The sequence below is a fragment of the Physella acuta genome, unplaced genomic scaffold (assembly GCF_028476545.2).
Source record: "Physella acuta isolate Inbredline_101_S28 unplaced genomic scaffold, ASM2847654v3 ptg002249l, whole genome shotgun sequence".
Classification (NCBI taxonomy): domain Eukaryota; kingdom Metazoa; phylum Mollusca; class Gastropoda; family Physidae; genus Physella; species Physella acuta.
Genome location: NW_026733748.1, coordinates 1 through 56,677, shown reverse-complemented (window position 1 = coordinate 56,677; position 56,677 = coordinate 1). Strand labels below are relative to the sequence as shown.

At 43.9% G+C, this 56,677-nt stretch overlaps 2 protein-coding genes across 2 annotated transcripts; both read right to left on the bottom strand.

Annotated features, from left to right (window-relative positions):
• Positions 1-12,220: 12,220 nt before the first annotated feature.
• Positions 12,221-29,107, bottom strand: LOC131932663 (B-cell lymphoma/leukemia 11A-like). The gene is made up of 3 exons (XM_059289602.1): positions 29,027-29,107; positions 27,427-27,903; positions 12,221-19,023 (listed from the first exon to the last, which is right to left on the bottom strand). Exons 1-3 carry the CDS (start codon positions 29,082-29,084, stop codon positions 16,820-16,822), a joined length of 2,739 nt encoding a protein of 912 aa, XP_059145585.1. The 5' UTR covers positions 29,085-29,107; the 3' UTR covers positions 12,221-16,819.
• A 21,763-nt stretch (positions 29,108-50,870) lies between these two features.
• On the bottom strand, positions 50,871-51,659 carry LOC131932662 (putative proline-rich protein 21). The gene has a single exon (XM_059289600.1). The coding sequence runs from the start codon at positions 51,657-51,659 to the stop codon at positions 50,871-50,873; it is 789 nt and encodes a 262-aa protein (XP_059145583.1).
• Positions 51,660-56,677: the final 5,018 nt, after the last annotated feature.

Here is a 56,677-nt window from a genome sequence, read left to right as displayed (position 1 = left end):
TGCTTCTATTTGTTGAGAACCACTGTGTTCATGTACATGCCGGTGTGGGGTATACGATACCTTGCTACAATTTGTTGAGAACCACTGTGTGTACATGCCGGTGTGGGGTATACGATACCTTGCTTCTATTTGTTGAGAACCACTGTGTACATGTACATGCCGGTGTGGGGTATACGATGCCTTGCTTCTATTTGTTGAGAACCACTGTGTACATGTACATGCCGGTGTGGGGTATACGATACCTTGCTTCTATTTGTTGAGAACCACTGTGTGTACATGCTAGTGTGGGGTATACGATAACGTGTTTCTATTTGTAACAAATCTAGCCTTTATGTGTGTCACCATTGTCTACATCTAGATGGGTGGGGCGGGAGGGTGACGCCCACATATCACGTTCCAGACGCATTTTTTTTTACCAGAAAGGTGTTACAGATTGGTGTCTCTGTGATGTCACACGTTTCTGCGTGTGTTCTAGGACGCGTCAGGTGACTTTGTGTCGAGGTGACGTAAGAAATTTGTGAGACGTTACGTGAGGTCATAGCTTTTTTGTTTGTTTGTGTCGACGTTAGTGCCTTGTGTGTGTGTTTTTTTTAGCAGACGTGACATCAATGTGAGCTTTCCTGTTAAAGAGGAATAATGTCATTTTTTTCTACTGACCTTTGCCCCTCACCCCCCCCCCCCCCCCCAATACCCCATCTTTTCACACCCCTCCTAATTCTTACTTCTAATACCCACTTGTTCAGAATAAAATATTCAGCTCATATAAAAAAAAATATCGATGTCATTTGAACACAATCACTACTGATATGTGTCGTTTTGTTTAGTTTTAATATAACTTTTTTTTTCCAAAAAAAAAAAAAAAAAAGCGTAGTGGTCGCCCTTGAATAGATTCCTCCATGACACTTGTCACTCACACCGAGGCCATGGCCCGCTACTCTGAGGGTACAATGTGTTTACGATGGGGCAAGGCCCTCTACTCTGTGGGTACAATGTGTTGATGGTGGGGTTCAAAACTCGCACATTATTACAATATAGGCTACAGGTTTAGGCATGTAGGGAAAAAATACGCATATCTTAACGGGCAATAAACTCTTCACACGTGTGGAGTGACCGGTTGTGTTAAGGAGCAGGGGGTAGGGGGGGGGGGGGTCAGTCACCTGTGACCACCTGGACAGCTAGCTCTGAATCTGATGAAGTTTTAATACAATGTTTTTCAAAAAAGTTATTTCATGGTACTGGCGTGACGAGGTGTCGTGAGGACTTACGACATTTTTAAAATTTGACATTTATTGGACTCGCGTCTACCATTCAATATAAAAAAAAAGTTTAAAAAATGCCGATAAGTCTATCGATTAGCTACAGTCCAGTTGGTGTAGTGACAGAGTCCTTCAGAGGCGGGCTTCTCATCTTTATGTACATAATAGCGTGTAAGGTGACCGGGCTATTTTAGCCGCCACTACAGTGTTTCTTCCAGACTTTTTTCTCCGGGGGGGCACTTGAAATTTTCAGGGGGGGGGGGGCGGTAGACTTTCTTCGGGGGGGGGGGGGGGCGGACACTGTTAAAAGTATATATTTTCTATATAAATTATATAAATTTCATTTCGTTCGGGGGGGGGGGGGAAGGCGGTAAAAAAAATTTCGGGGGGGGGGGGGCTTTGCCCCCCCCCCCCCCCCCCCCCCCCGGAGAGATGCCTGGAAGAAACTCTGCGCCAGTACATCAACCAAGCCACGATATGGTGTGGACCGCCACTACATAAAAAATCCCCGCTATGCCGTGGACTAGCCCACTCTAACTTAAAACCCCTACAACACCGCATCAACCCATAAGGTAGCCGTTGTCAGTGTTCTAATACCACTCTCTTTATTAAAAAAATGTTTAACATTATTTAACATTTTAATAAAACTAACCTCCAAATCACTATTAAACTAAAATCGTAACTTTAATGGGAAAACAAACAAACAACGAAACACTATGGTAATTCTATAGGTACAGAATCTTCAAACATCATCAAAGTATTTTTATCAATTTTTATTATTAAATCTTGAATGTATTTGTAACAACCAAAGCATTTGAAAACGAAAGCAAAAAAAAAAAAAAGATTCAGTTTTAATAAAAGTTTGCCCTAAAAAACAAGCAAACAATCTTTTAAAATCCGTTAAACATAGCAAGCGACACTAAATTACAGCTTGTTATTCAAAACCTAACAATTGGTACTCGCTTTTCAAACTAAACAAATATTTCAAGAAAAATGAAAACCATCGAACATTCAAGGGGCACAACGCCTGAGAGTGTTTATAAACCATAAATAAGCCAGTTGGATTACGGTTCCTGGATCAAAGAATAAACAGTGTCATAATCAACAAAGAAGTTATTCTTTCACCCCCGCGGTCAAACCAGTAAAAAAAAAATATCCCGTCAAAAATGGCCGTCCATCAAAAATGGCCGTCCATCAAACGATAGGTTCAGCTGACCGGATGACCACGTGGTACATGAACAGGCAACCCGCTTATAAGAAACTTGGATAAAATATATGGAGTTCTTAAATAAACTAATATTTAAAAAAAAAGAAGGCCTAGGTATAATAATTTAAAACACATAACCACAATAATAAAACTTATTCAAATTTGAGAACTTAAAAAATATTTGAAGCAAAAAGCAAGCCATCAAAGAGTGGGAGGTTAAATACATCGAAAGGTTCGCGTGCCTATATCCGGAATGCGCCAAGACGGCCGTTTATTTTTTATATTTTAGCCCCAGCTTTTCACGCTGAAGCGAGTGAAGATTATCCAAGAGGACGGTAGCTAAACGTCGCTAATCACGCCGGCATTCGAACCGCTGTCGCGGGGGGAGGGGCACGGAATAGCCGGGGTATCCATGTCGTAAAATCCCACTTGATTTGTGGCTTATTTCATGGCAAGGGGGAGGCGAAATGGGGGTGTTGGATGGAGCGTGGGAGGGGTGTGAGGTGTCGTGTAAAGGTCTCCACGAGCACCTGTAATTCTAACTGCGACACGGCTGCGAGTGAACACCGCTCACTTTTGTTTACTAATTTTCTCGTGTTTTTTTTTTACTAGGGGAAAGACGGTGTCAGTTGGCGGGTCTTAATCTCGTTTGAGGACTCACGATTGTTTTTTTTAAGGGGAGGGGGACGAAGGAAGGGGGGTGAGGGGGGGGGGAGAGGGGGAGGTGAGGGGGGTGAGGAATCACGATTGTTGTTTTTTTAAGGGGAGAGTGTAGACTGAAGGGACGAAGGAAGGGGGTGAGGGGACGGGTGAGGTGGTTGTAACCACATCCGTGTACCCGCGATTGTATGTGTGTATATGTGTGTATGTGTGTGTATATGTGTGATGGCGGAGTTTTGTTATTTAAATCCCTTTATATCAGCGAGTAATGAGCGATCTTGTATTTGTTATAAAATTTACGTTATTATAAATGCTTCTTCTAAGCACACTACTTTAAATCCTTGCAGGCGCTTCTAATGAAGATATAACAATGTTCTTCTAAATGATCTGATCTCTGTACTTTAAAAAAAAATCCTGATGGATGTAGTACCTCGCGCGGCTGTGGGTGGGTGGGTAAAAAGTGGGTTTCTGGAATATGTGGGGTAGCGATCTACGACATTTTAAAAACATACAAGATGAGCGAGTGGACCCAAATGTTGACAGCTATGTCAATTGATCATCCCACCTTTTTTTCACATAACTAGATCTAGTCTCGGCCGATTTTACGTAGCCTACCTAATACGATAGATTACCTAGGCCTATCTACCATGATAACTATCTAGACTCTAATAAAATATAAATATTAAATAGATCTAGTAACTAGTAGGCTAAAATAATAATATAATTAATATTGGCTAATAAATTAAATAAATAGGCCTACTAGATTTCTAGCCGCATTATGTCATAGATGTCTTGTACAGGCTTTGTGCGGTATATCAACATTTGGTGGGAACATGCGTTCATATTTTCTATCGGGTTATGTTTAGTATTATTAATTTAATGTTTAGTATAAACAGAAAACACGGGGTATATGAGAAGAAATAATATTTACATATCTCGGTCTTGTCGCCTAAATAAAATAAAATACTTGAACACCCCAAGAACGAGTTCCTTTAGAATATGGCGTGTAGCTTCGTGAACACAGTTTGTTTACATCATTTTGATTTACACACGTGAAACACACTTTACCTTGGTCTAAAAACTACTCACTCTTCTTGTGTTGCACACTTTTTAAAACCAGGTGAAGCGTCTTATGGTAAACATTGCACACAGCAGATCTTTTACTTACACATCACTATCACTCTGATAGGAATGGGTCGAAATTGAATGTTTCTGAATTGATCACAAACAAACAAACAAAAAAGTACAATTGTGTAAAATGACATGTAATAACAGGTTACACTAAAACAAGATACATCAAGTCAGAAAACGTATTTCTTTTTTATTACCGTAACATGATTGGATACATGGGCGTCCACATACGATGGAGAGGGTAGTTAGAAAAAAAAAACATGGCGAGATAAAAACCCAATACAAGTGCTAAAAAATAAAAGCACAAAAAAAAAATAAAGTCTTATGTCAAAATGGACACACGGGTCTGATGTCAAGACGGATATAAAAAGACATAAACCAACATGACACACCTTTGTATAAGCAACGCTGGGATTAAAGATAATAAAAATAACTACATTTTTCATTGAAGGTGTTATATATATTTTTATACTATTTGTAAAGTGGTCAATTTTTGTATGGGGCAGTTTTTGTGCGAGGGCAGTTTTTATGTGAGTACAGTTGAAAAGACTGTTTTAGACAGTGTGTGTGTGGGTCTAACAGGCGCATGTGTGTGGGTCAACAAGGTGTGTGTGGTTGTACCTAGTGTGTGGGGGTCTACCTGGTATGTGTGTGTCTACGTGGTATGTGTGTGGGTCTACCTGGTGTGTGTGTCTACGTGGTATGTGTGTGTGTCTACCTGGTGTGTGTGTCTACGTGGTATGTGTGTGTGTCTACGTGGTATGTGTGTGTCTACCTGGTATGTTTGTGTCTACGTGGTATGTGTGTGTCTACCTGGTGTGTGTGTGTCTACGTGGTATGTGTGTGTGTCTACCTGGTATGTGTGTGTCTACCTGGTATGTGTGTGTCTACGTGGTATGTGTGTGTGTCTACCTGGTATGTGTGTGTCTACCTGGTATGTGTGTGTCTACGTGGTATGTGTGTGTGTCTACCTGGTGTGTGTGTGTCTACGTGGTATGTGTGTGTGTCTACCTGGTATGTGTGTGGGTCTACCTGGTGTGTGTGTGTGTGTGTGTCTATGTGGTATGTGTGTGTGTCTACCTGGTGTGTGTGTCTACCTGGTATGTGTGTGGGTCTACCTGGTGTGTGTGTGTCTACCTGGTGTGTGTGTGTCTGTCTACCTGGTGTGTGTGTCTACCTGGTGTGTGTGTGTCTACCTGGTGTGTGTGTCTATTTGATGCGTTTGTGTGGGTCTACCTGGTGTGTGTGTATAAGTGGTGTGTGTGGGTCTACGGGGTGTGTGTGTGGAGGGGGTCTACCTGGTGTTTATGTGTGTATGGATCTAGAGTGTGTGGGTCTACCCGGTGAGTGTGTAGATCTACCTTGTATGGGTGAGAGCGAAAGGGGGGGGGGGGGTTGTAGTTTACCCGAGCGGTAAACGGTCAAATACAAACCTCTTCATCCGTGTCCATTCCCTGTGTCATCGCCCTCATGCCCCCCCCCCCCACCCTTACCTGACCACTAGCCGTCCTAACAACCCCATGTCCTTTCATGTCCGGCAGTCTGTAGGGGACAAAGTGGGCGTGGCGAAAAAAAAATCTACGATTGCGATCTGGCTATAAACTTATTTTATTTTTGCCCGGGGGTGGGGTGGCTTTGTTCAGCTTGACCCATGTCTACATCGGCTGGGGTCAACAAGCGGACAATTCACAAGTCAATTGTATCAACATGTTTTAATATTCCGCGAACCAGAGGTCAGACAATGTTCGTCTGCTCGCTATGTTAAAACACGTGCGACAGACGGAGGCGAGACGCGAATTTTAAAATCAAAACATAATTCTATTGTCTAGATGTACCGGCATCAAATATTGATGGGTCGGCGCAGTGACAGATGCACGTCTGAAACGAAATTACACAGGTTCGAATCTTACAGCATGGCTTTTCATGGACGGTCGGGACTGGGGTCGGTTGGGTTGACTCCCTTCCCAGAATAAACTCGGAGGGGAGGGGGGGGGGGGGTGCCCACGTGTCTGCTTTTAAATATTATCTTTTTTTTTACGGTCAAAACTTTAAAGAATAAGGATAAATAATAGCAGCATAAATCAGATGCTATTTTAATGTAATATAAAAAGAAATTCAGAATTATAGACCACACACACACACACAACACACACAAATCAAATCCGTACATTACATCAGACAACACCCGGATATACACCTTTAACACACATAAACGCCCCTCACACACAAAGACTCACAAAAACACCTCTCATATACATAGACAGAGCAATACACGTAGACATCCTTACACACTAACACACATCGGCCCATACACAAATATTCATCACCGCACTATGACACCCCTTACAAGCATATAGACAATACCCACACATACAAGCCTAGCACAAGTAGACGCTCTGTAAGAAGACACCCCCACAAACAGACACCTCTGACCCATTACAGATTAATAAGTATATTTAACCCTCCTTGTAACATTCGTTTAAGAACAGTTGAAGTGCACTATCGTTGCTTATAATCAACCAAAACCAGTGTTTCTTCCAGACTTCCAGGGGGGGACTTGAAATTTTCGGGGGGGGGGGGGGGCGGTAGACTCTTCGGTGGGGCGGACACTGTTTAGAGTATATATTTTCTATACAAATTATATTAATTTCATTTCGTTCGAGGGGGGGGGGCTTTGCCCCTCAGAAGAGATGCCTGAAAGAAACTCCGAAGAAAACTAACAGCAATTAAGCGATTGCCCATGTGCATGTATGTATACTTGTGTGTGCTATTTCAACAAGAATAAAATGGTTGTATACATACGAATATATCAGCTTTAATAATAAAAGTATGTAACTACTGTCGCCAGATACCAAAAGGAAACAAACAGAAAACATATTACACATATTTAAAAAAAATATGTTTGTTTAAAATAATGCATCAAGTTAACTTATCCTGTGTCTGCTAGTTATCGTTCATGATAGAGTAGCGTCCCTTTAAATATAACCTTTTTACCTCTGTTCTGCATTAACGTACTTGGCGCGTGGAAAAAAAAAGTGTGGTAAATAAAGAGTGCAGAAGATGTAAATATTTAAACAAATACGCCAGGTAAATGGGAAACAGAAAAAAATAGACATGATTTAGGGTGGGGGGAAATATAAAAGGCGAGCTAAAAGCTTGAAATTACGTAAAATAGTTTACAATTTTTATTTGGATACGCGCAACTGTGAAAAAGGAAAAAAAATTACCGGAGTTATCTAACTTTGGCGAGGACAATAAAACCGCGAGGAAGTCATGTGTTAAATCTTTCCTTGTTGCCTTTGAAGCTTGAGCTTGATGGCGGCTGGTGAGAAAATATTTGTGCCTCACGTGACTGGCGGGTATGACGTCATAGGCTGCAGTCAGGGAGTATGGTTGTCCGGCTAGGCGCGGGTATGTTTTTGTGATTTTGTTTATCTGTGTTTGTGGGTGATGCTGTAGGTTTATTAAGGATTTATACGTATGTTTGAGTGGTTTTTTTTTCATATGTCTGTGTCCATATGGGACATCTTGTGATGGTTTGTCTGTATGTTAATTTTTTTGGCTTCTGTTTATATTTGTATATTTGTTTTAGCAAACGTGTGTTGTGCGAATATTTGTATTTTGTTATGCACGTGTGCGTGTGTTTGTTTGTGCGTATTTCTGTGCAGATTTTAAGGTTACGTAGTTGGTTCCTGATTGATTTATCCACCTATCGCCCATCCCCCCCCCCGCCCCAGATAAACACAGAGAAAGGTGAGATGAGACAATGACCCACCTACAGGTTTGTGAGCTGGCTTAAATATCTCTGTGGATATCTTAAGGAGATCGAGGTGGTTGGGAGGTGGTGGGTGGGGGCAAGATGTTGGCGTGGAGGATGTTGGTGTGTGGCAGATGTTGGTTGCTGGGTGGCAGGTAATGGTGTGTTGGTGTGTGGTAGGTATTGGTGTGTTGGTGTGTGGCAGGTACTGGTGTGTTGGTGTGTGGTAGGTATTGGTGTGTTGGTGTGTGGTAGGTATTGGTGTGTTGGTGTGGCAGGTATTGATGTGTTGGTGTGTGGCAGGTGTTGGTGTGTGGCAGATGTTGGTGTGTGGCAGGTATTGATGTGTTGGTGTATGGCCGATGGTGTGTGTGTGTGGTGATACCACGTCTAATCTCTATTAGAACAACAACAGAGGTACTTGATGAGTTATAAAGCACCGAGAGTTAGCTTTGTTCTTTTCGTTGGTCTTGTGGTCCAACGTTGGCCAAATATTTCACTTTCACTTGTAGCTGTAAAGTGGCCAAATATTAAATGTTTACTTGTAGTTTTATAAATGTTTATTTAATCTTTAGATTAATGGCCATCTGGATGTAAATTTAAGGTACATAACATTGTTTGAATCCCTTGATGCCATTTAGATCTCCGGAGCGACATATCCGGTCAAGTATGTAATGATAGAGAGACGGTGTTAGGAAGGAGAGAAAGGAAGGGGGAAAAAGGAAACAATTACATCCATGAGATCCAAGAGGGGAGACTCAATGGCAAATTTAAGTAAGAGATTCCGAAGTCCCGTCACCGAGGTTTTTTTCTCTAACCAGTTTTGACCGATCTTTGTATTTTTTTTTGTTCTTAACTTTCCGTAACTTTACCTCATTTTCTCGATTTAACATACGAAAGCTATATAGGATCGTCATATAGCAATGCTATATCAACATATGGCAATATTACATCTGCAAATTTACAGCATCATACGGCAATGTTACATCAATATCCGTTAATGTACCAACAATACATAAAAACACATTGAAGTAAAATTTATATTTATGTTCATATTAAAGCTGGAAGCTGCTATATCTTTGATGTGTCATTATAATATATTATTATTTCATAAAAACTAGAACGTTAGATAACGTGGAAAGGAACGGGACAGTAAATAATATTTTAGAACATACGAGCCAGCGTCTTTCAATAAAAAAAAGATTATTTCACGGTCTGCGTTGCGTACTGGCTAGGTTTAGTAATCTGACGCGAAGCGCGCGATATTGGGACCTGGAGAGCGAGAAATGACGAGATCCACAGGTGCAGGGGCCGTGAGTACCTCTTGGTGAGATCGTCGCGAAATGAGAGATTCGTGTTCCATCGTCTGCTGGCCAGGCACGGACGAGGGTTGAGGGTGCTGTAGTCAGTTAGAGACCCGGGGGTGGGGGGCAGGGGGACGGGCGTGGTTAATGGACTTACTGATGCGTTTAGAAATACTTAACAGTGCATTGTAATTAGCCTGGTTGTGTCCCTTGAAATGCCAGATAGGTCAGGTCAATTCTAGAAGCGATTTCTTGGTGGACACAGAGGGTGCTGCAAGTGGTGCACACGTTGAGTGGTGCTTGGCTGCATGGTGGTGTCTGAAAGGTGGTATAGGACACACAAAACATGGTATCTGAAAGGTGGTGCGTAACAGAATATGAATAAATGATAGGTGATATGTGATATAAATATGGAATATGATAGGTGATATGTGATATAAATATGGAATATGATAGGTGATATGTGATATAAATATGGAATATGAAAGGTGGTATGCCACAGAAATATGGGATATGAAAAGTGACATATAACAAAAAATAGGAGGTCTGGTGGTAGTATATAAGAGATATGTGGAATATGAAAGGTGGTAAATACAGAAATAATGAAATATGAAAGGTGGTAAAAAATGTGGATTGTGAAAAGTTGTAATAACAGACATGTGGTAAAGACAGAAATGTGGTGGTAAATAAAAGAAATATGGACTGTGAAAAGCGGTGAGTCTATATAACGAAAGAAAGGAATATAAAATGTGGTTTATAAATTAAAAATGTGGAGCCCGAAAGGTGGTAGCTCTTCAAGACCTCTATCCAACTTTCTATTTCATGTGTAATGTATTAAACGTTAGGTTGATTCTGTTGTCCTATCTTTCAAGTGTCCGCCCAAAATGAATGCATATTTCCTAACGTCATCTCTATCAAGAGAGACGTGCTGTAGACACCCAGGATTGTTCCGGAAAGTTCCGATACCACATCCATACCAGCTTGACTCTCAACCCGATTAGCACACGAAAAAAAAAATATTGAGTTCTCTCCCTTGAATTTTTAACTGCTGTGCACTGTAGACGCGATACGGCAAGAGGTGAAAGGATGCTGATAAAAATGTTCCAGCGATCTTGTCCCCTCCAAACAGGCAGTTTATGCTCAAATAAACAGGCAATTTATGACATCAAATAAACAGGCAGTTGATATCTATCGTCACGGTTTCTGCAAAAGTTGGAAACTCAAAGCGGAGATAGAAAAATAACAAAACAAACGAAACTTAGTTGCACCAAAGTTGTAAGCGGGATGTCTTTAAGTAAAGTAAAGATTCCTCTTTAGACCTAACGATATATTCGGAAGATGAAGTGGAGTTCATATGTTTCTTGACCTCGGCATATAAAGGGATAATGTGGTCAGCACTATGCCCAGGCACCTTTACTTTACCTAATGTGAGTTAGGTACCCATCAGAGTTGATTGGACTCAGGGACTTTCCACTAACTTCAACCCGGATTCGAACTCGAAACTACCGGGTTAGTAGTCTAGCGCTCCACCGCTAGGCCACGCCGTCCCATAAGAAAACCTTTAGATACACTTGAAAAGTGAAAAAAAATTATTTTGATTCTGATAGTACAAAGATTGAAATTTACAGATAATTTTCTCAGATACGTAGCTATTTAAGATAAATAAGGTACCATCTCAAAAGACGAAACGTCAAGTGATTTTGTTCCGTTTCAGAATTGATACAACTGAAGGGCAACTTGGCCATGGATAGAAAATTTGAATTTGAGGATATCTGGCAAGGTGGTGCATAACAACACGTTCTTCTGAGAGCTTTGTCTACTGCCGCATAAGGTTTGACTGTGGTGACGTCATTTCTGTAACGCCAGATTTTTGTGAGGACAAAACGTGACCGTCTGTATGAATTTAAGACAATCTGTCTGAAGACAAGACCGTCTAAGACAAGACAGTCTGTATAAAGATATAATAAGAGTGTGCTTGAAGACAAGACAAAGACAGAACGTAATGGCGATTTAAAAAAAAATAAAGTGGACTGGATTATAAACTCCACGAAACGACAGGGCGACATATTTTAATCGGCTTATCTCCTCCTGGCGATCAGACTCGACGTTTCTATACTCCCCCACCCATCCACTCCCTCCTCTCCCCAGTGTTGCAGTGTTCTGAAACATCCCAGACGCCCACCACAACTACAGCTCCATATACCGTGCACTAGGACATCTACACAACTTGCTTGTAAGATCATGTACCGTGCTCTAGGACATCTACACAACTTGCTGGTAAGTGGCTTGTTGTTAAACTCATAGAACCGTCAGGGACAAGAACATCGACACAACTTGAAAGGTTTGGATGTTGTCATGGTTACGTGATGATTAATCCTTGGGTCTAGTCTATGCTGGTGTGTTCTAGCGGTCAAGTCGATGTTGGTGAGTTCTTGCGGTCAAGTAAGTCGATGATGGTCAGTTCTTGAGGTCAAGTAAGTCGATGTTGGTCAGTTCTTGTGGTCTAGTAAGTCGATGTTGGTCAGTTCTTGAGGTCAAGTAAGTCGATGGTGGTCAGTTCTTGAGGTCAAGTAAGTCGATGTTGGTCAGTTCTTGCAGCCAAGTAAGTCGATGTTGGTAAGTTCTTCCAGTCAAGTAAGTCGATGCTGGTCAGTACTAGCGGTTAAGACTATTCACAAATTTCGGTGAAGCGGAACGTTACGTGACTGGGCACGATTTAAGCTGCTTGGCCACAATTGTGTTGACATTAATGGTCAGCCCAGTGACGTCATCGATGACCACCAGTTCTCTATCTTAATGACACCACTGATAAACCCCATCCAAAACAACATACCACATCCACAACAACAAACCACATCCAACACAACAAACCACACACGAAACAAAATAAAACAACCATGGATAGTTCAATATAAACAAACCAGTTTATTTGTTATTCATTTCTCTCAAAGCAAGAATTTTAGTCTACAAGTCAGTCCTGTGCTAATTCAGACACAACAATCAAGGTTGATCGGAGACAGATGATAGATAGATGATAGACCTGACATGGAAAAAAATCACAGACAAAATGATGACGTGAAATAGGTTGAGCCCAGGGTTCACTCCCATGGTTCGTCATCACGCTAGGTGACGTCATCGCTACAGTCTAGAACTGGAACTAAAAATAGACTCACTAATCTTAAGGTGTGGAAACCAAATATTTGTGTGGGGACAAGAAAGCTACAGTAAAAAGAAAATAATATAATTAAGTGTGGTTCTCTTAGTTCGGTAATTGCAATAAGCAATTGTTAATAGATTAACAATGCCAGTCTTAAGCTGGAGTGATAAGAATATATGTTTAAATTATACTTTTATTATTTCTATAAAAATAAACATCTAAAAATATCTCACAAAAATTAACATATTTTCATTTATGCTTTCAAATCAATTACCATTCCAAATATTTTTAAAAAATAAAATTACAATTTAAAAAAAAAAATCCAACCCAGTGTAAAACTAGTGAAGGTTTGAGATTAAAACAATTTTGTAACAATCAGTTGAGATATAGAGAAAGTACTTGTGTAAACACAATCCTATGTTTTCTATGAATTCAGCAACATCAGCTGGTACAATGTGTTGGTGAAAAATAAAACATGAAAGAATGAAATCTAACAGGTTCACAACCAGTTCAAGTTCCTGATTCAAGTTTGATTAACATAAAAACAGTGCCCTCATCTTTTTACTATTATATCCCTTATCTAACCTTAACCCTAATCTATCACTATTAGATCCTTTATCTAACCTTAACCCTAATTGTTTACTATTAGATCCCTGATATCTACCTAACCCTAACCTTTAACTTCAGGTGTTCAGTAACATGAATGAACTTCTAACTTAAATGTTTAGTTACTGTAAACTGATGTGTAACAAGGGATAAGCTAACCCTAACCCAAATGCGTAACTTGTGAAAGTTGTCCTGTACTAACCAAGTCCTGACCAAGTTTTAGTTTAGTTATCTAGTGGGTTGGTGGACAGGGGGGGGGGTCTAAAGAGTCTGGTGGTAATGACCCACCAGGACCCACTCTATTAGTGTTTGAGTTACTAGGGAGCAGAGAAAGCCAATGTGTCTGAGAGGCATCAAAGAGTGTTAGTTCAACTAGCTAGGTTTTTTTTACTCATGGTGTGTCAGGCACAACACTTGGATGAGAAAAAAAAAATTATTTAAAAAAATATGAAAAGCAAAGCAGAGTGTGGGAACATGGGGGGGTATCATGAGAAACACAATCATGGATGCAGATTCATCAAACTGCTAAACATAGAAAAACAAAATCAAAAGTGACCAAAAAAAAAAAAAAAAACCTAAAAAAAAATAATCAGTGTGAACAAATCAGTTAAAAATATGGCACTGTCAACAATGATAGGGGGCGTGGCCAGTCACATCATTCAAGGGAGAGTTACATGATGGAGGGGAGCTGAAGAGATTATACAAGCATGTTTCATTCTGTACATTGATGGACTTCTTTAGTGTTTATGTGTGGCCGATGAAAAAAAAATATAAATGTACGCAAATTAATGAAACAAAATTTATAAAAAAATAATTAGAAAGCAATTATGTATAGTATTATATTATATCAATCTTATATGCATATTATTTATTACATAATGAGAGCAATAACAGAAACAATTCTATATAGAAATATGTAGGCTTTAAGTTTATAGTAAATATATATATATTTATATGTATATATATTTGTATTCACACTCTAAACCTGTATTAGTGGGAAAAAACACATGCAAACTAGTCTTTCATAGCCATTTTGTGTTAATGATCAAACGTTCACCCATAGAAATTATGATTGCATACTGGTGAATCATACTTTCTCTTTGAGACAAACCAAAACAAATTAAAAAAAAATTTTTTTTCTCAAGAAAACAAAAACCAGCAAAAACAAGGAAAAAAATATTTTGTTCTTGCAGTGGTTGGTGGAATGAAGAAAAAAAAAAGACTGACAGTTAGTGGGGAAAGGGCAGGGGAGGGGGGATGGTTTCTGGTGAAATTTTAAAACAACATTCTACTTCATAGTATACACAAACTGACAGGTTCAGTTCTGAATAGAGTCAGAATATTTTGCATGTCCAAATCTTAAAACAACAAAATGCATATTGTAATGATTAAAACAAACAAATAAACAACAAAAAAATAAACAACCTTTGAACTAAAGAACAAAGCAGAAGCAACATAGAAGCAGTGAGAAAATGATTTTTTGTGTGTGAATCTTCTGACTTTGAGGTAAACCAACTGTACAGTGGTGATCAAGAACACAAGTTGTTTTTCTTAATTTATACAAGTAACCCCTGACCTCGCGGACAATTATGGCACCATTGATTTAATAATATGGCAATAGAACAAAATGTACATAGCCTCAGACCATATCATGGCCTGGGCTGAATCAACCAGCTAACTAAATCAAAACATTTGCACAGTTATTAAGCATTTACAGTAAAAAAACATAATTAAAATATAACAACAAAGAAATTAAGTAACCCATATGAAAAAAAAAAGAATTAAATTCCAACTTGCTAGCAAATATTATGGCAAAAACCAAAAGGTCAAGTCTAAAACAACATAAAAACAATACCACATGTAGTCATCTAGTTGATCACAACCAGAGAGCACACAGAATCAATCAATCACACAGCAATCAACGAGCCAGCAATCACTCAGATGACAATCACCCCCCCATACAGCCCTGTAGATCTAGCCTATAGCTGCCTTAAGGACACAGATTGTGCCTGTTGCTAGAGATGGAGGAAGAAACCATGGCAGAGATAAGAAAACCAAAATTATGCCCAGTGAGATTGAAAGAAACAAAGCTAAGACCAAAGTAACAACTTCCATTCACTAACTTCAATTTCTTTCTGCTGTCAAGTAAAAAAAACAACAACAAAGCATTGGAAAATATTTTGCCAACCCAATTATGTTTAGCTGATCTATTATACTTGAATGTCTAACAAAGTCATTATGACTAAATTAATTATGGCCAAGTTCAAGGTTTCCAAAATATTAAGTACACAGATACAAGGGAATAAATTTCGACCATAAACCCTATCACCATTGCCCCCACCCAGAAGTAAAAAAAATAATTTAATATTCATAGAAAAAAAAAGCTGAAACAGGATGGCACATGTAGATAGCACAGGCCCTTCTCATTTACATAATTTATGCAAATGAGCGAGGGCATAAAAAAATTAAACTATGACAATAGGTGAAATCAAACAAACAATGAGAAACATGTTGAAATAATTGAAACAGCAATCACAATAGGAGGAATCTTAAACTCTAACAACTAGTTGAGAGGGAGTGGGGGGTGGGGCTAAATAAAGTGGGTCCCAAAGTAAATAAAACAACTAGATAAAGCAAGAATACACAACAGAGTTACCTAGCTATGTTTCCATCACAGGGAACAGGCCCTATACCAGTTAACATGTACACAGGCCCTTTGTAAGACCCCTGCTGGGCTTGGTAGCTCAGATAATGAGACAAAGCACTACTGAACATTCTGGACAAATAAATCAACAACAGAACAACAGAAAATGTGATTGGGGGATGAGATCTCTCATGTAGTCTCCACCTTGCTGGGGCTAACATTGCATGCTACTCTGTCGACTGGCAAAGTAGGGGCTGAGGCTCAATGGGCCACAAGGGATCTAGTGGCTTATTGGGCCTCCAGGCTCAAAGGCCATAGTGGCTCAATGGGCCACACAGCCCATATATGACTCCACTAACAAGAGTTGATGAGCCTGTAACTTGTGGCTCATTGGGCCTCAAGATTTGTATATGGCACAAAAGAAAAAAAAAAGTTCTCCAGTGAGCTGGGATGGCTGTAGCCCTGCATAAAGCATCAAGAGGATGCTGAGTATTTCTAGAACATGTCAACATAGGGGGCGCCACCAGGCCATTCTCAAACACCTGGCAACTTGCAGACCATCCTGTCTCCATGGTAACCCGGCACTGTTAGACCAGCGCCAATGGACAGGTGAACCCAGCAGAATGTCAGATTCAGATCATGGTGTACACTGTCTAGCCTACAGGATACAACGCCATTGCCAGAGAAAGTAAAAATTCAATGTATAATAATATTATTATATAATATATATATATATATTTTCTTATGGTCATATGAAAAAACTTGCATCCATAATGGAGGGAGAAAAATGGCACAGGAAGGGGAGATATTTACAACCAGTGGATTATGGGAAGCTGGTTTTTTTTTTAAAGTGTAAATATTTCAGCCACATATATCTTGCTGTCATTCAGCTTTACAAAAAAAAAATGTAGCGCCATTATCCAAAAAGGGGGGGATGGGGGGCGGAACTTGAATGAATATACTCTATGGAAATATCATAGAAAAGTAAATAAACAGATTATGCTTGGGTAACAAGAGGCTGTGTGAGTCCCTGGTGGTAGATCACAACAAAGAGAGGAAAACAGGGTCCACTGCAACAAGCTGGTCTAGGAGCTGCTTCAGTACACACCCGAGGCTGCGTCTGACTGCAGGCTCATTTCCCCGTTGGATTCAGAACTCAAGTCTCCAGACTCTGAAGTCAAAAGTCTGGCATTGCGGTTCTCAACACACTTGCGCATGTGTTTCTCCAGGGTGCTGGGCACGGAGAAGGGCATGTTGCAGAACTTACACGTGTACACGTCTTTACCCAGGCGGCCGTGCGTCTTCATGTGTCGGGTCAGTTTGCTGGACTGAGCGCAGGCGTAGCTGCAGAGGCTACACTTATAGGGCTTCTCCCCCGTGTGGGAGCGTCGGTGCACTGTCAGGTTGCTGCAGTTTTTGAACACTTTCCCACAGAACTCACACGTGTCGTTGCGCCGGTTCTCCTTCCTGGGCGGAGTGTTGAGGCCGGAGCCGTTGCTGGGCATGAGCAGGTTGCCGGTGGGGCTGCTGCTGGAGCTGGAGGTACCGCGGCGGTGTGAGCTGGGGTAGTTGGGGGGGCTGGCCAGGTTGGGTTTGAAGAGCGAGGGGATGCTGGGACTGTCAGTTTTTAAGGCACTGCTGGTGGTGGCCACACCTGGACTGAGGTTCAGACCGTTGTGAGCCTCCGGGTTCAAGTTCAAATCTTGGGAGAATCTGGGCGGATAGCTGGGAAAAAACAGCCTGACTGGGTTGTCTGGGTGATACCAAGGATAGGTGCTCCTGTACAGAGAGGCTGCTGCAGGGTCCATGCCCCGTGATAATGTATCAACAGACGTGGCCCAGTCTCTCTTCAAGGATTTACTCAGAAGGTCGGTGCCACCAAGGAAAAGGTGATCTTTTTGTCCAGATTTTTCAGAGTCCTTCTCCAGTTCTAGCTCGCGCTTGACCCCTGTCCTGGGGCTCTTGGGGCTGTCGCTGTTGGCCGAGTCCTGGCTGTCCCGGCTGTTTCTGTCCTCCACCTTGTCCTTGCTGTTCTCCTGGCTCTCAGCCAGGGCCGCCTTGAAGGCCTCGCTGTATGTCTGGATGTTGTTCAGGCCAGAGTTCTTCATCACTTCGCTCAGCAGGCTCTCCACGGGCTTGGCCTTGAGGGACAGGTCATTGGGCAGCTCGTCGCGGGCCCCTGGCAGATCGTCGCGAGCATCGGACTCCAGCTTGATCTTCTTCGCCACATGCCTGATCTCGCCAGGCTCTGGCGTCGTCTCTTCGTTGCCGTTTGCTGCTTTCTTCAGCTTCTCCAGAACCTCCCTCTCCTCATCGTTCATTTCTTCTTCACCCATGTCATTATCATCCATTTCCTCATCTTCTTCCTCCTCTTCTTCTTCATCATCTTCCTCCTCCTCCTCTTCTTCATCTCCTTCCTCTGCTTCCTCTTCTTCTTCTTTCGGATGAATGGCACCACTGGGCGACGTTGCGCCTTCTTCAGTTTTTGTGGCGTGTGTCTTCATGTGTCTCTTGAGTTTGCTCTGCTGCGTGCAGGCATGAGGGCATATAGAACACTTGTACGGCTTTTCGCCTGTGTGAGATCGCCGATGTACAACCAAATTGCTCTGGAATCGGAAAGACTTGCCACAGAACTCGCAGGATTTCAACTTGGGCGCCAAGCCCGCGGCCGTGGATAAACTTGAACTCCTGGGAGACGAGGCTTCTAGAGAGGGACTTTCAGGCTTGGATGAGTTGGGCGTGGCTGCGATGTTGGGGGGTTGGCTGGACGTGAACTGAGATTTGGAGACCACGGGGGAGCTGGCCAGCTGCTTGAGGCGCATCGAGTAATAGTCATAGTTGCTCTCGAACGCCGGGGACAGGTGGGCGCGGGTTCGGTCGTACGAGGTGAAGGTCTGGTGATCGAGTCCCGATGAGCCGCGGGGGTAGAGCTGTGGACGCAACCTGTAGTCTGTGATGATATCAAAGTCAAAGTTGCCTCGGGAGAAGGGGCTCAGGGAGGTGGGGTGGGGCATGCGGGTAAAGGGGGAGGCGAAGGGGTTGGGGGCGTGCACGGGGAAGGGTGAGGCTGAGCCGCCACTCCCGCTAGAAGACACAGATCGGTGGTCCATGCCTGACCGAGGCGAGGAGGCCACGACGAGGTCGATGGGGGAGATGGGTACGGGCGTGGAGGCAGCTGATGGCGAGTGGTTGGATGAGTTGGTGTAGATCTTCATGCCGTGCTCCTTCTGGGCGTGTTGCAGCAGCGCCCAGGCCGAGGTGTAGGTGCTGCGACATGTCTCACATACAAATCTGGACGGTTCTGAAACAGAGAGGAATTTGTTACCAAAACGTCAACACATACATTTACAGTTACGGCATTTGTGTGTGTGTGTGTGTGTGTGTGTGTTATTCTAATGTCCACATCTATTTAAAAAAAAAAGTAAAGTTTAGGGAAGTGATCGTGTCAACAATAACCGATGTCAAAGTAAAAAAAAAAAAAATAATCCGCTAACCGCCAGCCGGCTCGCCCCAATACTTAGCGGGGCGAGGTCGTTGACCTAGAGGAATTTAACTGGCCACATGACCCATACAACAGGTACAAGCATCTTGGTTAACCTACATAAGCACCAGTGGGTTGGGGGAGAGGGAGGGGTAAGGGAGGAGATACTAACGACCGCGGTCCATCATTACGCCCGCCCCACCTCCTGCCCATGTACATTTATTTGTAGGAACTTGCACGCATCATAGACTCTATAGCTGTCAACTGGTCCAATGTTAGTGTTTTCTACATCATGAACCGACCAAATGTGTACAGCAGACCCGAGAGAAAAACTCGATAGACTTCAACCAAAAAAAAAAATACATACGGTGACCAGAGGAAAAAAAAGGTGACTGAAAAAGTAACAAACAATAAGGAAAAAATATAAGACTGATATTTTAGAATGAAATAGAAATCAAACTCTATATTAAGCTGGGCTAATCAATAACTCAAGGATATTATTAGGTCGGCGTGATTGAAAAGGCGTGACGATAAAAGACAAGCGTGAATACTGTTAACTGTTTGCTTATCTTCACATGTAAGCAAACAGAGGTAGCCCATCAACGGGAGAAAACCCCATCCTGTTAACACGTCTCTACCCACTTGCTTAGTCTAATGATGTGCTATATAATTCATGGATTAACTCCCCTAGCAAAGGTCGGCCGATGGCTGTGATGTACGCTAGTGATTCCACTAGTCTGATTGTCGTGTGATTGCAGATTAACTAATTTCGCGATATCAGAGCAGGATAGTCACCGATAGTTCGTTTGAAGTGCACTAAAAGCACTCGACCATGCGCTCACACACTAGATAGCATATGATATGAAATTACAATTTATTAGTGGGACAGTGTGTGAGTATTTGTGTGAAAAGTGGTCCACACACACATCCATACAACTGAAAGGTGCCCACACCTACAATATTTTCTTTCACGCCCCCCCCCCTCCTCCCTTTTAATGAACATGTGAGGTACATAAGCTACACACAAACAATATGCGCATATATAAAATAGCGCGCCCTCACACACACTGGCACTTCTGCAACACCCCCACAAACAATATACTTTCCCACACACACCTACAATATACCCCGCCAGCAAACACGCACAATGTGTCCTCCCCCACCCTATCACACACACATACTTGCCCCCCCCCCCCCCCTCCCACCAATGTGCTGTGCTAGCCACTGACGCCGAGTGTATAAATAAAGCCGAGATGGCGGGAAACTAGGCTACAGCCAGTTTACGGGTGTCCCAGTTTCGCCGCGGCTGCAAACAAACGAATGCCAATATTTCACCAGGAGCGGTCAGCCTCGTTAGAATATTGTTCAGATTTTCATCTCGGCCCACTAGACTGTGGTTACAGTTAACATGGGCCCTACAGCACTGTATATTTTACACAGTAGTCACAACGTAGCGAATTATGGTAGGACTAATTCCATGTTATACAAACCACAATAATGACAGCTAAAGGTGCCAGTCATTGTGTATGGAGTTTAAACCAAACCATTCATACTTTTTTTTAGTGAGCCTTTCCTTCTGACACTTGAGACACATGTAGCTATGAATATCAACAGCCTGTATATGGTGCTTATTCAACCTGAACGGGTAATGCCCCCTCCCCCCCTCCCGTTTTGACGCCCCCATGCTGTCTCTTGTTCCTATGGTTTAACTGTCCAACATCTACTATAGGAAGAAAGAGTCACGAGCTAACAAAGCCACTGATTAAAACCCCAGTGAATCCGCCCCATCCAGCAGACCAACCTACGTAATAAGCAGGGGAGTCAGGCCAGTCCAGGTTCTACTGGCCACATGCGGGCTGACCTAGTTTCAGGTCAGATCAACATTGCTAATCTCTGGAGCCAGCCTGGGTATCCTGGGCTGAAGGGGGCGCCAGGTCTGGCCTTAGATGACCTCTACTGACTCACGTCGGCTGGCCCAGACATAACGTTAGGCAAGATCTCAGGCGAGCAGTTCACGGCACATTGGCACCCAGGTACACAGGATGTAACCCCCCCCCCCCCCCACCACACCACTGTGTCAGGTTACCTGGGGGCGGGGAGAAAATACCATCGGTCATCTAGGTCAATTGTTTTTAGCCTCTCATCCTACACCAATAGGGCTAGCAGAAATACTTCTAAAGTTGTAGCAAGATTTGTAGGGAGAAAAAGCTACGACTACAACCCTATTTACAAGATACAGAAACAACACAGCATAATTTGTGGCTACTGCAATAATTGTATGGTTGAGTGTAGTGTGGACTAGCAACTTGCCAGTGACATGTAAAGATTGCACTAAATAAAAACACGAGCCAAATGTGTGGTTGCCACAACGGCCTTCACACACAGGGGCTCTCAAATAGTTTCTATTGTGTTTTCCTGACGGCGCCTCAGTGGAATGTACCCGGGGGAGGTACCCACACATTCAAGGGGCCCTAACGTCCTCGACTTTTGTCCCGAGGTATGCGGGCATCTACCCCTGGCCGGGCTCAAGCTACCCCAACAATACACGCGAGTTGACCCGGATCTGTCCAGGTGACAATAGAGCATGGTAATTATCAAAGACGCTTCTAGTCTACACTTTCTGGCATGTTAGCAGGCGTCAGTGATGCTGGAGTCTGGGGGCGTGTATTCAACTGACGCCGCTATAGCAAGATCTATTAACAGCTTCAACTGACGCCGCTATAGCAAGATCTATAAACAGCGTCAACTGACGCCGGTATAGCAAGATCTATAAACAGCGTCAACCGACGCCGCTATAGCAAGATCTATAAACAGCGTCAACTGACGCCGCTATAGCAAGATCTATAAACAGCGTCAACTGACGCCGCTATAGCAAGATCTATAAACAGCGTCAACCGACGCCGCTATAGCAAGATCTATAAACAGCGTCAACAGACGCCGCTATAGCAAGATCTATAAACAGCGTCAACAGACGCCGCTTTAGCAAGATCTATAAACAGCGTCAACTGACGCCGCTATAGAGAGAAATATCAATGGCGTCAAACAGACGCTGGCCTAAAATACTGACCACTATCAATGACGTCTTGACCCCCAGGAAATCCAACGCTAACAATCTCGCCTGCTATCTGAAAGATGTTCGTTAACCTAATTCCAGGCGTGGCTAGCGGCCGACGGTGATGGACCCAGGCTTAGGCCATCTACGGCTTTGTGTTTTTCAAAAGTCGGAAACTAATTATTCTCGGCCGTCACCAGCGTCCAGTGGCCGGCCTCGCGTGCACGCAATGTTTGTGGGCCGGCTCAATATTGGGCTAGCCAGTGATTAACCTAAATCACTGGTTGGCATGGAAGCCACTTTTAAAACTCATTTCCGTCTATCTACTGGACTGATGGGGAGGGGAGGGGGGAGGAGAGAAAACAGTTCACACTTAAAGGTGAACTCGTGTGTAGGACACAGAAGGAAACAGTGACGTAACAATGAAGTGTGTGTGTGTGTACTCGCTACACGCGGAACTATGCCAGATTTTGTACACGCCGAACAAAGAAGTAAAACAAAAAACCTCCAACGTTATGCAGCTATTGGTCAGGTATGCGTGTGGTGGTGGTGGGGGGGGGGGGGGTACAATCAATCTGGTCCCCACAACAGGTCAGTGACCCCTGAAATGACCAGCACAAAGATTGTTTGTCTTGACATTTCAGCTGGTCATATGTCATTCGGGGTCAAGGATGACACGCTCATAAGGTTGAGCCAATCATCACGACAAATTAGGGCCCTAGAAGTGGATCGGGTCTGGGCGTGGGGTGGGGGTGTAAACTATCTCTGTAGAGCTGACCTATATCTAATGTGGTCATTGCTCTTTCCCGGCACTGATAGCGTCCAGTGTCTGGGTGTAATTACAGTCTGGCCAGGGGAGACAAGGCAGATATACAACATAGGCAGAGATAGGCCGTGCCATACATACAGACATGAGTTCTATATTGGGCTGGGGGGGGGGTCTAGATGTCTGGGTGGCGTTTGTCCAGTGTGAGTAATGTGGTTAAGTCAGAATAAACACGACATGGCCCATGTGGGTGGTACAGCCACACAACCACACGTGTAACTTGTGGTCCATGTGGTCTATCCACACGTGTAACTTGTGGTCCATCCACACGTGTAACTTGTGATCCTTGTGGTCCATCCACACGTGTAACTTGTGGTCCATCCACACGTGTAACTTGTGGTCCATGTAGTCTATCCACACGGGTAACTTGTGGTCCATCCACACGTGTAACTTGTGGTCAATCCACACGTGTAACTTGTGGTCCATCCACACGTGTAACTTGTGGTCCATGTGGTCCATCCACACGTGTAACTTGTGGTCCATGTGGTTTATCCACACGTGTAAATTGTGGTCCATGTGGTCTAGCCACACGTGTAAATTGTGGTCCAGGTGGTCTAGTTACACGTGTAACTTGTGGTCCATGTGGTCTATCCACACGTGTAAATTGTGGTCCATGTGGTCTAGCCACACGTTTAACTTGTGGTTCATCCACACGTTTAAGTTGTGGTCCATGTGGTCCATCCACATGTGTAACTTGTGGTCCACGGGGTCTAACCACACGTGTAACTTGTGGTCCATGTGGTCTAACCACACGTGGCCAAAGCTTACCGCGGCTTTGTCTACGTAACAAGGTGTCGAGGCAGACCATTCCTCTCCACGCAAGAATTATCTCAGGTCAAGCGGGGCCAGATGTCGGAGCAGAAACACACGGGGCTCGGCTGGGGACAAGCGCAGGGTGGGGAGGGGGTGGGGGAGGGAGAGAAACCTATCTAAGGTCAGGCGCATAAGCCTTTGGGCTTTCGGAATTTCCTTGGGCCGCCGTCTTCCGCAAATAAATACCATCTAGCCATGTACATGGCGCAGCCCCCCTGGCATTCCCCGACCTGTGATGCAAGCTCACGTCAAAATTAACCCACATGTGGCCAGCATCTACTAGACGTTACCAAAGAATCCCACAAGAATTTTCAGGCGAACCACCACTTTTTTGTTTGTTTCAGGGGGCATTTTCTTTTTCTTTGTAGTCAAGGAGTTCAATAGTAAAGAGGGTACCGTTTTATTTGAGCTCTAAGGAATTAGTTCACATTTGACTTACAGGAAAATAAGGAAGAGGATTATGCTGAGAACGCTATACATAAAAGTTAATAAACATTGAAGTAACCGTTACTGGCTAAAGATTGGAGTTAACGTTGAAGTAACCGTTACTGGCTGAATATTGGAACTAACGTTGAAGTAACCGTTACTGGCTGAAGACTGGAACTAACAAAGATAGCAGACGTTCCACCCGCCATGGACGTTCCACCCCCCTCCCACCCCCACGCCGGCTGGGCAAGCGTGGAAGGATGTCAAAAGCTTGGCCCATCATCCACAAAACCCGTCTGTTATCGCACCGTTTGCCAACAGACGTAACGACGGTTCAGTCTTTTTTTTTCCTTCTTTCTCTTGAACTGTTGGCGTCAGGGGCAGATAAGTGGCGGAGTCAGCAGCTCAGTAAAAGAAGGGGGAGGGGATAGTTAGAACAAAACTAAACTCTAGAATACTCCAACCCCCACCCCAGCTTGTGTCAATGAAGGACGCATGCACGCGTGCTAAGTAATTGTTGTCTACTTCAAAAACAGTTTTCCGATAAATAAAATGCATTTGTCCCAGTGATCTCAACCATAACAACACTTTGGCCTTTAGATCTAGAATCTACCAACTCCAAGAGTCCAGCCGTCTGATATGTTACTAGAAACTGTATCTAGTTGTCTTCAAATAACCGCGGGTCGAGACACCTTGCGACAAATGTTGACAAAAGACAGACCCTGAGTATTTCTTAAACCCCGTCCCCCCACCGAATACATACAAGGTTGCAGTAAATTAAGGCAACGCCTTCTATTGCACATGAAACATCAGACAGCGAGAGGAGGGCGCCCCAACCATCTGACACGACTAAGACTTTAATATGGGCCCACTAAGCTGAATCGGCAAGAAAATCTGGCCGAATCCCGTCATATGCATGCCAGTCTCTTCCTGCTGGAGAGAAACTGTGCAATCTGGCAAGCGGATTAAGGTCAGTGTAAGACTGGGCCAGTGTGGCGGTCATTAGTTCCGGTACGTGCCCACCCACACATCTACATCTGGTGGTGAGTAATTAGGGTGTGTGTGTGTAGGGGGTTACTTAATATTACAGTCTATGTTTGTTAAAAGATGATGCACGCGGCACAAGACTGCTCACGTTCATGCTAATTTGGGTGTCTCCTGTTGTAACAGCGCTCACAGATGACGTCTCAGCTGGGATTAAAATCCCTTTCAATTTGAATGTAAATGATTGGAGAGTGTCAACAGTAGGGTGGGTCCACTGACAGGGCGTGTGTCTATATTGGCCACCATAATCCTGCTGACGTGCCACGGGGAGCCTGGCGCTACTTGAGCCACGAGCAACCTGTTGGGGACACCAGGAGCTCGAGACATATCAGACCAGGGCGGTGGGAGATCACATTACAGGGGGGGGGGGGGGGTAAGGAGGGGAGGGAGGGATGAAAGGGAGAGGGGAATTGAAGGAGGGTAGTGATGGTGAAACTTGTAGTTTCACTGCTTTCCAATGTAAGGGTCATTGTAATACAGGAACAAGAATAATCCAAAGAAATAGGGTTTCTATTTGAAGGTGTTGCTTATATTTCAAGTATAAAATAAAACACAGGGGAAAAAACTTAGAAACAGTAGCTCTAAAGCTAATAAAGCACAAAGAAATTTAAGAAAGTACTAAGAAGTAGAAGTAAAGCCTATATTGCCGGTAAAATCTTCAGCACCAAGAAATATAAAAGGAAAATAGCAAGTAGTAGCACTAAAGCTAACATTACCAGTACAAGCACAAGGAAATCTAACCCTAAGATGTGACAGAACAGACCGGTCGATAAAATTGGGGGGAGCACATTTCATTGGTCATCTTTCTTGTAGCGAGACCGCTCGATACAATACTGGTGGACTAATCTGAAGGGGTTACCAGCCTCCCAGCCAATGGTCAGTGCTTACATCATTACATCGCCGCTGCTTCTCATGCCCGCCTGCTGTGTAATCATGACACGACGAAGACTATATCTGTCAGACCCTCACGGTCGCACTACCTACAATCACAATGGCTATCTGACTAACAGCACGGCTCTAGTCCGGCCCGTCCACACCACTGGGCGTCGACTAACGCAATAGCCGGCGTTCGATAAACTGACCATACAGTTAGGACCGTCCGATGCACTACAGATGACGCTGACCAATGGCCAACGGCTGGTTAGTTGTACAGAATACAGCAGCGCTATCAGAATCCTGATGCCATTCCAATGGCCAGGGTGGATATACAAATTTACAGCAGAGAAAATGACACGTAGTTGATAGAAATTTGTTTAGCCTTGATCCTAATTACAGATTGCATAACACGTCAAGTCTTATAAGTGTTGAAGAATTTTCCTAGGAATGTTGAACCAACTGCGCTAAGACTTTGAGCAAGCAAGAGAGTCGTGAAATAACACCAAGCTTACACCATCACAAGGGAGATTGTCTTGTGGTGTCGTTGGGACGATTCAACAAAAAGATGAGCAAGTAATGACAATGTCATTTCTAATGGGGGTAATTAGAACAAAGCTCGATCGATGTTCGAATCAGGTCAGTTGGATACTCGGGAGGGGTAAGGGTGGGGGTAGAGAGGAATCACTTAATTAGGTTTTAAAAAAATAAATAATTTAGGGTCCACTAATTACAGGGACAGCTCTCTACAGCGCCGGCAGTGGAATGGCGACTGTGTGTAAAACAGAAGGATGACCCATGTGTGGACCCGGGGAGGGGGGGTGGGGGGCTGGTGGACCTTGAGGCTACTCTCTGGACACTCACACTAGTGGGCATTTTTTTAATCTGACCACTGGAGAAAGGTCAATATCGTTAAGCAAATATAACCAGAGGCTTGTCCATCCCAACTGTAGGCCAATGTAGTTGACACTGTTTGATTGGAAGGGGACTGATAATATGGCTAGGTTAGGGTGGGGGTGGTCAGTCAACATCTATAGATGTTTTATTCGATCTGGTTAATAATTGAATATAATTTAGTGTATGAAGTCAAGACCTGATACTGAATAAATTATAAAAACGTATTTTAGTAGAAAATGTGGGGTGGAAATTGTGTAGTGTATATTTATCAGTGTGAAGAAGAGCTGCTTACCTGAATGTATAGTGTTAGACTCGGCGTCAGCGACTTGCTTCTGACGCAGTGGAGTCCGGGAGGTCCTGTCCTCCCGCCTCCTCCTTTGTTCGTGTCTCTCCACAGCCTCCCCATTCACCAGGCTGTTGTGTCCTGAGGTATCCATAGAGTCCTCCTCGCCGTTCTCGTCTTTGTTATTGTCCTCACTCGCCTCGTCCTCTTCCTCCTCATCCTCCCCCCTCCGAGACGACGACTTGGACACGTCGACGCCCTCGTCGTCGTTGTCCTCGTCCGGGTCGTCGTCGTCGATGTGGTCGCCGTTGTGTTCGTTGTTGTTGATGCCGCCGCCGCTGCCCGGCTTCCGGCAAGGTCCGTCGGCCGTGTCGACATTTTCCTTGTCGCAGCACTGCTTCTTGTGCTTGATGAAGAGGACAATGTCCTGCAGGGCAAAGCTGGTCTGGCAGTCTCCGCACACCAGTAGGTCGTTCTCCTTCTCCACTGAAAGTACACAGGTCACGTGATGAGGGGCGGGGCAAACTGACACGGACTAGGGTGGGGAACAACATAGGGGAGACAACAACATGCTATAATAAAGGTATAGTTTAATCTACTCGATAAATAATTACATTTATACGACTATATCAACAAAGTTCATTTCAAACATGCAATGTATGTAATAATCAACATCATGAACTTCAGACGCATTTCTTAAATACAATGAATTAATTAGGGGTAAAATAATTAAAATTCAATGTCATAACATTCCATGAAAACAATAGGCTAGACCATACAATACTTTAACTATAGTGTTGTTACATAATATCTACAGTGGTGCTACATCAACATTCGATGCGTGCCTCGTGGTAGTAGCTGTAGTGGTGTTACAAAAGTAATGATGTGAACACAAGCAGTGGTAGTATACACAATACGTTAGTAGGCAACAGGCAGCGATGTTAGTGTGTGAAGCAGTTAGAACATGTTAGAGTACAGTGTTACATTCAAGGCTAGCCACAAGTGATATCACATAGTCTCCACAAACCGCACCGTTTGTCTCAACAAACCACACCGTTTGTATCCACAAACCACACCGTTTGTCTCCACAAACCACACCATTTGATCACATCCATATCTGGTTTGTTTTCTTGCCAATAACAGTTTTCAATTGGACATGTAAACAAACTTTGAGCAAAGTCTTATGATATTTAGACATCTTGCGTAATGGTGGAGAATAGAAATAATCTACTCAAGTTAATAGTGATAGTAATAAATGAGCAATTACTGGTACATAGCTAGAAATGTTATACAATTAATATGATATTCACACATTAGCAAAGTTTTAATTTTCCAGCTTAGAGTCAGGTATGTAGCCTGTGAAAGGTTATTTTAAAAAGTGTAAGAAAATCGGCTGTGTTAACACAATTAAACAAAAAATAAAAAGCGAAACAATTAAATTTTTAAAATCTGTTAGAAGTAATTTGTAACAAGTTGAGTTAGATTAAAAAAAAAAAAAAGCAAATGTAATGCAATGCCAGAAGAATAAATACTTGTACATGAAACAAATCTAGTTGACTAGCCTAACTATAGCGCAGCATGTGCCTTGGTTACTGGCAATAAAACAAACCTCGTTCCAGGTAGGCATATAATGTCCGCAAGAGAGCTAGGCTTTTGCTGGTGCCCATGCACCATAGATCAGCTTCCAACTCCACTGTGAATAGACCAATACATGCATGCTAATTAAGCTGCTCGCCACCAGGACAGGTAGTAGACATGTGTGTGGGTGAGTACATACTACATGCATGCTGCCAGCGCTGACCATAGGGTAGACAGACTTCATGCCTATAGTCAGCGCTGACCGTAGGTTAGACAGACGTAATGTCTACAGTATGCGGTAGACAGACTTTATGGTCAGCACTGGCCACAGGTTAGAAATAATCTACAGAGTATGGTAGACATACTTCATGCCTGATGTCAGCACAGACCACAGGTTAGACAGACTTTTTCCTACAGTCAGTACTGACCATAGGTTAGACAGACTTTTTCCTACAGTCAGTACTGACCATAGGTTAGATTTACATAACTAGTGTCAGCGCTGACCATAGACTAGACAGACATTTCATGCATGCTTATAAAATGATACCGCCCACTGCCAACAACATAAACAGCTACTGATGTTAGACTAGAAAATAAAAGGTACATCCAGCATGCTAGGTAGGGGTTAACAGAGGTTCAAAGGATAAAATAGAAACAATCACATTCATGGACTCATCTACTCTACAAATAAATTCTTTCCTAAGTAAATCTATTTTACATGAGTGTTTTATATTAACGGGTGAAGGGGGTTAGATATCAAAATAAATCCTACATCTAGATAATTAAGAATTTATATAATTACAGTATTGTGTGTATGTTATGAGTAGAGTTTAAATACGTCATCGTAAAATGGTGAGACATAAATAGCAACGGAAGTTGGAATGTTTATTTCTAAGAATAGATATCAGAAAACCCAGCTGGTATATTTGAAGGGATGCAACTCGTGTATGTTTGTTCAAGCAATAATTCCATTCAATAAACACAGCCAGCGGGAGATGAGTCGCACAAATCCTATATTACAACTCGGGGAACCACAACATCAACAATGTTTTTAGGCAATGGAATGGCTAATGTTACACTTGTAAATACTCAGCTAAAACCATATTAGAGATTTATTTTACAAGTAGAAAAACGTCGATTAAAAGCAGTTCATATTTAATAAATAAAATAAAATAAAAAACAACTGAAAGATGTTAAATGCTCTATAAATTCTGTAAACAAAGGCCCGTAAGTGAAATGGTGGTCTGACTTACTGTTATTGAGATAGAATCGGCGAATATTGATGAACCATCTGAGTAACATGGACGTTAAAACAAAGTGATTATCACACACTAAAAAACCATCACAAAGTCAAACTTGCTAGAAATGTTTTTTTTTAACACTCTTTAAACGCACAGTAACACATTTTCAATGAATGAAAGCACTTTGAGTCAATCCCAATATTTGTGTGTGTCCAACTCAGGGTTGGTGTAAAGTCCGAACGAGAAAGTGCAGCAAGTCCGAGGTGTAAGAAAGTGTAAACACTCGGTGGTCCTCACATAACGTTATCTCGTTGGTCGGCCAGCTAGTACTAACTGACTGGCATCGGGGCGGCATCACAGTCAGGCTTAGCGCCGGCTGGCGACTTGATATGCCTGGACGTGGACCCAATGGATGGACTAACCGGCCGGCGACCGCGCGAGAGGCCATCCCACCCCTCCTCCCCGCCTGGCCTCCCGTAACCCCCGGCTCCCACCCCGCCTCCTCCAAAACCTGAGGCGACTCCGCTCAAACGTAACGCTGGTCCATGGTATACGGCAGGACATCCAACTGGACGCTTGAAACAAGATAGGAGAGAGGGACCTAATGATCAGATGAGAGAGAGGGACCTAATGATCAGATGAGAGAGAGGGACCTAGTGATCAGATGAGAGAGAGGGACCTACTGACCAGATGAGAGAGAGGAACCTAATGATCAGATATGAGAAACATGGACCTAATGATCAGATGTGAGAAACAGGGACCTAATGATCAGATGTGAGAAACAGGGGCCTAATGATCAGATGAGAGAAACAGGGACCTCATGATCAGATGAGAGAGAGGGACCTAATGACCAGATGAGAGAGAGGGACCTAATTACCAGATGTGAGAAACAGGGACCTAATGACCTAATGACTATGTATAATCAACTTATAGAAACATTTACAGATATCACAATGTGCTGGTTTAAACTGACCACCAGTACCCACGTGATCAAATGTCCATTTCCCCAACACACAAGGTTATGACCTTGACCTCTGAACACCAATAAGCGTATACATGGCCATAAAGGTAGCCAGTTTGACCTGTGATGGTCGAATGATTTTCGTGCAGGTAGCATATTAAAAAAATGGCCAGGGTCAAAAGGCTACTATCGACCCACTGTACTGTGTACACCTAAATGAAGCAGTGGACAAACTATCAGCGAGTTACACATTTCTTTTTGAGTAAAAATAACTATAAATACATCTGACTTGAGATTTTTTTTAAATGTAAAAAAAATATTTAAAAAAAATGTTAAAACATTTTTCTTATTTAATCAACTGCCACCCCCCCCCCCCCTTTTTCTATATATTGGCTAGGCAAGAAGTGCAGATAAACCAATCTCACGATTAGCCTGGGGTTATCGCTTGGCATCATGGTCATCTATACCCCCCCCCCAACCTTTCACAACCAACTTGAAACCCAGTAGATCTCTGACTAGAATAACACGTGTTCACAGCCGACCGCTAGCCAATCTCCGCTGACCGCTGTTGACCGGACGGCACTCCCCTCCCCGCTTACACCCCCCCCCCCCCCCCCGGGTCCCGAGTCAGTGACCTAGGTAAGTATGTCGAATGTGTTTTATTCTCCAGTCTATCTTACACTCGGCCATCATGTGGCCATCAAAGAGAGCCATATTATTCGCTTTTTCATCTTCCCCCTGGTCCGACAGCAACGCTGGCCAGCGTACACATAAATCACCTTAAGAATACCATTAGCAGACCCCTCCCGTGTAAGCCCCCTCTCCTTCTAATGTAGTCGGCTATTCTCAATAAAGCCTATATTATTTCTTTATCGCTGTCGGCAAAAAAAAAAGTAAGTTGTAGGAATTTTCTTCTATTTCTTTTCTAAAAGATCTAGTGGTTAAGTGGAGATTTTAAAGTGCTGGATAAGTCGAGAACATTCGGCTTTCATCTAGAGAGAAAAAAAGATATTCTAGCTACATATGTAGAGGATGTATCTACATCAGTAGGTGATGAGTGAAGTGTGTGTTCTCTTTGTTTTAAGCCGTGGTCAGTAGCGTTAGACTGGCCTAGATGGCGTCTACCACTCACGGCCCCAGTGTCCACCTGAGGGGGATCACACAAAGTCACTGAACCGTATCCAAGTCAAACACAAGAAGAAAAAAATACATTTCTCACGGCAGACATTTTTACTTCTCCACCCCTCGCCCGCCCCACCCGTCGTTGGCATTCCCTGACCTTTCGAATGCCCCACCCCACTCTCGATTTGCTTGTCAGTTTGTAACCCCCCCCCCCCCCCCATCTTACTGATAGAGCCAGGTTTGTGATGAGGTGTAATACCACGCCACTATAGACCTAGTCCAGTGCCTAGGGTAAAACGTCTCTAATCAACGAACCCAATCATTGGTTGTTAACCTAAACACATATCTAACCACAGCCATCAGCGCCTGTTGGATCAACACCAACATAATCCCGACTCTAGAGAAAATAGAAGAGCTGTGTGTCAAATAAAAGTGGTCATCGCCGAGAAAAAAACAAAACAAAGACCACCGCTCCCACCCCTTCCTTGAGTGAAAACAATGGACTTAGGGTGGAGCGACAGGTGGGGCAGTGGTTCTTGAGGGGGGGGGGGGGTCTCATACCAAACCCTTCGTCTTGGTTTAAATAGAATTATAGCATCACACTAAGATATTCAGTCAAAGCACATTCATTGTCTCATTAGAATGCTCTAGAAACTTGTCTCACAAGTAAGTTTTAAAAAGTAGATTTGACTGGGGTCACCCCCCCCCCCCATTCTACAAACTTAAAGCTATCTCACTCAAATCGAAACCACACAAGCAGGTAGACACTTCCGGTCAGCGCAGGTGAGTGGATGAACGTGCTGGTATATGTGCGAGTAAATAGCCCAGCCACCGTCACAAGGTCCATCCCCCTTGGACAACAAACAAAAGGGTTGGATGACCCAGCGTGAAAAACCAACAGACTAAAGCCGGCCTGGACCAGGGCTTCCGCTGACCCAAGTCCCGGTCTGATCCGGGCACGTTTCGCCATCTCTGTGTCACACGGACCTAACCACAAACACTACCACAACCACTACCACAACCACTACCACAACCACTACCACAACCACTACCACAACCACTACCACAACCACTCGCCTCGCTAGCCAGCACAGGGGAACAGGAAAGCAGAATATACCATCTTTCATTCAAGTTAAACATGAATATAAATAAACAAATACAAGATAATTAAAACCCCCTACCCCGCCCCACCCCCCGTCTAACGGTCGGTTCTTCCTGTCCTGGTGTTTTGTTTGGCTAAGACGGACACTTCAATGAGAGTGGCCAGTCAGTTCCCAGGCCAGGCGGGTTTGCTAGGGTCAGTTGAGGATAACCACCGGTCATCTAAGGTGACCAGCTAGTAAAAAAAAAACCCATTGCCGGCTAAAAATAATCAACGGGAAAATCTAATATAGGAAATGGCATGGGATAGGAGTTTGTGTGCACATAAAAAAACCCACATCGGCAAGTCTAATGAGAAGGCTAAAGAAAAAAAAACAATGACCAATGGCCAGCTGAGGTGACCGCTAGTCCAACAAAAAAATGTTGAAAAGGTGACCGCAGAGCCCCTCGATGAAAGGGCTCTTGATTCTCACTTGACCATGAAAACAGTGGCCACGGCGACGGCTGGACAATGGGGGGTAAGACGTCCTTTTATTGTTTACTTTTATTCAATGCAAAGATTTGGGAATGGGGGGAAGGGTGGGGTTGGGGAGGTGGGAGGTGGGAGGTAGAAAAAAAAAGAAGCAGGTAGGTGAATGCAAAACTGCAAAACGCCACATCGTGTCCACCCGCAGATGACCCCTGGCCGGGCCCACTGGAGCAGTGAGAAATGGTTTCTCTCTCCCCCCCCCCTCCCGTGTCCGCAGGCTGGCAGGATATAGCTCTGGATGAGTGGCCGACTGGGCAGAACTTAATGACATCTACAGCAGGCCGGCCCAGTTGGATCACTGGTCCAGCTGCTGCACCCCCCCCCCCCCCATTGTTTTACACCCGCTAGAACCCGGGACATCAGACCAGACGGTGCTGGGACTCACGCTAAGCTTTTATTTGCAGCATGTTGCGGTGCTTTCCAATCTCTAGGGCGTCAAATCAACGGTTCTTTGTGTAGTAAATACTCTAATTAATACTTTCCAGTGTACTCAAATATTTTACAAAACACATTTCACTGAATATTATGAACAACCGCTTGATGTTTTTAGACAGAATAGAATTGGACTGGACCAGCTACGGTTGGAAAAAAACACGCAACACTGCACTCACAAAACACGTGCATATAGCACTGCAGGTGCAGCCCAGGTCTAGCAGCATAAAAAAAAACCCGGAGTTGATTTTTCACTGGTCAATCTTAGTGTCCAGCTGTACTGTTCAGCCCGTCACATTATGTGAGATGACCACCAAGCCACGACCTTGCCCTTCTCCCCCCCCCCCCCAACTTTGGTTTACAAAGAGAAAGTAGATACAGGTCAAAAGGTCATCGTCAATGTCCAGCCAGCTGACCCCCAACACTAGATAAATGTCGGGTATCATGTCTGGTCATTTTATGGCCACATGAATAGAGGGTCAACAAAGACTGTCCAGTTTTAGATTACTTTGATGGTCAAGCGACGACAGCCCAAGCCCATTACTAGAGAGAACAAATGGCTTTCTAGGAGGGATCATTAAAATTTATTCATGCTTCCTTTTTTTCTTTCACATGCTTGTTTCCAACACTAAATAAATTAGCATTTTTATTTAAATTAGGCCAGCTTAAAAAAAATCATATTGTTAATACTAATCCAACACAAACATAATTTACATATTATATTACTTAGCCCATGTTTTTATCGTCATTATATATAACTAATCAGTAACTTACTATATTTAGCCAATCTTTTTTTCCTTGTATTTTTATACATAAAAACAACCTGTTGTAGTTTTTATAACTTTAATTAAAGAAAAAAAACCAGTGCATCTGCCATTTTAATCAGTCGAGCAGTGCAAAGGGTGAGTCGTTTTTTTTAGTAGGCTGACCTTTTTTGGTGGTCTCACGTGGTCATCTGCTCATGTCCAGCTTGTGTTTTTATCCCCTGCACCTGGACACCGGCTCGCCCTTCAGCTGACCAGCGGACAATGAGCAACCTTTTTGCTGACCAAAATGACCAGCTCGACTCAACAAAAGACGCGTGAAAAAAACTTAAAGACCCCCAGCTCCTACACTGGACTCGCAAAAACATATTTGGACATCTGTCCTGGCCGAAAATAAAAACTGGACAATGGCTGGACACGAAGGAAGGCGAGTGAAATGCATGGGAAAGAACGTGAAGAGAACAAGAAATTTCAGGAAGACAATTTTCTTTCTCTAGTTTCACACATTAAGCCATATCTCAACACCACGTCTAGCCTGTCTATTTGTTCTTGACTATATAAGCATAAAAATTTTAACTCTATCAGTTTATTATATTATCGATCAAATGATTACGTCATTTATGTTTGAATAGGTGCAACGAGTTTAAGAATATTGAGATGACATTTTTGAAATAGCAAAACTTTTAAATTTATTTTACAATGGTGAGGTATTTAAGACTTGAATTGTCGACTCAGGTAGGTAAAGAATATGGACTGTCCACACAGGTAGGATGCTGTGTAGTGCTGTGTACACAGCTGGATACAGTATCCATAATACACGATTGTCCACACGGTACCGACATATCCACACATGTGCAGCACGTGATTGTCTACATGAGCACACGTAGAATCCTGATATACATACAGGTACACTGTGTACAATACTGCCTACATCAGCACAGTACTTGATTACACATTAACAGTGTCTTCTTATTCATTATTGTACATATTAAACACAAGCTGTATGTGTAGATTTTAAGCTACACAGTTTAAAGGTATGTAGACATTTATTTTGATTACAGTAGACAACAATACTACACATTGTTGATAAATGTGGGCGTCTGAAAGGTGTACGACCAACTAGCACACAGTAGTGGTATCAGAGTCAACTAACTTAATTAGAGAAATATCCAGATGGCGAGAGTAATGTCCACTTACTTAACGAGAGAAATAACATGATGGTGAGAGTAAATTCAACTTACTGAACTAGAGAAATGTCCAGAGTTCACCAGCCCACAGTTAGACAAACCATTGTCTTATCTCAGAGATTTTGGTACAAGCCCAGCCACCTGGACACAACGGTAGCTCACCTAACGTTTGACCAGCGAGCCACCGCGTCAAACGCTTCAGACACACGCACACATTTGGCTTAAAAAACATCCAGGCTCGGGAGGAGGGGGGGGAGTTGACCACGACGCTCCCTCTCTCTCTCCCCTACCCCTCACACTTTTTATGGACTGTCCATCAGTGGACAGAGCAAGCCAACCTCTCTTGTGTCTAATGTATATCGGCTGATCACATGGTAGGCCTATATTAAAAGAAGGCGTACAACTGACCGAGTCAATGGGAGAACATATTCAAGTGTTGTAGCAAGGGGGGTTAAAAAACAACACGAGAGAGTAAATATGAGGGGGGGGGGGGAAATTTAACCAACTTTTGTTTTGTTTGAAACTTAAAAAACGTAATCTTTGATGTCCAATGACCAGCGGTCAACAGCTAATCAACCATGTCCAACCATTTGTTCTTATGTTTGTCTGACCTAAGCGTGGAGTACATACACAATAAACACGTCTTGTGATTGTGTTGACGGTTAGACGCCGTTAGTGCCGGCTATTCTAGCCGGACAATCCAAGCTTACCCCACAACAAACTAGCCGGCGTTTAACGGTCAGCATTGTGTGACGTGTACACAATCTCCATAGCGGATCATCGCCCGACAGTCAAACGCCACTGACCACTGGTCCATTGTCCGAGCGAGGACAATAGCTAGGCCGCGGGTCATCTGGACAGTTGTATAGCCAAGGTGACCATCGTCCGAGGGTTGATGAAGGTCAACTGGGGCTAGAGAAAATAGAGTGAAAGATTTGACGGACTCTCGCCAGTACACACAGCTCATGATGGGGGACAACACTACACAATTGGGATGTCTTAGGGCGAGTTCCTAATGAGGCGTACGTCGCTTTCTTTACACATAAGATTATACATAATAGGACGGCACAAGCATTTTGTATAGGAGCTATATGGATTCTTATAAAAACAACGACATGACATGACAGCTATCTGGAAACATTTTGCCAGTATATCTGGTAGGGTCAGGATAATGCTACGTTAGGGTGGCGATACTAGATATCATTAAAAAAAACACAAAACAGCAAACATTTGAAATGGTCAACCGTTACAAGATAATGATCATATTGATCTCAGCCAATAATATGTTCAATACGTGGATATCAGTTTCGCTAGCCAACTCATGACGTCACAACAGATGGCCATATTGTACATAATTAATACCCACTGTATTGTGTCCAAATGTACACTGTCATCAAGAGAAAACACCTTCATTGTTTTTATCTTATGACATTTGTGATAACACAGCTTTCAAGAAGAGTTCATTATTTTATCTAGAACAGACCTGCCTCATTTCCTGTGTAAGAAACTCTTCCCTTAATACACTGTCTCTAGATGAACTGACCCCAGCGGTCAGTTATCTAGAGGTCAATCAGCGCCGCTGGTCAGTGACCAGGGTGAGAAGACCACTAATGGACACGTCAAATTTTCTTGACCACGCCGACCGCGCTTTCCCAGCACTTGTTGAGGCAAGGTCATTTCACCGCCGAATGCTGGTCATTTGAGGTCACCTTGTAGGCCAAGCCGTGGTCAGCTACCTCTGACCTATTTGCAAGGAGCGTGGACGCGCCAACACCGCGGTCGGGTTACCGCCCAGCTACGGTGGGAACTGGACGCTCGGGCTGTAAAACACATTGTTAATTACCTCCCCTTGTGCCGGGGTTAAAGGAAGTCTTAACTGACCTAAAAAATTCGCTGAGAAATGTTCACTTGAAAAAGGTGTTGAGGGTGGGGTAACGGAACCAACTTTTGTTCACGACGATTTTTTTTTTAAACTTAGGGGATAACAAAACACATACTGACCATATCGTTTTAAGTGTTTTCAAGTTAAATTGTACATTTATGTAATTATGGTTTAATACAATATTAAATGAAGAATCATAAATTAAGTAAAGAAATTATTAATTTGTATTTTTAAAAAAAAAAAAAATCAACGTTATTTATTAAAAGAAATGGTTAAAAATGCTCAAATATATCTTCAAACATCTTTTTAAAAAAGTAATGTCTATCCCCGCATACAGTGGGCTCCGCTAGTGTCTACGTGATCTAGCCGTCCAGCGGGGTCTGGTCAAACTTGTAGCGGGAGCTGTGTGTAACCCTAGAGCCGCTACCCTCAGCCAGCCCACGGTCACACCAGCCAGACTGGCAGGGCCGGTCACTTCATTACCAATTGTCCGCGGCTGTCGCGGGTGACCACAGCGACCACGGGCTGGACAAGGGTCAGATCAGAGAGCATGGGAAGCGGTGGCTACTATTGGCTACACTTAATGACCAGGGGTTCAATTGCCTTATTGGATATGCCTTCAGATGTGTCATTTTTTGGCCAACTGGACGCTGGCCGGCCATGAGCACTGACCAGGGATTTGCCTTTCAATTAAGAATGGTTTATTTTTTCCCGTGCTGAATGGGGCTGGTGATATGACAAATAAAAAAAGACGATAAAGCTGTTTGGGAGTAAACACAAAGGGGGGGGGGGGGGGGAGAGGGGGGGAGAGGCTTTTATTATTTTAACGAGAAACGGAATGGTCGAGACGGGTTAGGGTGTGGGCAGGGGGAGGGGTGCTTTAAGCTCGCTGATTAAAAGGTATTGTTTGTTGGCTTGGTCAGTTATTACTTTCCGTCAAGCTATGACTTCCGGTGAGCAGTTAGCCACCAGATGTCAGCGTGTGAATCCCTGGTAGACCAGCGGTCTTCAGCTCACCCCCCCCCCCCCCCCCTCATCCACCCCTCACCCCACCCCACCGTGGTGAAGATAGCCGGATTACACAGGAAGCCTTAGATTTTTAAAAACAATCTTTGCTCATTGAAAATTTAAAAAAAAATCTTCTGGAGATGTGAAGCAGACAAAAAAAATCTTCCTTAATTAGTCTGTCCAATGTCTTCCCGTTCATCACATCTATTTCATCAGACACGACCCAAGCTTAGCGTATTGAATCTGTTACAGATTCTTATAGAATTATGTCACTAGAACAAGTCCTTGACCACTCTTTAAATGGTGCAATAAAGCATGTAACAACATATAACCGTACTTGTCATATAGCTAGCAGATCATATCTGAGCTAGACGTTCGGTAGCATCGGTCTAAGCATGAGCTTAACCCTAATCCTGACCCTATCCTAATGACAATACCACAGTAAAAAAAAAGTATATTGACAACCGTACTGTGATACCGGCGTTTGCATAAGAAGTCTACATCCACCGTGCTGTTGGTGGACACTGAATAAAAACAGATCACCCCATCGAGTAAACAATCGACGTGAGTACTCGCCAGATGGCCTGTTAATTGTCTTACAGCCTATTTCAACTCACACTGCCGGCCTAATCACAGGGACCAGATAGACGGACCACCTCGTTTCAACAGTCAAATAAAAGTAAGTTTCAAACGTTTGCATGACAGACAAGACACATGACAGACCTGCTATGAAAATGTTTTTTATGACAACAAATTGACGTCTGCTGTAACCAGCCGCCCGCTCTCACACGTCTGCGCTATGTGCGTGCAGACGGCGCGGGTTGGGTTGCCTCTCTAGCCAGGAACTGCTTTCGTTTTTACACGATTCTCTCCCTTTGCTCCTTTGGTCACTATGCAAACAGCTTAAAGCTGTTAGAACAACCATACAATCACAAGGATCGTTTTAATTAATTGTGTTAAAATTTAATAGCGAATAAATAACGATAAAATAATTTTAATTCAACGGAAATTAAGAGAAAAAAAATATTTAAATAGTAACATTGATTGTACAATCGATTAATTGCATTGACTGTCGAATGTTTCACTTAATATTTGAATCAAAGTTTAACTGAACTAATTAAACTATCAGGGAAGGCCCGGGGTGGCGGTGAGATACAAAAGCCGAACACGGCCCTCTGTAAAGCCCAGACATTGCCAGAGTGGAGAAATTCTATACATTCTTCCACTAGCACGTAAGGCGGTCAAGTAATGTATCATCAATACATTTAATGGATGATTTCATTAGCCCACAGACACACTGACTAATGGCCTGTATTTACAAGCCAAGTCAATGAATGAATGCAGCGTCTCGGCCATCCTATGGTGCTGGTCATGTTTCGATTATTGCACGGACCAGACAGGCGGGGTAAAACACTTGAGATCTATTCAATCACTCGTCAAGATTAGCTCCCTTTCTTCCATAGCTTTATTCATTAAGCATTAACTAGCAGGCACGTAACATAATTGTAGGCTACGTTCTAAGTGTAAGGACTTTTATTCTCCCTACTATGGAGCCTTACAACAGATTATGTTTTAAATAGGTCCTGCTTGAGACGCCTAAAAATGGTGGACAAAAGTTGATTCCTACGTCACTCTAAAGCGCTTAGATTGGATATTAGAGTGCTCTATGCTCCCCAACATAGCACATCAGCCGTTGCGTTTTATTAGTTTAACAAACTAATAACATTTAGATTTTAATTCAAGAAATCATTCTTTTATCTCGTAAAGGCTAAAAGGTTAATTATGTAATGTAATCAAAAGGATTATAAAGAACCCCTTTCCCTCCAATCGCGAAGGTGACCTCAATCGCCAGTCTAACAACACCGTCCTGTCACACCATAATAAACATTGAATGTACGACAGCATAATAAACATCTCATGTTCGGCTACTCCTGCCACTGCAGCGACCAAGTCTCTAATTGTCGTCAGTGAATTCGCCAGGTCCCCACACAAACATCGTTAGGTCCTGTGCTCTCCATACCCTCCCTCCCACCCCCGTACAGCGTGTAGAGACCACTAGCGCCCTGCGGCCAAAAATGTTTTGTGCAACAACACAACAGATCCTTTTCTCCCCACCACCGGCTGACCAGCCATGCATGCAAACTTGAAACATTCCTAGTCCACTCGTGTCGTCTACCGCTCTATAAATAGACCCTTGCAGTCAACACGTCGCTTCTTGTTGTGCACCTACCGGTCGATTCTTTTATCTGTCCGGCTATCTGGGACGCACATTTCAAGGCCACACCTAGCCGGGCAACTAGTGACCCAAACAAACACTGCAGACGGCGGTGGTACAGATCACGTGGTCTCGACGTCACACAGCCGTTGGTAACCGAGTAATCAAACGCCGCATCAATATGAATACGACGTGCTGGTCAGGCGGTAATAAGGTTGTATACACGTTGGACAATTACAACGCTTTATTCCCACCAACTTACCAGGGGTGTGATTAGGCCGGGGTAAATGGCTCTATTAGGCCGTGTAGTACAATCAAAGCAGCACGGTTATAAATACATTCTCCAGCCAATAAATAGTCATTGTGTAGTGGTGGGCCGTGTAGCTGGGAGACTTGGATGTAGGTCACTGGACCGTTCCTGGTCCAGGTCGAGCAAGGACAGAGCCGTTACGTCATTCATGACCCGAGTCGTGTGTAGCAAATTTGCCTTAGTCCGTGGTAACTATCCGTTCTAGTCATGGCTGCTTTTCTGTGGGGGAGGGGGGGATAGGGCAATCCTCTTACGGACAGGACTTAGGTAGAAAGAGGATTGCAATAGAAATGCACGCTGGGCATTAGTAGGTGGGGCGGGGACTGGTCGGCGACTCGTCATCACGGCGTTACGTGACCGGCGAGCCGAGGGGTGGGTGACACACGGTGGGCAAACACAAAGGGACGGGTAGTGCAAGTGGGTGCGGCTCCATCGGTCACCTTGCTCTCGTATACTGATGAGGTCATCACGCGAGGCCGGTGGCGAGATGGAAGGTGCAATATTATACACAAAGGCCATCTGAGGTTAAGGGAGGTCACAGCGCTGCACACCAGAGAGAATATTTTATGGGGGGGGGGGGGGGGGAGAGCTTCTGTAGGACCTGTTATAGGGGCTACAATTATAGACTGGATAGGCTGGACTGATAAACTGGATAGATAGACAGGGCTGATAGAATGAATAGACATAATGAATGGATAGACTGGGCAGATAGACTGAATATATATACTGGATAGATAAATTGAATAGATAGACTGGATAGATAGAGTGAATAGACTGGGTACATAGATTAAATAGATAGACTGGATAGATAGATTGAATGGATAGACTGGTTAGATAGACTGAAAAGATAGACTGGGTAGATAAATATCCCCCCCCCCCCAAACAACCTGACCCGAGATCCTGTATTTAGTCACAGTCCGAAGTACACAGGAAGTTGCCAGCATGAAAACGTGTCCTGTGGGAAGGGGTGGGGCGCCCCCCTCCCCACGACTGTAGCCGGCATATGTTTCCTATAAAACTCCGAGGGATCCCTGACTCACGGCGCATTCAAACAAGCCGTTGGGTAACTCACGCGACAACCTGAGTGGATCTATACAACGGTCCGGCAAGACACGGTGAAACAATGAGCGAGGTCTGCTGATTTATACATGAGGCGTCTTACGACAGCGCTGACACACATTCGCCCACACAGTAGCCATGACCGGGCTCCCTACATTCACCCAAGTGATCTAACCTACCCCATGTGGCGCTGAGGTGGAGATCAGTCTACGCAATGCTCCCCCCTCCCTCCCTAACCTGTAGGACAACTCAGCACGGACCGCCTGGCGAGGTCCGATAGTAACACATAGCACTGGGAGTGTGTAGGTACGCGAGTGTATGGCAAGCTGGCCGACAGGGACGTACAATAAACTTTTTAAAAAACCCGGCCTAGTACTTGAGTGTTGGACTCGACTGGTGTTGGTCATGTTTATCAGCCGACAGGATATTAATAGACTGGATTGAATCAATTGGAGGGGCGGGGTACAATCAACTTTTTCATGTAAACAAAGGGACGTCGCAGTTTTGGACATGTTATGTTGATAAACTGCGGGGTGTTTGGGAAGCTGTGGCTCTTATCAATTAGCCTTACACACAATTTATAGAGGCGGGTACCTCGCGAAAACAACACATTACCCGTTAGAATTACTGTTAGGCTTTGGGTGAAGTTTAAGCATAGCTAGAAATTTGAAACACAACATCAACCAAAAACACCATGTTTAAAACTAGTGATGGCAGGCCCACAAAGTGAGGACAAAAGCATGAGATTGAGCTGAAATTGTGATAACAAATGTGAAAAAACCACAGGGGAAAAAACCCTGAGTAAAGTACAGACTTGTGCCATTGTGATGCTGGTGGAATCTGTCTCGGCTTTAGTAAAATGGGTGAGTTACTGAGGTCAGGACGCCATCTAAGGTCCGAACTGACTACTGAGGTCAGGCTTGTCATGAGGTCAGAACTAGCATGTAAGAAAGAAATTGCCGGTTGTTGTTTGAAGATAGGGCTGTCATATGAGCTTAAGGTTGCCCTGAAGATACTAGGGCTGTCATCTGAGGTTAGGGCTGTCATCTAAGGTCAGGGCTGTCATCTGAGGTTAGGGCTGTCATCTAAGGTCAGGGCTGTCATCTGAGGTTAGGGCTGTCATCTGAGGTTAGGGTTGTCATCTGAGGTTAGGGCTGTCATCTGAGGTTGGGGCTGTCATCTGAGGTTAGGGCTGTCATCTGAGGTTAGGACTGTCATTTGAGGTTAGGGCTGTCATCTGAGGTTAGGACTGTCATCTGAGGTTAGGACTGTCATCTGAGGTTAGGACTGTCATCTGAGGTTAGGGATGTCATCTGAGGTTAGGGCTGTCATCTGAGGTTAGGCCTGTCATCTGAGGTTAGGGCTGTCATCTGAGGTTAGGGCTGTCATCTGAGGTTAGGGCTGTCATCTGAGGTTAGGGATGTCATCTGAGGTTAGGGATGTCATCTGAGGTTAGGGATGTCATCTGAGGTTAGGGATGTCACTGTCATCTGAGGTTAGGGCTGTCATCTGAGGTTAGGACTGTCATCTGAGGTTAGGGCTGTCATCTGAGGTTAGGGCTGTCATCTGAGGTTAAGGCTGTCATCTGAGGTAAGACTGTCATCTGAGGTTAGGGATGTCATCTGAGGTTAGGGATGTCATCTGAGGTTAGGGCTGTCATCTGAGGTTAGGGGTGTCATCTGAGGTTAGGGCTGTCATCTGAGGTTAGGGCTGTCATCTGAGGTTAGGGCTGTCATCTGAGGTTAGGACTATCACACTGTAGTTGGCTCACGATTCAGACTCCAATAAAACGAAACCAACAATTGAGCGTCTCATTTCTATCTCTCTTAAAAAACAATTGTTGTTAAGTTTATACAAACAATTTCAAAACACGAGACTACGTTTATAGCTTGTTATTCATTTGAACACCCCCGTGTTTCAAGGTATAACAGTTACATCATACACCAAACTAGTGACCGGTGGGCCTACACAAACTAGCCTACCAGTGACCGGTGTGACTCCACCAAGTAGCCTACCAGTGACCTATATACACATCCAGTATACAGAGAGAGAAAGAAAAAAAAAAACTCCCTCAACTGACACGACCATGTGTGTCCCGCTTAACTCATCCGCTGGGCGAATTATCGACTCAATTGAGGTCACGTTTTTCTTCAAGTTAATTTTTTTTTTTAAATGTACGTATGGACGGGCATTGGACCGTGCTACGAGGTGAGAAGGGCTGGTGGGAGAATCATACGCTAACACCGCCACATGACAGGGCCGGGCCGTGTGCCAAAAAAACTCCAAGATGAAATAGTGTTGGTCGAATAGGTCAAATAACCGCCATAGTTATTTGCCTACGCTGAAATGGCAAGAGGAAGCCATGCGTCGAGGGGGGAGGGTGTGTGTGTGGGGGGGGGGGGGGAGTAAGGGGAAGGGGTGAGTAGAGATTCTACCATTCACCTGCGCTGTTGGTTCCTTTAGTCCGTCAGTTCCTCACCTCTTGGGATTGGAACTGATTTCTTTCATTTTTTTTTTTACCAAGGAAGAAGAAAAACGTAGAAGGAAAAGAAAAAAAAGAAAGAAAGAAAGAGTAACCAATGAAGATTGTGCTGAGAATGTATGCCAACTGGGGTGGAAAATCATGACAAGGGGAGAAAAATCTTGTGTGCACTTTATCATTCTCCAGCAAAGAGGAAGGGTGGTAAGTGGGATTGTATGGGAGAGGGTTATATAGGTCAGGAGTAGTGTCCAAACACATGGCTCTAGGGCTGCTCCATTTCTCACAGTCGTTGGTCGGCTCCAGCAGTATTGACACAATAAACAGGTGGCCGCTGGCTCAAACTTACCAACTAGACACACCTCGTGCTGTCAGTTAGTGTCTGACACTGACACACAGTGTGCTGTCAGTGTCTAACTAGACACACCATGTTTTGTCAAAATTAGTGTCTGACACACCATATACTGTCAGTGACTAACTTTACACACTGAATGCTTGTAATGAAAAGACCATAATTATACCGTCAAAGTGTCTGACTACGACATACAGAAAAGACGGAGTGTCTATCTAGCTAACAACCATAGCCTAGCCACAATTTCATGGCATACAAGACTTAAATGTCTCACTGTGAAGTGGTCAGGTGTAGTTAGACCCATATCTACCCGTCAATTGTTTTGTTATAAAAACATCTGACCAAAGGCCGCTATGGTCAAACAAACAAAACAAAAAAAATCCTGGGCGTGGTGTGAGTCATGTCTGAATGTAAATTAGTCTAGTTTTTTTTTTAATGTCACGGTTCAGTCCATTGTATGTCCGTCCATATGCGACTTTAGTCTGAGCATGAACACGCATACAAACTAAAGACGTGTGCGCGCCAACATACTGACTAGAGTGTGAACAGAAGAGACCACCATAAAAACACAGTAAAGTTGAAGGCTATGAGCAATGGCCACAAGCTCGTCACAAGGAGAAAAAAACTTTTTGAACAGTATTCACTGGCGTGCGGGCGGGCGGGGCGGCGGCTGGTCTAAGCTGAGCACTCGGCCATTGTGTGACCAGCATTGTTGAGTTGGTCGACGTTGCGTAGTGTTGTGTGAGGACTGGCCCACCACCACCAGTAACAGATGGTGAGGTCACATCCCTACAGCAGTCACTGTAGCGGCAGTGGTGTGGGCCGGCCTGACTCACGCCTCTGTGTGTGTGTTGAGCAGGTCAGTCTAGTGTGCTCACGGATACCTGGGCCCATTGTCTGCCTGTATCAATGACGTCTTCTGGTGCATCAGTTACCACAGGCCAACGCAACTCATGCGTGACCAATTAGTGACAGATTGTATAATGTCGGCCTCATTGATCGAATACAACAAAAAAAAAAAACAGAATTTGTCGCATGTAACCAAATGTTGAAAGATTACAGCAGCACAAACATGACAACGGTTAACCTCAGCTCACAGGGCGCTGTGCTGGTGGGTGAGATAGGGATCAGAACCAGAAGTTTGTTCAATCATTCATATAGTGTCCAGCAATCGATACCCAAGGACGTGAAATATGTCCTAATTTACGCAGGCTAAGCCACGTCAAGCCAGGCCGCCCTAATTAACAAGGTCCACGCAACAAAGAGCCCAATGTAAGAGCCCGCCCGGCCAGCACATGCTGGAATCAATAGAGTCGCAGACACACGTCAGTGCCGGTCCGGTGCTCAGTCAGGCGTGGCGGGCCAACACAACAGCCTGGCCAATACGAGAAATCATGCGGCCAATTCCTACAATCATCTGATTAAACAATCCTCTAGTTGGGCTTTGTTGGACAATTAAAACAAAATGACACAGTCCGCATGGGCACCGACTCAAATAAGCTGTTATTAGCTAGACTTGAAGAACAAGCGGTACGCAGTCGTTAAGTTATTAATTCTACGGGTTAGCGCTTCCTCCATCTAATAAATTATGGCCCGAGATAACGATTTTACAACGCGCTCAAACATCAAATTAAATAGGGAAAACATTGCTGGTTCGATTCGCTTGTTGGCAGCTGGGGCTACTGTCAACGTGAGGAAACAAAACATTGGTCACACAACTGGTAGGTTCGATGGTTTATATCTGAGATGGGGTGTGGACATGACACAACTGGTAGGTTCATTGGTTTATATCTGAGGTGGGGTGTGGACATCACACAACTGGTAGGTTCGTTGGTCTATATCTGAGATGGGGTGTGGAGTGGACATGACATTAGTGTGAAGTGGACATGGCATTTGTGTGGAGTGGACATCACAAAACTAGTATTTTCGTTGCTTTATATCTGAGATTGGGTGTGGAGTGGACACGACAAAACTGGTAGGTTCGTTGGTTTATATCTAGGATGGGGTGTGGAGTGGACATGACATTTGTGTGGAGTGGACATGACAAAACTTGTAGGTTCGTTGGTTTATATCTAGGATGGGGTGTGGAGTGGACATGACATTTGTGTGGAGTGGACATGACAAAACTTGTAGGTTCGTTGGTTTATATCTGAGATGGGGTGTGGAGTGGACATGACATTTGTGTGGAGTGGACATGACAAAACTTGTAGGTTCGTTGGTTTATATCTGAGATGGGGTGTGGAGTGGACATGACATTTGTGTGGAGTGGACATGACAAAACTTGTAGGTTCGTTGGTTTATATCTGACATGGGGTGTGGAGTGGACATGACATTTGTGTGGAGTGGACATGACAAAACTAGTGGGTTCGCTGCTTTATATCTGAGATGGGGTGTGGACATGACCAAACAGATGAGCACTGAGATACCGTGAGCGAGTGGACATTCTGCTTGAGCTGGGTACCGTGATTGTTGATGTTCAACTGCTCACCGTGATTGTCATGTGATCGGTCACATGGTTTGTGGGCAAGAAACCGTCCAAGAGAGTTAGTTACGGGAAGGGAGGGCTTGGTGGTGAGGTGGATTTCGGCCAATGCAAGTATACTTCACACCAGTATTTCATGTGGTAGATAGACATACTTAATGCGGTCGATGGACGTGTACATCACGTGGTCGATGGACGAGTACATCATGTGGTCGATAGACGTGAACTTCATGTGGTCGATAGACGTGAACTTCATGTGGTCGATGAACGAGTACATCATGTGGTCGATGAACGAGTACATCATGTGGTCGATGAACGAGTACATTATGTGGTCGATGGACTTCATGTGGTCGATAGACGTTAACTTCATGTGGTCGATGATCGAGTACATCATGTGGTCGATGAACGAGTACATTATTTGGTCGATGGACGTGAACTTCATGTGGAGGATGGACGGCAAAGAGGTAGTGTTACCTGCGACAACTGGACGGTCGAAGACGAATCTACCATGGTGGTGAAATGGTGAGTAATGTGAATGCACGTGATGTAGGGTCTGTGGAAGTCAGCCAAGGAAGCAAGGAAATAATAGCATCGATTCAGCTTGAGCAAACTGAACCCATTTTAATTCTGTTGGTCGAAACTTAACGGATCTGCAAATGATTATGTTGGAAGATATTGGTTGGGGTGAGGGAGGAGGGGAGGGAGGGGGAGAGATTTGTAATGACAGTCAGTGGAGCTGGGGAATGATCTATAACTGCGCGGTAAATTCAATGTTTTCCCTCTGTACTTATCAATTAAGTTGCCACATCCCAAGTGTGATGAAATGTGAGGGAACGTACAAACGGCACCCGTGTCATTACCTAACGACATCCCTCCCAGCTAGCCCACCTTTTAATTGGCACCATGACAATTATAGACAGGCAACTTGGTCGGTGCCGGCTTAACGCTCTCCTTGACATTTGACTGGAACTTTCGACCAGAGACCTACTACAGGCAAACCAACGGACAAATCAAACCACCGTGGCCTTACTATATCTCAACTAAACAAATCATACTCTAGTGTGGTCTCTATCTGTGTCCGTACGATTCTATTGTCAGTCAGCTATTGATTATATGCTGCTACAAAGATGATTATCTTAGAGACCTACATTTACCTGTAGTAAGACTAAATCACCTGCGTTTACCAGCCAGCGCAAGATATCGGCTATTATTATTTGCAAAGCTTCGGGGCAAGTCGAGAATTTTTTTTCCCGGCATATAGGAAGCTGAAGACACAACATGTTGAGCATCATGCTACAGCAGGAGAATGGAAGAAATACTTAGGTTGGTACAGTAGGGGAATGGAAGAATTACATAGGTTGGTACAATAGGAGAATGGAAGAATTACTTACGTTGGTACAGTAGGAGAATGGAAGAATTACTTAGGTTGGTACAGTAGGAGAATGGAAGAATTACTTACGTTGGTACAGTAGGAGAATGGAAGAATTACTTAGGTTGGTACAGTAGGAGAATGGAAGAATTACATAGGTTGGAACAGTAGGAGAATGGAAGAATTACATAGGTTGGTACAGTAGGAGAATGGAAGAATTACATAGGTTGGAACAGTAGGAGAATGGAAGAATTACTTACGTTGGTACAGTAGGAGAATGGAAGAATTACTTACGTTGGTACAGTAGGAGAATGGAATAATTACTTAGGTTGGTACAGTAGGAGAATTGAAGAATTACTTAGGAGATAGGAAGAAATACCTAGGTTAATACGGTAGCAGAATGGAAGAATTACCTAGGTTGGTACAATAGGCGAATGGAAGAGTTACCCTTGCTACTACTGTAGCAGAATGGAAGAGTTACCCATGCTACTACTGTAGCAGAATTAAAGAGTTACCCATGGTACTACTGTAGCAGAATGAAAGAGCTACCCATGCTACTAGTGTAGCAGAAAGTTGCCCAGGTTGAATGGCCTGCGGGTGTTACTGTATGAAGCCAGCCCGTGAGAGAGCCAGTTTGCCAAACGATCGTGTATTGATAAACCTATTAACCGCTGCTTAGTTGGTCGCATGTGCAGAAGGTGGGTGAGTGACACTAGGGGACGGGCTCGGCTACAGCCTGACACCAGGCTCATACAGTCAACATAGACCAATCGATCCACGAGCCTAGTCCTAGGCCGCTCAGGACATTAGGACACGGACTGGAGGACATCAGCAGGACATGGACTGGACGATACAGGACTTTGGGACAATTTTGGGAGATCGATTATTATTATATATTACCTGGAATCCGCCTACGACTCACCTAATACATAGACACTCCCAGTAACACTTCACACACACAAAAAAAATAAGCCAGCCCTTTTAAGACAAGTTCACCATATGGCTAATACACTCCCAGGCCGTTCAAACTCCTCAAAAGACAATCAGCTCCTGACTAATTAGGTCAAACGGAACGAAACCTCTGAGCGCTTGTATTGGGCAGGACAGTTGGATTTGGCTTTGTTGGTCGCCACAAGGGTATGTGTTCAAAGGGAAAAGGTGGGGTGCGGAGGGGTGGGGTGGGGGTGGTTCACGTTATACCTGGCACAGTACCTCTCGATGGCCGTCTAGATGTGCGAGTTAAATGTCTATTAGAGCGCTGATTCAACTGTTTTAGACCTTCAACTGTTTCAGTAAGTCTAGGCCATCCCAGACCACCGTTTCACCTGACTAATGAATGACGTACAGCAGTACCACGTGGTTCCTGAATGCACACGTCATCTCTAAGGATCACGGGATTTCATGTATGGGTCTCGTTTGGTCTGGTTGAATGGCATTCTGGACTGGTTAAAGGGTATTCTGGACGGGTGAAATGGCACTCTGGACGGGTGAAAGGGCACTCTGGACGGGTGAAAGGGCATTCTGGACGGGTGAAAGGGCATTCTGGACTGGTTAGAGGGCATTCTGGAAGGGTGAAAGGGCATTCTGGACTGGTTAGAGGGCATTCTGGAAGGGTGAAAGGGCACTCTGGACGGGTGAAAGGGCATTCTGGACGGGTGAAAGGGCATTCTGGACTGGTTAGAGGGCATTCTGGAAGGGTGAAAGGGCACTCTGGACGGGTGAAAGGGCACTCTGGACGGGTGAAAGGGCATTCTGGACGGGTGAAAGGGCATTCTGGACTGGTTAGAGGGCATTCTGGAAGGGTGAAAGGGCATTCTGGACTGGTTAGAGGGCATTCTGGAAGGGTGAAAGGGCACTCTGGACGGGTGAAAGGGCATTCTGGACGGGTGAAAGGGCATTCTGGACTGGTTAGAGGGCATTCTGGAAGGGTGAAAGGGCATTCTGGACTGGTTAAAGGGCATTCTGGACTGGTTAGAGGGCATTCTGGACTGGTTATAGGGCATTCTGGACTGGTTATAGGGCATTCTGGACTGGTTAGAGGGCATTCTGGACTGGTTATAGGGCATTCTGGACTGGTTATAGGGCATTCTGGACTGGTTATAGGGCATTCTGGACTGGTTATAGGGCATTCTGGACTGGTTATAGGGCATTCTGGACGGGTGAAAGGGCATTCTGGACTGGTTAAAATATGAATTAAAAAGGCTGTAGGATGGACTAAAGTGCATTATAGACCGGTTAAAAGACATTATGAGTAAGCTATAAAAAAACTTTACAAAGAAACCCCCTCGACCCCACCACAAAGGTCAGTGATAGATAAATCAAAGGGAAATTCCAACCTAAGCACGTGCATTTCACGTGACATCCTTGTGGGGACGACAATTTCAACAGGAACTCGACCATTTTCTCTACTAACTTAACTGGCTCTTGCACGTTGCTAGGCAACACGGCACTGCCCGGGGTGGATTAGTGACATCAATCTAAATAACAGTCCTTCATGGGCAGTTGTTTTTTGTTTGTTTTATAACTCAGAACAACTGGACATTACATCTACACATTTTTTGTGTATAAAATCCCAACACGTAAACAGTGTCTATTTAACCCAATACAGTTGATATAACAAACGTAAACTTATGAAAAACAATAACTCAGGACCCGTTTCTGGGCACTGCACTATACAAGTACCGGCACATATAATGTTAGCTGGCATAGGTGAGTATATTACACAACACAGATATTAGAACCTGCTTCTGTAAATGGTGAGTGTAGCCGTGAATTTAACCATCACAAGTCTTAGGTTAGCTGTGAATTTAGCTACTAGCTTTAGTCTTTCTGTTAGCCATGACTTTAGCTAATACCTTTTAATTAGCCATGATTTTAGCTATTACTCTGAGGTTAGCCATGAATTTAGCTAATAACGTGAAACTAGCCTGTAAAAAAAAGTCTATCAAGATGCATGAGCCGTACGCGTGTATGTAACTGGTCAGACCTTCGAGTTCTCTAAACTATTGTATACCTTTATAGCGCTATACATCCTTAGTGTCTGGCCTTACCACAACTCACCCCACATCTAACCACGTAGCTCACCATCTACATTCTGATAGCCATAACACTAAAAAGGAAATGAGAACTTTCTTTAAAAAACAAAACCAACAGGCACCAGAATATAAGATAGCCAATAGAAAATGAACAGAAGATATCCAACTATCGTCTCATTTTCTTCCGAGATATCTAGAATTACCGTATTTAAAAGGAGAAAAAAAAGAATATACGAACAAGTTTTATTAATTAAAAAAGAAATCAATAACGCTAAGATAAATGAACTTGTCCCCTCATCAAATTAAACCACAGTCATTATCTAGACAGAAATTTATTTCAAATACCGGACTTAATGCTTTCGGTAAATTACGACGTTTAAATGAAAGAAAGGATTAAAATTATGAGACGACTGGAGTTATGGATATATGTAGGCTATGCATATATATATATATATATATATATATATATATATATATATATATATATATATATATATATATATATATATATATATATATATATATGCGCAGATTTATGTCTGTGTGATTGTGGTCCATTCCGGTAGCAAGGAAATAAAGTGTTAGGATAAAACTAAAACCAGATTAGTAGAGTATTATCACACTGACAGTGTTTAGGGGGGTGATGAAGTTATAGAAGCGAGTACCATGTCCAGTGTGATGTAGTGAAGAGGCCAGTGTGATGTAGTGACGTGTGATGTAGTGAAGAGACCAGTGTGATGTAGTGAAGAGACCAGTGTGATGTAGTGAAGAGACCAGTGTGATGTAGTGAAGAGACCAGTGTGATGTAGTGAAGAGACCAGTGTGATGTAGTGAAGAGACCAGCATGATATTGACTTGCCCATGTTCTGATGCACAATCACTGATTACATGCAATTAGGTGAGAGACGGCTGTGTGCAAATACTCGCCAAAACACAGATCTGTCAATTAACGCGTTTCGTGAGAACACGGAGGAAGGAGGGAGGGACGGAGGGAGGGAGGGGAGTCACCAGAGACAAGAGGGTAAAAATGATGTCAATGCGGATGGAGAGAAGGCAGATTGGAAAGGGTGAGGGCTGAAACAAGAGGACGGGGTTCAGATGGAAGTTTGAGATGGAAGATTTGCTTCCCTTATCTGGACAACATTAACGCTATCCATTCCTGGAGCTATACAGACGGGAGGTTCTGCATTTAGGGTGGTCAAGGTGCGTCTTAATTAATAAGTTGTATGGTGGACGTATTCAACAGTCAATGTAGACATGTGGCATGGTGTGAGTTGGAATAGGGAATAGTTGTATGGTGGAAGTATTCAACGGTCAATGTAGACATGTGGTATGGTGTGGGTAGGAATAGGGAATAGTTGTATGGTGGAAGTATTCAACAGTCAATGTAGACATGTGGTATGGTGTGGGTAGGAATAGGGAATAGTTGTATGGTGGAAGTATTCAACGGTCAATGTAGACATGTGGTATGGTGTGGGTAGGAATAGGGAATAGTTGTATGGTGGAAGTATTCAACAGTCAATGTAGACATGTGGCATGGTGTGAGTTGGAATAGGGAATAGTTGTATGGTGGAAGTATTCAACAGTCAATGTAGACATGTGGCATGGTGTGGGTTTGACTAGGGATTGAGTCGTTATACTCATAACAGTTTTTACCATTCTCCCCCCCCCCCCCCCAACTTCTTTACCAATACCTTTGTCTTGAATGCCGAGAATGTTCTATTGTTATATACTTTAAACTTTTGCAGATTAGGAACGAGGTACACCCTGTGGCGTTATCCCCCCACCCCGCTCTTCTACCCAGCGTTGGAGCCATTGTGAGAAGAGTTACACTACTCAACTGTTGATTGTGTTGATATTTTTATGTAGGTAATACACCTGGCTTAGGTAACAAAACGCTAGGCCTCGTGTCTAGCTGGGATGTTTGTCGAGGCTAGAACGACGCTAAGTCTTGACAAGACGACCGCTTATACAATGCATGTAGGGGACAATGGTAAGACCTAGACCTAGGTTGTGACTTTTATCTCAAGACTTTCTTGCAGTGAACCCAGACTTTGTGGAGATGTTCAGTTTTATTGTATTCAAAAAGGCTGGCTATGCCAACCAGAACAAGACACATGTCTATGTTTATAGTTGTACTAGTTATAGCACTGATATTAAAACTAGTTCGCCTTTCTATTTGACGATGATATATGTTAATTAAAATGGTTTAAATACACATCAGAACCATTCAATAGATGTGCATATAAACATCCGCGTCAACCAATAGACTCCACCCACCCTCCTGACAATCACGACTCCTTCCACCATCTCCAGACAACAGCATCTACCCCCCCTCCCAGACAATAGGGCTCCATCCATCCGACCCTCAACAACAGGGGATGCATCGTCCCCCCCCCCCCCCAGACATTAGGGGCTGCATCCACCTACCCGCCCCACTAAAACGTAATTCCCTAGTGTTTGCACATACGGCCAACATTTGTACACAAGTGCAACCTATTGTAAACAAATGATCCCAATCGAGGCTATCAGTAACTTGCCCACGTACACATCTGACGGCCAGCCCAGCTGGGGGTTACGGTGCCACATCCCCATCTAGTCCTGCTCTATGGCAAGCCTGGGTGATCCGGGCTCTGGCATCAAATGCAGGCTCATCCGACTAGTAAACACAGGATTAACACGTCCACACCTTGAGCTTATTGCCACTTCTTGTAATTTGACAGGGCCTTTCAATTAGCTCTGCTCGCCAGGAAATCAAGGAAGACGAGTGGGTGCATTGTGTATACAGGCCTGTCTGTATAAACAGTGCCCGCTACTTTGTTATGAGTTTACCTGCTCGGTCAAACAAGTTATCCCACGATTACCTGGTCGGTCAAACAAGTTATCCCACGATTACCTGCTCGGTCCAACAAGTTATCCCACGATTACCTGCTCGGTCCAACAAGTTATCCCACGATTACCTGCTCGGTCCAACAAGTTATCCCACGATTACCTGGTCGGTCCAACAAGTTATCCCACGATTACCTGCTCGGTCCAACAAGTTATCCCACGATTACCTGGTCGGTCCAACAAGTTATCCCACGATTACCTGGTCGGTCCAACAAGTTATCCCACGATTACCTGGTCGGTCCAACAAGTTATCCCACGATTACCCTGCTCGGTCCAACAAGTTATCCCACGATTACCTGCTCGGTCAAACAAGTTATCCCACGATTACCTGGCCGGTCCAACAAGTTATCCCACGATTACCTGGTCGGTCCAACAAGTTATCCCACGATTACCTGCTCGGTCCAACAAGTTATCCCACGATTACCTGGTCGGTCCAACAAGTTATCCCACGATTACCTGGTCGGTCCAACAAGTTATCCCACGATTACCTGGTCGGTCCAACATGTTATCCCACGATTACCTGCTCGGTCCAACAAGTTATCCCACGATTACCTGGTCGGTCCAACAAGTTATCCTACAATTACCTGGTCGGTCTAACAAGTTATCCCACGATTACCTGCTCGGTCCAACAAGTTATCCCACGATTACCTGGACGGTAAATCAACATATCCAACAGTTACCTAAATGGCCCAACAAGTTATCCAACAATTACCTTGTCTGTCCAGTATACATTAAAAAAAAATAACCTAATCAGTTCAAAATGTATCAATTATTTTTCTAGCAGCCGTTCCATCAATCTATCCAACTAATACCCTCGCGTATTCAACAATCTATCAAACGTCTCCCATCCCACAAATACCCATCTACCCCAACAAACCACAGCATGTGCACACGTTCGACTAGGGACCACCAGTGACAACACCGGGGGTCTCCAGATGCACAAACAGGCATGTTGCAGTCTCGCCCAGATCTGCAGGTCCCAGCATGGCGATCATATCTAGAGATCGAGCTCAATGGAAAGCTCTGATTTGCTCGAGTTTACCGCGTGTCAGACCTTCATTTACGTTGGCTTTCAGGAATAGAAGATGTCACCGAGACACTGACGCAACACGCTCAAAAAACTACTCGGCTTGCCCGTCAAATATTTCTCTACAGATTTCAGATCTTCTCAAACAATCAGACTTCTTCGTGTATATAAACTCCCCCCCCCCCCACGTAATCGCCAGCCATGTACAGTAAAGATAATTTGAACCGTAATCATTAAG

Coding starts and splice junctions, on each gene's coding strand:
- LOC131932663 (XM_059289602.1), bottom strand. CDS start 29,084: ATGGGCACCAGCAAAAGCCTAGCTCTCTTGCGGACATTATATGCCTAC. Junction 27,904..29,026: donor ATATGCCTACCTGGAACGAG/GTTTGTTTTATT, acceptor GTGTACTTTCAG/TGGAGAAGGAGAACGACCTA. Junction 19,024..27,426: donor GTCTAACACTATACATTCAG/GTAAGCAGCTCT, acceptor TCTCTGTTTCAG/AACCGTCCAGATTTGTATGT.
- LOC131932662 (XM_059289600.1), bottom strand. CDS start 51,659: ATGCCCTTTCACCCGTCCAGAATGCCCTATAACCAGTCCAGAATGCCC.